The sequence below is a fragment of the Mobula birostris genome, chromosome 22 (genome assembly GCF_030028105.1).
Source record: "Mobula birostris isolate sMobBir1 chromosome 22, sMobBir1.hap1, whole genome shotgun sequence".
NCBI lineage: Eukaryota > Metazoa > Chordata > Chondrichthyes > Myliobatiformes > Myliobatidae > Mobula > Mobula birostris.
In genome coordinates this window covers 43,558,817-43,630,905 of record NC_092391.1, presented here as the reverse complement: position 1 = coordinate 43,630,905, position 72,089 = coordinate 43,558,817, and the positions used below count along the sequence as shown (strand labels likewise).

At 44.9% G+C, this 72,089-nt stretch overlaps 1 protein-coding gene across 6 annotated transcripts; it reads right to left on the bottom strand.

Moving 5' to 3' along the window:
- Window positions 1-19,716: 19,716 nt before the first annotated feature.
- LOC140186158 (torsin-4A-B-like) lies at window positions 19,717-55,888 on the bottom strand. 6 transcript variants are annotated; one of them, XM_072240081.1, is made up of 2 exons: window positions 55,739-55,888; window positions 19,717-21,671 (listed from the first exon to the last, which is right to left on the bottom strand). In XM_072240081.1, exon 2 carries the CDS (start codon window positions 21,618-21,620, stop codon window positions 20,391-20,393), a length of 1,230 nt encoding a protein of 409 aa, XP_072096182.1. In that variant the 5' UTR covers window positions 21,621-21,671; window positions 55,739-55,888; the 3' UTR covers window positions 19,717-20,390. The 6 variants fall into 6 exon arrangements, with proteins under 6 accessions (XP_072096182.1, XP_072096180.1, XP_072096183.1 ...); XM_072240079.1 differs by lacking the exon at window positions 55,739-55,888 and adding an exon at window positions 25,779-26,006; XM_072240082.1 differs by lacking the exon at window positions 55,739-55,888 and adding an exon at window positions 25,779-26,006 and having other exon boundaries at window positions 19,717-21,667.
- Between the last annotated feature and the right edge of the window lie 16,201 nt (window positions 55,889-72,089).

Below are 72,089 nucleotides of genomic sequence, written 5' to 3'. Positions count from 1 at the left end.
AGGTCCATCCCTTGTAAAACTGGGGACCAGCTGGAAGCTCTGCCTGTCTACTTTGCTTCTCTGCACAGCTTGATGTAACCACGTGCAAAGTGGGAGAATCTTTCAGCTGAATCTCACTGAGCTCAAAATGCATTGATTTTTATATTCTATACTCTTAAGAGCAGCCATAACTGTCAAATACAAGTTACAATGCATTATTCCGAATAGTCCCATTGAATTGCATATTCACAATTGGAGCACATTGTAACCAACAAAACATCTCTGAATATTCACACACCTTTGCTGGGACAAACTAACTTACAGTACAAGGCTGGTCTGAAAGCTTCTGGGTCAGCACTATGCACAAAGTGAGGAGAAATTTGATTGCTCTCTGAAATTAGTTTAACTTTGAATACAGACTTACCCACAATTGATGAACAATGAAATAGATGTGCCTATGACCATGTTTTGATGAGACAAATGACCGCTCACCATGACCTTTATCACAAAGGTGCAAAATATTTCAGCTGAAGGTGCCTGTTTTAATGAAGGCCAGTTAACACAGTACCTGTCTGTTTAGACATACGGTCACATCAGCTTTCAAAGTAAAACACACAAAATGCTAGAGGAATGCAGCAGACCTAGCAGCATCTATGGAAATGAATTAACAGTTGATGTTTTGGGTCGTGACCTATCTTCAGGACTGAAAAGGAAGGGGGATGACTCCAGATTAAAAAGGTAGGGGGACTAGCTGGAAGGTGATAGGTGAAGCCAGGTGCTTAAGAAAGGTAGAAGGAGGAATCTGGTGGAACATAGCACATCTCTTAAGCAGCCTCCTGATGTGAGCCAGGAGTCTTCAGACAGTACTATACTGTCTGTTTACGTAAAGCCATCCTATTAATTTAAACAGTTAGTACGGCTTGTGGTTTAGATTTTGAAATGTTTCACAGTGACTGTTTCCTGTTTGTATCAACAAGTTTGCAGATGACATCACAGTAATGGGCCAGATCGCAAACAAACCAGAGGAGGAGATGGAGAGCCTGCACGCTGTCAAGACAACAATCTTTCCCTCAATGTCAGCAAAACTAAAAAAACTTCAGAAAATGAAGTGCATCAATGATACTGAGATGTAGCTGGTTGAGAGCTTCGAGTTCCTGACTCTAGATATCACCAACAATTTGTCCTGGACCAGTCACATGGACACTATGGCAAAGAATGTCACAAAGGGGTGCCGGGAACGGACCCAAATGCCAGACACAGATACTGAAGTACAAGGAACAGGACTTGGCTAGAGTAGGGACATGAAAGGATTCAGACCAGGAGCAGGCTTGGGCTAGGGAAAGCGGGACCAGGACTAGGAACCATGGACTAGGAGACAAGGCTTGGACTCTGAGCTCGAGACTGGACAAGGACCCAGAACCTGGGTCTTGCCTCGGGCTCGGACCCCAGAACCAGGCAAGGATATGACATGGATGCAGGACAGGACATAGCTGCAGGACAGGACATGGCTGGGGTCTAGAGGCCTAAGCTTGGCTTGAGGCTGGAGTCTTAGGTCTTGAGCTTGGCTTGAGGCTGGGATCTTGGGTCTTGAGCTTGGCTTGAGGCTGGGATCTTGGGTCTTGAGCTTGGCTTGAGGCTGGGATCTTGGGTCTTGAGCTTGGCTTGAGGCTGGGATCTTGGGTCTTGAGCTTGGCTTGAGGCTGGGATCTTGGGTCTTGAGCTTGACTTGAGGCTGGGATCTTGGGTCTTGAGCTTGGCTTGAGGCTGGGATCTTGGGTCTTGAGCTTGGCTTGAGGCTGGGATCTTGGGTCTTGAGCTTGGCTTGAGGCTGGGATCTTGGGTCTTGAGCTTGGCTTGAGGCTGAGGTCTTGGGTCTTGAGCTTGGCTTGAGGCTGGGGTCTTGGGTCTTGGGCTTGGCTTGAGGCTGGGGTCTTGGGCTTGGCTTGAGATCCTTGAGGCTTGGAATGCAGAGGCTGATAACTCGGAGGCTGGAGCTCAGAGACAGACTGGGAACTCTACATCAACAGAGAACCAGGACTTATCCTTCAAAAAGCCGGGACTCTCTTTAAATCAAAACTAACACGAGACTGGACAGTACATAGACATAGAGCTGGGACTCATCCATAGACAAGCCGGGACTCAACCTCATCTCCACACCAACGTGGGACAGGTCTCTCTATCAGGTAACGGCAGAACAGCCAGACTTACCCAACAGAGGCAAGGACAAGACAAGACAGTTCCCTCTGCAGGGCAACAGCAAAACGGCCTGACTGACCCCACAGAGGCGAAGACAAGACAGGACCCTCCCCACAGGGCAACGGCAAAGTGGCCTAACCTACTCCACAGAGGCGAGGACAAGAAGAGACAAACACCAAAGAACAATGGACAGCTCCATCTCTGCTCCAGGGTAGCTCCAAGTCTCAGTTCAGCCAGCAACCTCAACTGGCTACAGAAACAGCCAGATCCCTACCTAGCTCAGAGTGGCTGGCAGCCACTCAGCTGGCTCAGGAAACAGCCGAATCCATACCACAAAAACTACCCCAACAAGTGGCAACAAGGCTCCATAAAGCAGTGGTCCTCCAACCAGGCCTAGAGATCACAAATGATTTCACTAGCCTTCCATCAGCAGGTTGCTCCAAGGGGGACTGACAAGACAAATCATCAGCCCACACTCAACCCCAAAGCTACTTATATTCCAAGCCCCAAGATGGGAATCAGGTGCCTATGATTAACTCAATCAAGGGACAGCTGAAAGACCCAGAGTCCTGAGTCCACGGACCAAACCATGAACTGGAATGCAGACGTCACGGACCGGACCATGACAAAGAAAGCCTGTTGACAGCTCTACTTCCTCAGGAAATTTGGCTCAGATAATTCTTACCAATTTTTAGAGATGCACCATTGTAAGTATGCTCTTTGGAGGCATGACTGTTTGGTATAGTGACTGCTCTGTCTGAGAATGCAAGGTCTTGTGAACAAAGCCTATGCAAACCGTGTTCTCTCCTGTGACTCTATCTATTCCTCACACTGCTTGTGGAAGGCTGCTAACATTATCAAATATCCCACTACCCCAGACCTTCTCCCCCCTTTCATCGAGCAGATAATACAAAAGTTTAAGGGCACATACCTTCAGACTCAAGTACAGCTTTTGTTCTACTGTTATCAAACTCTTGAATGGACTTCACTAAAAGCTGAACTCCAACTCTTAATCTTCTAATCCACCTCAATGTGCCCTTTGCACTTTATTTATCTTACCTATCTTGTTGCCCCTCCTTGAGCAGCCGAGTTATAAGGAAAGGCTCGGACTTTATTCCCAGGGTGTAGGAGAATGAGGGGAGATTTGAGAGAAGTATACAGAATTATGAAGGGTATAGATTGGAAAAAACCTGTTTGCATTTATCCTTTGAGGTTGGGTGAGACTAGAACTAGAGGTCATGAGATAAGGGTGAAAGGTCAAATGTTTATGGGGAACTTTTTCATTAAGAGGATGGTGAGAGTGTAGAACAAGCTACCAGAGAAAGTGGTGAATGTAGATTCAATTCCAACATTTAAGAGAAGTTTGGATAAGTACATAGATGGGAGGGGTACAGGGGGCTATAGGACAGATGCATGTAAATGGGAACTAGGGAGAATAATGGTTTGGCACAGACTAGATGGGCTGAAGGGCCTGTATCTGTACTGCAGTACTGTACGACTATGACTTCTCTGTAACTGTTGCACTAAATTCTGCATTTTGTTTCCTTTTATAACCTCTTAAATGGAAATGGCCCGATAGTGAATCAAACTCAGGTCGCTGGGTTGAAAGCCCAGCACTCCGCCACAGAGGATTATGAGTGAACCCAACTGCAGAAACCACGATGCAGGTGGTAGTTGATGTGCAGATTCAAAACCAAGTTGGAATTTCTTTTAGCCAAGATGGATAAAAAAACACAGGCTTGGTGAAAAACAGGCAAAGAGTCCAACTCTTGTATCATTTCTTAATGCACTTATGCATTTCTCAATGTTGGTAAAAGAGGACTGAGTGTTCTCATAATCTAATCAAAAATGCAGTGGTCCAACACAAATTCAGTAATCTAAGAACTTGAGGCACAAGTAGGATCCAGAAATGACAGACTGTAAGCAGACATAAAAAACACTTAGAAAAGACCACACACATACACCAAGGTACAGGAAGCAGGGTTCAAATACACAGTTGTTAAATGCTCAATGATCAATAACAAGAGAGTCCAAACAGTTCTGAAAAACCCTGAGGGAACTATATCTGCCCCTGCTGGCCAACACCGGAATAGACCGGCACCCGAACAACCTCAGAGTTATGTATTGTTATTATTATTGCAACATGTCCAAGGTACAATGTTAATCTAGCCTTGTATATGGTCCACACAGTCAATTTACGACAACAGTGCACTAAGGCAGTACAAGGCAAAGCCATAACAAAGTGCAGGGTAAACTGTTGCAGCGCAGAGAAAGTGCAGCACCTAGTAAGTATCCAGTCGGCAAGGTACAATGTCTCAACGAGATAGAATGTGCAGTCAAATATTAATCTTGTCATTCTAGTGAACGACTTCTTATAACTGTCGTATAAGAGCAGGGTAGAAGCTGGTCTCTCATGTTTTCAGGCTTTTGTACCTTCTGTCCTATGGTGGAGGGGAGAAGAGAGAATGTCTGGGGTGGTTAAGTCTGTGATTAAGCTTGTTGCTTTACTGAGGCAACGGGAAGTGCGGGGAGAATCAAAGGAGGGGAATAATCTGCCCGGATTGTGCATGAGAAGTCTTCACTGTATCTTGGTACACGTGATGATAATAAACCAATAAGCAAAAGGATACTCTATCTTAAACTTTGCAGTTTGATTATGGCTGCTCTGATCTAACAGCAATGTTGAACGGAAATTCCAGATGACCTCCATGTTATAGAGGGGTTGCTTTCCCAGAAAACTGTCCATATTGTGATTTTTCATAATTCCATGATATAAGTGGAGATGAATTGGGGTATTTTTTTATATATATATTAAGCTACTTTATTGGCAATGACGAAGTGACGCACTGTGTTATTTAACAGCTGAGGCCAACATTAGACTCAGTGGCGAGGTGGGGGCAGAGCAGGGATAAAGCACAAGGCTCCAGGATTAGGGAATTTAAGAAACCGGGATATCAGAGAAAAGGATGACTGAGATTCACAGGGCAAAAGGCGGTGGGGAAGGACCTTGGTGGTGGTGGGGGGGGGGTAATGGGTTAAAAAACGGTGACTTAGTAGAGGTGCAGTAAAGGTCGAGGGATCCCTCTGAGGATTTGGCCATGGCCTCTGTGGCTTCCCACAATGCAGCGCTGCAGAGAAAGTGCCCTGCAGATGAAGCGCGTGGCCGCTCTATACTCCAAGACATCTATTCACACGTCGACTGGAGGGGTGTGGTAAAGGAGGATTTTGGTTTTCATGCTGCGATGTTATATCCAGATTTTATTACCTAGCGCTGCTGAGTAACAAACAAAAGCAGACAAAAATTTCTCTTTCTATTTCATTTTGTGTTTATTTCTTTCCACATAAAATTTCATTCTACATCTCAATTTTTTGGGGTGCGAGTTGTGAATTCCTTAAGGGCAAACTGCCAGTATCGTTGGGGGTCGCCTGCAGTCCACGGATCATAAAATCAAAGAAAGGAACATTCCCACATCCATCACCAGAGGGTGGGAATTAATGGTGGTTTATCACTGTTGGAGCCTCTGTCAAACTCACTTAAATTGCTCGGTGTTGATGCAGGAACTCCATGGCGTGCTGCATATGTTTCCTGGATGACAGCAACATTTATACCCGATGCCTGCTTGGTAGGTCAGCCTTTACCCAGTGGTAACTTTCCCCATCACTGAAACGTTCTCACAACCTATGGACTAACTTTCAAGGACTCTTCATCTCATGTCCTCGATATTTATTGCTTATTTATTATTTTTTTTGCAACTGCACAGTTTATTATCTTTTGCACACTGGTTATAAACTCAGCTGGTGCAGTCTTCCGTTGATTCTATTATGGTTATTGGATTTATTGAGCATGTCTGCGAGAAAAAAATGTCAGGGGTGTATATACTTTGCTAATAAATTTGCTTTGAACTTTGAACGTGGGCTTGGGGGTCAACTGTTAATGGTGGGAAGGCTCATACATACCAGATCTGGCTGCTTTCCACCAGCCTCTCCTTCATCTCTATGGCAGCCTTTCCTCCAGCAGGTACGTAGCTCTCTGGGAGTGGAGTTCTTTTAACGTCATAACATCTCCCCAGCAACAACTGCCAGCAGAAATTGCCCAATGCCCAGCTCCCACTTCAGTGTTCCCTCTCACATAGCTTTGAGCAACTTTGCAATTATTTTGCAATTAATCACAGAGCGCACGTTTTCATTGCTCATCGACAGGCACAAATGGATGTTTGTGCCCAGTTAGTTCCTCCAGCAACTTGTTTGTTGCTCTGTATTCCTGTATTTGCAGTCTCTTGAGTTTCTAGATGTAGGTTGGGTTCAACCATTCATTGTGAGGTAATCTCAGCTACACTGATCCCAGGATATAAACTGGAGATAACATCACAGCTCTGGACTGCACTGTGCCCTCAGGCCCACTCCTTGCTCCCTGTACTACCACAGCCCTCTTGTCACAGTCCTCCCGTTGTAGTGGCCCTGTCCCGCAACCCAGATTGCTAGAATGGGGCAAGGACTGGGCTGGAGGCAGCTTCTCAGTCCTGGAGATTAAAGGTGCTCAAAGTGGCACCAAGGGATACTTCTGAAAGGCACACAAACATGGGCCCTTTATAGAATGAGCCTGCTGTAGAAACCACTCACCATGTTAAGAAACCTCAACAAAAATATCATTTTGAAAAGGAGTTCAAAGATTCTAAGTGCATTTTTTTTAATCAAATTACAGATGCAGTATACAACTGTGAGGTTTGTCTTCCACACAGACAGAAATTAAACAAAGAAGAATAAAAATGGAACCCATTCAAATCAAAAGACCAGCCTACTCCACCACCCATCCTGCACACAAAGAAGCAGCTTGCACAAGTGGCAACAAAAAAAAGTATGAAACACAGAAGATAAAACACCAAGCCACAAAGTTCTTCGAAAGAGTCCAGGCATATTTTGGTTCAGTTTAGGTCCATCTTATCTAAGGGAAAAGTATATATTGTGTGGGGTGAATATGTGAAGTAGGTAGGGTGGCCCATGGCCGAACATGTAATGGATGGGAAATATAATGGACTGAATAAAGAGCAGGGTGTAAACACAAAAGATTCTGTAGAATTCCTCGTGTTTAAGATCCTGTAGATGCTGGCTATCCAGAGCAACACACATAAAATACTGGAGGAACCCAGCAGGTCAGGTAACATTAATGGAGAGGAATAAAAGATTGTCGCTTCAGGCTGAGACCCTTCTTCAGGGCTGGTAAGGAAGGGGGAAGATGCCAGAGTGAGAAGATGGAGGGAAGGGAAGGAGTATAAGCTAGAAGCTGATAAGTGAAGACAAGTGAGTGGGGCAGGGGGAATGAAGTAAGAAGTTGGGAGGTGATAGGTGGAAAAGGGAAAGAGCAGGAGAAAAAGAAATCTGACAGGAGAGGAGAGTGACCACTGGGAGAAAAGGAAGGAGGAAGGTCACCAGGCAGGTGAGGAGAAGAGGAGAGAGAGAGTGGGGGGGGGAAGCTAGAATGCGGAATTGAAAAAGAGAAAAGGGGAAGGGGGAAACATTACTGGAAGTCGGAGAAATTGATGCTCATGCCAACCAGATGGAATATGAGGTGATGTTGTTCCACTCTAAGAATGGTCTCATCTTAGAAGGAGAGGAAACCATGGACTGACATGTTGGAATGGCAATGAGGATTGGAATTAAAACAATTGGCCTCTGGAAAATTCTGCCCTTTGCCAATGGAGCAAGGGTGCTCGGCAAAGTGGTCCCCCAATCTGCATCCAGTGTAGAGATGGCTGCATTGGGGGCATTGGATACAATAGGTTCACAGATGAAGTGTTGCCTCACCAGGAAGGACTGTTTGGGACCCGGACTGGAGGTGAATGGGCACCTCTTCTGCTTGCAGGAAGACTCGAGGGGAGGGAGGAGTAGACAAGGGAATCACAGAGGGAGTGATCCCTGCAGAAAGTAGGGGGGGGTAGGTAAGATATGTTTGGCGGTAGGGTCCCGTTGAAGACGTTGGAATTTACAGAGAATGATGTGTTGGACACAGAGGCTCATTGGGTGGTAGGTGAGGACAAGAAGAGCTCTATCTCTGTTGAGGCACCAGAAAGATGGAGTGAGCAATGACGTCTGGGAAATGGGGACCATGTGGGACTGGCATCAATGGTGAGGAAGAGAAACCCTTTTCTTTAAAGAAGGAGGACAGCTTTGATGTCCTGGAAAGGAAAGCCCTATCCTCTGAACAGATGTGGTGGACATAAAGGAACTGAGAGGGAGGGTATAAATTGGGGAACATGTAAAGCACGTCTGGTGTATAATGGGGAGGTGAGTAATGAGTTGTATGTATAATGGATAGGGGAGTAATGGGCTGGGTGTGTAATGGGTTGTATGTATAATGGATAAGTGAGTAATGGGCCGGGTGTGTAATGGGTTGTATGTATAATGGATAAGTGAGTAATGGGCCGGGTGTGTAATGGGTTGTATGTATAATGGATAAATGAGTAATGGGCAGAGTGTGTAATGGGTTGTTTGTATAATGGATAAGTGAGTAATGGGCTGGGTGTGTAATGAGTTGAATGTATAATGGGTAGTTTGTATAAGGGGCTGGTGCTATTGGGCAAGACTTACAATAAGTGATATGGGTGGGATGGAAAATGGGCAGAGTGTGTAACACTTACAGATGGTATGATAGGATGTTATGTATAAGAGGTACAGTATATATAACAGCGAGGACGAGTAATGTGGGCAGCCATGTAATGGGTGAGGTATATAAAAGGTAGATGCATCATGTTAGTGTCTAACAACAGGCAGGATGTATAATGAGTGGTGCGTATACTGACTGACAATGGATTGATTGAAACTGTGTATGTGTACGTGAGATGGTGTGCATAATGACTGGAGGATATAACATTGGAAGCTGAGTGCAGTGCATGGACAACACTTGTAGTTGCACGTGTATGCTGGGTCATCATCAGCCTGCTCTCTGAGGCACCGGAGAGTATGGACCTCAGACTCTGTGCAGGCCCTTTACTAATCTGCTCCTAGTGCACAACACCACCCTCCAAAAAAGAAAGATTCACAACGAGACCATGGAATAACAGACCACATCCCATATCCCAGGAGACACCTCTTGGTGAAGGAAGAGGATGGAGTACCTTGAGTCAGTTCAGGAAGAGTCAAGCAACTCAGGACCAGAGTAGAAGGAAGTCATCCTTAATCTCAGTGTTATCATGGGCCAAGTGGGATCTATGATAGATGGGCTACATGATTGGTGCAACACATTTTGGAATTAGAAGGATGTTTAATTTGAGGCGTCTATTAAAGGAGAGGTTGCATGAAGAACTGTTTTTATTACTGGCAAGGTAAACCGGGCTAATTACATCAGCTGAGTATATATTAGGTGGACCTCTCACAGGCTGTGTTTTTAACTTGTGGAGTGTAAAGCGTGTGTTGTGTTTAAAGGATGATGTTTAGAAAGGACAGTAGGTTTAGTGATGGAGTATACAATGGATTTGAACTATAGATGAGATATGGAATAGGTGTTTGGAATATTGAACAGGTGTATAACATGTGAGTTTTTAACAAGAAAAGTATATGTGGGCAGGAGATATGCAGAATTTGTACTGACTGTGTGGTGTGACATGTCAGCCCCCACCAATACCTACTCTTTGCCCTTAAACTGGTGATTATACTCACTGGAACGGAGAAGGATAAGGTGGTAAGAAATGGAAATATTTTTAAAGAGTAGATTCTGTGGTTGGGAAATCAATAAAGGAGTTAACAGCTAAAACATGTGCAGTCAGGAGAAGCTTGTGGAGGACACCTTCAAAAGACAATCCCTCAGAAAGGTGGCATCCATCATTAAGGACTCCCATCACCCAGGACTGCCCTCTTCTCATTGCTACCATCAAGAAGGAGGTACGAGACCCTGAAAACATACACTGAACATTTCAAAAGCAGCTTCTTCCCCTCCACCATCAGATTTCTGAATGGACAATGAACCCACGAATACTACCTCACTACTTATTTTTGCTCTCTTTCTGCACTGCCTATTAAAGTCAGTGTGGGCACGTGGCCAAGTGGTTAAGGCTTTGGACTAGCGAACTGAAGGTCGTGAGTTCGAGCTCCAGCCGAGGTAACGTGTTGTGTCCTTGAGCAAGGCACTTAATCACACATTGCTCTGCGACGACACTGGTGCCAAGCTGTATGGGTCCTAATGCCCTTCCCTTGGACAACATTGGTATCATGGAGAGGGGAGACTTGCAGCATGGGCAACTGCTGGTCTTCCATACAACCTTGCCCAGGCCTGCGACCTGGAGAGTGAAGGCTTTCCAGGCGCTGATCCATGGTCTCACAAGACTAACGGGTGCCTTTAAATTTAAGTTAATTTTTATACATTCATAACTATTGTAATTTATAGTTTTTTTATTATGTATTGCAGTGTACTGCTGCTGCAAAACAACAAATTTCATGACATGTGCCAGTGATAGTAAACCTGATTCTGATTCTGAGAACGAAAGTGACTAATGTGGTGAATAACATCAAGAGAAGGGGCTATGTAATTTTATTTTCTTAAAATGACACATCAGAAACCATGTGGCCCATTCTGTCTAAACCAAGTCTTTACTCACATCCCTCCTGCTGTTCTGCCAAGATCTTAGACATTTTTGCTTGTCAGTTATACAACCTTAGCTGTCTGGGTTGCTGTTGGGAGATGGTATGGTGGATTCACTAATCTCCCATTGCGCTGGAAATGTCGATGAATTTAAGGTTATTTGTTTAGCAGGAAGTTGTGTTACGCTTCGTCAGACTCTGATCCGAGTGAATGAATTTACTGGTCAAACAATCAATGTATTAATGTTGCCAGTCCCCAGCAGAGCTTGTACCAGGAACTGTGAAAGCACAGCCTCAAACTGGTGATAAACCGTGCTATATATTTCAAGTTATGCCTAGCACTCTCACAGAGCGATTGTAATGAGCATGACAGGTTTACGAGAAGACGTACAGTGCTTGCTTCCCCTTTTGCATTAAACATCCTGCGGGTCTGAATTTGATCCTGTTCTGAGTCACCGTTCCTTCAATACTCAGACTGTAACATTTTGTTGAGAAATTGCATCTCAGTCATTTCTTAACGTGCTATACAGGGGCTGTGTTAGGCTGAAAAAAAAAGACTGGGGGACACACGTGAAACATTGGTGAAATTAACAAAAAAAAGGGTTTGCCCCGTTTTCCTTCAATGAGGCACTGTCAATGTGCCCATGACTTTCCCACCAGCAACCGTGCATGGCTGAAGGGGATAGAAGGCTGGCTGGTGAAGTAAAGTTACAGGGTGAGAGTTCTGTACCTGATGATAACCTGGGACTATCCATTCTCCCAGTGGTATTCATTGGACTTTCCAGGAATTCTGTTCCAGAGTTGTGACTGTGAATTACTGGTCCACCTCCGGCTGACTGCTCACCCTTCTCTGAGGGCAGGAATGAGAGAAGTTAAATCTGGCGGCAGGCTGGAGTGAGCAAGTATCCGCTTCACACACAGGTGAGAAATGGTCACCAGTGCAGGGAGAGTGGAAGAGTTGGCCTGCTGAACACTCAGCGCCCACTTCCACTGAACCAGTTGGACTTTAGAGGTCCAATTTCCAGAACGTCCAGCCAGCAAATCAAGTGTTTAATTTTGTTTTCCCTCTTTCATTTCCTACAACGTCCGTGCTTACCAGAGACAGTTTGGCTCCTGGGATCTTCACTTTTATACGGAGTTTGTCTGGTCCTACTCACAATGAACCAAGGCCACAACAAGCTGAGCCCATAGGCCCTGCCTGTGTACATGCATATTTGTGAACCTTCTTGACTTCTGTGCTGAACCCTGATGCTGAATCCTGTTTCTCCGTGTGTACCATCATGTGCACCTTGCATGTACCATCGAGTCTGATTGAATCTGTGGCATGTCTGAAAGTGGCACCACCAGTAGACAAGGTAATAAAGAAGACATAAGGCATACTTGACTCCATTGGTCGGGATGTCGAGTGTAACAATTGGGAAGTCACATTGCACCTGTATACGGTGGAGCTAGAAAGTTTGTGAACCCTGTAGAATTTCCTCTATTTCTGCAAAAATATGACCTAAACCATGATCAGATCTTCATGCAAGTCCTAAAACTAGATAAGGAGAACCCAATTAAATAAATAACACAGAAAAACATTATACTTGTTCATTTATTTCTTGAGAAAAATGATCCAATATTTCATGTATTTATTGGGGAAGTATGTAAACCTCTGGGGTATTGCCCTCTACAAAAGCTATTTGGAGTCAGGAGTTCCAGTCAATCAGATGAGGTTGGAGGTGTGGGTTGTTGAGGTGCCCCACCCTATTAAAAAGATACACAAAGTCAGGTTACTGACAGAGCCTGCTCTTCTCAAGGAAGATCTGTTTATGTGCACCACACCTTGATCAAAACAACTTTAAGAGGACCTTAGAAGAAGAATTGTAGAAATGCATGAAGCTGGAAAAGGTACACAAGCATTTCTAAAGACCACATTAAGAGAAATTGTCTACAATTGGAGGAAACTCAGTACTGTTGCTACTCTCCTTGGGAGTAGGCATCCTGCAAAGATCACACCAAGACTACAGTGCTGAAGGGAGTTAAAAAAAACCCCAAGGGTTAACAGCAAAAGGCCCGCAGAAATCTCTAGAACTTGCTAAGGTCTCTGTTCATGAGTCTACTATAAGAAAAACACTAAACACAAATAGTGTTCATGGAAGGACTCCATGGAGGAAACCACTGCTCTCCAAAAACAAAACATTGCTGCACATCTCAAGTTTGAAAAAGTCCACCTGGATGTTCTACAATGCTTCTGGGACAATGATCTGTGGACAGATGAGACAAAAGTTGAACTTTCTCGCAGAAATGAATATTGCTATGTTTGGAGGAAAAAGGGCACAGCACACCAACACCAAAACCTCATCCCAACTGTGAAGTATGGTGGAAGGAGCATCGTGGTTTGGGACTGCTTTGCTGCCTCAGGGCCTGGGCAGTTTACAATCGCTGAAGGGAACAATGAATTCAAAATTGTATCAAGACGTTTTACAGGAGGATGTCAGGGTAGCAGTCCATCACTTAAAGCTTAATAGAAGTTGGCTAAGGTAACAAGGCAATGATCCGAAAGACAAGAGTAAATCAACGATAGAATAGTTCAAGAAGAAAAAGATTTGTGTTTTCGAATGGCCGGGTCAAAGTCCTGACCTTAAACCTATAGAAATGTTATGGAAGGACCTGAAACAAGGAAGCATACCAACATCCCAGAGGTGAAGCAGATTTGTAAGGAGGAATAGTCTAAAATTCCTCCAAGCTGATGTGCAGGACTGATCAACAGTTACTGGAAATATTTGTTTGAAATTATTGCCGTACAGGGTTGTGTGGGGGGGGGGGGGGTGGGGGCGGGGTTCATACCAGTTACTGAAAACAAAGGTTCACATATTTTTTTCCAACAAATACATGTAATATGGGAACATTTTTCTCAATAAATAAATTAACAAGTATAAGGTTTTTGTGTTATTTATTTAATTGGGTTCTCTTTATACAGTGTAAGGACTTGTGTGAAGATCTGATCACATTTTAGGTCATGTTTATGCAGAAACAGGGGAAAATCTGCAGGCTTCACAAACATTCTAGCACCTCTGTACAACTTTGGCTGGAGCACATCTGGTATATTGTCTGCTGTTCTGGTTTTTACATTACAGGCAGGATGTGGAAGATTTGGAGAGGGTGCCAAGGAGCTTTGCCAGGATGTTGCCTGGATTAGATAGTATTAGCTCTAAGGAGTGGTTGGGCCAACTAGGATTGTTTAGTCTGAAGTTTTGAAGGCTGTGAGGAAACAGTCAGAGTCTTTATCCAAAGTTAGAAATGTCAAATACTGGAGGACATAGCTTTTAAGGTGAAAGGAGGAAAGTTTAAAGGAGATTTATGAGGCAATTGTTTTACAGAAAGGGTGGTAGGGGCCTGGAATGAGCTGCCAGGGGAAGTGATAACAATATTTAAGAGACATTTAGACAGACACACGGACAGGCATGGATTGGGGAGATAGGGACCTTATGCAGGAAGATGGCATTAGTTTGGACTGGAATCATGGTTGGAACAGAGACCTTTTGGTATACTCTTTTGTTGTACTGGGCTAGTCTATGAATCCTGTGCTCCCATGTATACTAGGGTCTGTGCGACACCTGCCTGGGAGTATCGGCCTGAGACCCACCTACCAACCTTGTGCCTGAGTTCTCTGTTCCTCTGACTGAAGAGCCTGAATCCTGCATTACCACTGTATTGACCCTTGTCCCTTAGTCATCTCCTGTGTATCCCTTTGTGATTGTACTTTAGGTTTCTGTATGGACCAGTTCCTTAGCCAGAATCCTGTACGAAACAGAAGCAGAGGGGGACAATGTGGCCTGCTCGTGACTGCTCCCCCTTCTGTGATCTTTTATCCCTGCACTAACTCCATACCCCTTGTTTCTCTCCAGAGTCAAAGATCTGTTGAGTTTTCCTTCAGTATCCTCAGTGCCTGAGCCCCAGCACCCACTGAGTTTGTTCACAACTCTCGGGGAGAAGAATATCTTCCCAAACACTTCCTGAGGCTGTGACCAGTGCCTTGGGACACCCTGCCCAAGTGAAACTTCCTCCCTATTAACCAAGTTTTTTAAGAAGGGCTGACAAATATACCTGAACCCATGGGTCCCGTATGTTTCAGTCTATACTTGAACCACCTGCTCCTGACTGGATTGACTCCTGTCATCCTGGTAGCAGGAGCTGAAAACGTCCTCTATTCCTTAAATCGACCAGCCTCTGAGACCGCACCCTGTGTATCTGGGTGCACTGCCCTTATATATAAATCCAGTCTTCCCAATTGCAGAGGTACCCGGCATTGACCATGGAACGCTGCATTGACCGTGGAACCCCTGCATAAACTAGTTAATATCTGGAAGCATGTGCTTTAACCCTGACCCTAGCTAACCGTTCCTGAGACTGCCTGGGGCAGAAAGCTGGAAAACTTGCATCGACTGTGAAGCAGCAGAGATTGTATCAATAAACAGGATCTATTTATAGGCCTGAGTGCTGCTGAGTAGACTATCAGCCCAATCTGTTGAGGCTAAACGAAGCAGCTCTGTGTATGTTAGCTGCAAAGTCCAATACTACATAACTGGGTAATTTGATCTCTTTCCCTCAGAACCCCTCAGTCACTCCTCTCCCAGAAACCCTTCACCCTCCCCTCCAGAACCTCTCACCACTATTCCCACAGAATTCCTCATCTTCTCCTCCCGCAGAACCCACTCACCCTATCTTCCCTCAGAGCTCTCCCACTCCTTCCTCCCTCAGAACCCATACCCTGATACCCCCCATGCTCTCCTCCCTCAGAACCGCAGACCCTCAGAGACCCCACCCTCTCTTCCCTCAGTACTCCCTTATCTTCTCCTCAGAAGCTCCTCACCCTTTCCTCTCTCAGAACACCCTCACCCCCTTCTCCCTCAGAAACCCTTTACATTCTCTTCCTTCAGAATCCACTCACCATAACACCATAAGACATAGGAGCGGGATTAGGCCACTTGGCTCTCTGTCTGCCTTTTCCATCATTCTATTATGACTGATTTATTATCCCTCTCAACCCTATTCTTCTGCTTTCTCCCTGTAGCCTTTGACGCCTGCTTTAAATAACCTCTGCTTTAAATATTCCTAATGACTTGGCCTCCACGATCATCCGTGGCGATGAACTCCACAGATTCACTAGCTCAAGAAATTCCTCCTCATCTTTGTTCTAAGTAGACATCCCTCTGTTTTGAGAATGTGCTCACAAGTGTTGCTTCCTCTGAATCACCTCACCCCTTCCTCCATCTAAACCCCCTCATCCTATCCTCCCTCAAAATCTCTCACACCCTCAGAAACCCCTCACTCTCTCTTCCCTCAGAGCCCTCTCATCCTATCCTCCCTCAAAACCCCTCATCCGCAGAACACTGCCTTGCAGAAACCTTTTACCCTCTCTTCCCTCAGAGTCCCTCATCCTATCCTCCTTCAAAACCCTTCACACCCTCGAGACATTGCCCTTCAGAAACGCCTCATCCTCTCTTCCCTCAAAATCCACTCACCTCTCCTCCCTTAGAAAACCCTCTCCTTCCCTCAGATCCCTCATCACGTCCTCCCTTGAATGCCCCCCTCTCGATTCTGGCCCCCACCCCGCTTCCTCGTCTTGGCCTCTCCTGCCTACCCATCACTTCCTCCCAATCCCTTCCTGACACATACTCCCATTTCCCGGTCCCTTTGAATACTCATCTTGGACCTGCCTTCACCTTCTTCTCCTTGACACAAGTGTCCGTCTCCCCTCCATCTTCCACTCTCAGCACCCACCCCTCTACAATCCACATTGCCCTTCTGCTCTTCCACTCCTCCGCTCCCTGCACTCCCTGTCCCCCCTCCACCCTCCACCCTCCACACTGACTGTATCCTGTATTCACTGAACTCTCCCCACCATTACACTGGCCATTCTCTCTACACTTCCCCTCTCCCTTCCACTCCTCTGCCCACTTTTCCATTTATCATTGGTGGCAATTCAGCCCATCGAGTTAGTGCCAGCCCACTGAGCAGTCCCAGGCCCCACTAATTTTCCCTGTAACTTATTCCCATTAGCTCCCCCCACATTCAAACCCTCATCTGCACGTTAAGTGCAATTTACAGTGGCCAGTTAGCCTACCGATTGTCATGTTTTTTTGGGACATGGAAGAAAATGGGCATCTGGAGAAAACCTACAGGGAGAACATGCAGACTCCACATAGACAGCATCTCTGGTCAGGATCGAACCCAGGGAGCTGAATCTGTGAGGCAGCAGCCCACAAAACACCTCCTCCCCACTCCACCCTCCCTCCTCCCCACTGCCACTTCACCCTCCCCTTCCTTCCTCCCTCCTCTCCACTCACTCCTCCCTCATCACTCTTACAACTTCATTGTTACAAAGATTAATTTAAGTTCAACGTATCTCCAGGGTTAACGTCCTTGACCTGCAAGGTGGACCTGTTTCCGAGGCACAACGGAACATTACACACAGAATGCTTAGGGCAAAGGAGATGGCTGTCAGCTTTTCATTTCAAAGTCCAGATAGGGTTTGGCAGCACCGATAGATTTAATTACAGACAGTTTAATCCCCGATTGACCATCTACGTCCAGTTCAGCAAAGCCTCAGGACCTGCACTGACACAGGGGCAGCTGCTGTTAAACAGTGCGGACACTATCGCTGTGTTGGGGCAATACCCCTTCCCATAGCAGAGCAGGGAAGGGGATGTGGACCTATGGGATGCCTACCCCAGTAGCAGGCCTCTATGCCTGCCAGAAGCAAAGAGAAACTTTATAAATTAAACCCCCAGGAGGACCACAACCTCGACATTGGGTTTGGAGGCTTGCATGCCTCGCTGACCCGGAGAGCTATGTTGGCTGGTGTCAGGGCTTTATGCTTTGGCTCTTGGTAGGATCAGCCATGTCAAACAGGGCAAAGAGTAGAGGCCAACCTAAGAGTGATCCATCGGTCCTTCAGGTTTGGGGGTTCAGCTCAGGGCTAACAACCCTGACTGGTAAAACAAAATAGTTACAGAAACAGCAATGAAGAATCCTTCTACATCTGACTGTGTCGGTATTCCTGAGTCTCCACCCAGGACTTGCACGACTGACGGTAGTGAAAACTGAGAGGAAGCTACTGACACGATGAAGGAAGCCCTGAACACCGCCGGAGATGGAGGACCTTCATTGCTGCCCGAAACGCCAATGGCATAACGAGCAGTAGGTAAGTTATAATGTAAAGCCTGAAACACATACCACCAGGCTTAACAACACTTCTAACCCATTGTTATCAGCCTATTGAACGGTCCCCTAGAATGATAAGGTGGACTCTAGACTTCACATTTGCCTATCTGCAGTGCACTTTCTCTGTAATTGTAACACTTTATTCTGCACTCTGTTGCTGTTTTGCCTTGTATTACCCCACTGCTCTGTGCAATGAATTGATCTGTATTGATGGTATTCAAAACAGGTTTTTTGCAGGACATTGCTATGTGATGATAATAAACCAATTTACTACTTTACTGCTTAAATATTTACCCATCATAGAGCTAATTCATGTTCAGCACTACCCTGGGGTTAACTTCCTTGTACTGTAGAGTGGACCATGGCAGACACAACACTTACTGTGGGATTGGCACTTGTCCAGAGGGGAAGGAGGATGGCCAACTATTCCCTTATTCCCTCCCCCTCCCATCTCCCTCACCCTTCAGAATGGTTTTGGCAGCTGGGGTGGTGGCCTAGCCTTAGTTAAACCAAAGTGGCCAGTGACAACAGTTTCTTAAAGGGGAAAGACAGCAAGTTGATAGGGACCTGGGGCAGCTCCGTAGAGTTCCTCAGTCACAGGAGAACATACAAACTCCTTACGGGCAGTGGCAGGAATTGAACCTGGGGCCGCTGGGTTGTATATTGTAAAGTGTTGTGCTAACCACCACACTACCGAGCCACTCGAGTGAGGGTCAATAGTATTTGCATTTCTTTAAACACAGTGAGCGCTGCCTGTGGTAACTGGCCCTAGGGAGACACAAATCCGAGTAGGAAGTCAGGCCTTTCAGAAATTTGCATTCTAGGCAAATGAGCCTCTGCTTTTCCATTATTCACCCTCAAAGAGCATTGCAAACATGAAATCGCACCTCACATACAGCAGCAACGTTCACTGGCCCAGTGAAACGGAAGAGATGAGAAGCGTGGTAAAGTTTCCCAGTGGCTCACTGGTGTATACTGTGGCCTTACTCACTCCAGAGCTGGTGGACAGAACAGTTGAGAGGAATGACAATTTTCATTTTAAAACCAAATAGGGCTCTACAGCACCAGCAAATTTAACCCCAGACAATTCTATCCCTGATTGACCATCCACATTAAGTTCAGAAAATTTAACCCCAGACAATTCTATCCCTGATTGACCATCCACATTAAGTTCAGCAAATTTAACCCCAGACAATTCGATCCCTGATTGACCATCCACGTTAAGTTCAGCAAAGGCTCGGCCTCAGCTCAGCACCGTTGTACATTTCAGCACGTATTCAGTAACACCAGACCAGCCACGGTGTAGAGTTCAGTACAGACACTAACACCAGACCAGACACGGTGTAGAGTTCAGTACAGACACTAACACCAGACCAGACACGGTGTAGAGTTCAGTACAGACACTAACACCAGACCAGACACGGTGTAGAGTTCAGTACAGACACTAACACCAGACCAGTCACGGTGTAGAGTTCAGTACAGACACTAACACCAGACCAGACACGGTGTAGAGTTCAGTACAGACACTAACACCAGACCAGACATGGTGTAGAGTTCAGTACAGACACTAACACCAGATCAGACACGGTGTAGAGTTCAGTACAGACACTAACACCCGACCAGACACGGTGTAGAGTTCAGTACAGACACTAACACCAGACCAGACACGGTGTAGAGTTCAGTACAGACACTAACACCCGACCAGACACGGTGTAGAGTTCAGTACAGACACTAACACCAGACCAGACACGGTGTAGAGTGCAGTACAGACTCAGTACAGACACTAACACCCGACCAGACACGGTGTAGAGTTCAGTACAGACACTAACACCAGACCAGACACGGTGTAGAGTTCAGTACAGACAGTAACACCAGACCAGACACGGTGTAGAGTTCAGTACAGACACTAACACCAGACCAGACGCTGTGTAGAGTTTAGTACAGACACTAACACCAGACCAGACACGGTGTAGAGTTCAGTACAGACACTAACACCAGACCAGACACGGTGTAGAGTTCAGTACAGACACTAACACCAGACCAGACACGGTGTAGAGTTCAGTACAGACCCAGTACAGACACTGGTCTGAGGCACAATATTCACATCCACTCACTTTGTTTTTGAAATGGTTACTTCATTTTAGTATCATCAAATATTTTCCTTGACAGAAATTTAACAGTGGACAGAAACCTCGCGACTGTCCCGCCCTTCCCACAGAGTTAATCAAAGTCCATTGCGTAGTCCGGTCAGAACTGCTGCAGAGAGCGAGTAACCAAACCCTCTGCCCCGCCGACCATTTCTCCCAGTAAATGTACACACAGGGGTGACCAGAGAGAACAGACTGTATGTCCTCAGAGACTGACCCAGTGACACGTGGTATTTTTCACTGATCCCTGACAGACTGCATGTTATTGTTGAGCATCAGACTTGGCCGTCAGTGCAACAAGTTTACTTTGGCGTCTACATGCTTGCAGCCGTTTACAGAGTACTGGTGCTCTCCAACAGAGTAATAATTCAGCTCGCTGGACAGCTTGTCCAGGTGGGCCGTGTCTGGGTAGTACCCTTCTGTCATCATCTTTTCTAAAAAACACTCCAAAATGTGGTCCCTCTCCAGCAAGGAGAACGGGACAATGTTGGCGTGATTCCACAGTGGGTGGATGTCTACCAGCAAGGACTGGACGCTAAACAGGAGGTCCTCGGATTTGGCCAGCTGCCTCGCCACTCCGCTGGAAGCGTTGTGGAGAATGAACTTGGTGATCTCGCCCTGGCCGTAGTTGCTGATTAAGATGTACACCACATTGAGGAACTCGTTGGTCTGGTTGGACTGGAAGTAGCCGTGCAGGATGTCCAAGAGGGCCGGCTGCATGAACTCCACCTCGTCAAAGATGAGCACGGGGATCTTCTCCTCCTCCTCGGCCCGGTTCACCATCTCGGAGATGCCGAGCGCCAGCTCCTGCTGGCAGCTGGTGACGTTGTCCTCGGCCGGGCAGTGGTGCAGCACGAAATACTGGTACACCAGGTCGTCGCTCAGCACCGAGCGGAAGTGCTTGGCCAGCAGTCGCCCCACCAGGCTCTTCCCAACACCGATGGGGCCGTTGAGAGACAGGACCAGGGGCTTGTTGTGGATGTGAGTGGCCAGGTAGTCCTTCAGCAGATCCATCAGACTGTCAATGGCAACCGTCTGGCCAAAGACCTCCCGCTTCAGTGTTTTCTCCAGCCCCATCAGGTCGTACTTGAGCACATTATCATCTAGATTCTCGATGGCGTTGTATATTTGGAAGAAGACGATGATGCTCAGCAGTAAGAGGCAGTTCTTCGCCTTGCTTTTCTTTTCTTCGGGCAGGTACTTCCTGCTGCCGTTTGGGTAGAGCACTTTGCACTTCTTGTTCGAGCGGCGCCTCCGCGAGGACTTGACGGGGACCTTCTCGAAGGTGAAATACTCGGCCGCCTTGGCCCTGCTCCTGACCCCACGGCCGGGGGGCTCCTGGCTCTTGTCCGGTAGCCTGCTCTCACCCGCCGCCCCCGGCCTCTCCCCGTCCCTGGCCTCCCGCTGCTCGACACTGACCCGCCTCTTCTTCAGAACAAGATACTTGTGGCGGATGCGGCAGGCCGCCCTCAGCGGGGAGGCGACTACCGATATCCTTTGCTTGTGCTCCGGCTCCATCGGAGGTCTTCTTACTTCCTCAACCCCCCTCGGAATCGGTCACCGAGCTGCCTGAAACAAGCACAAGAACAAGGGCTTAAACAACACTGCAAATCCATCCCACAACACTTAAAGGACACAGAGTATAACCGGGCAGCACCGGGGCAGGCATTAGGGTGAGTGACCAGCAGCATGGCTAAAATGGTACGGAGGAGACAGGAGGAGGGCTGAAGAGCTGAGGGAAGGTAAGGCAGGGTCGAGGGCAGGGGTACAGGCGGGGTACCTATAAGCACTAGGCTAAGTAATCCCACAGCTCTGGAGTCAGGCTGCAAATACAACTCCTGCAGGATGAGGCAAGAAAAGGCCCACTGGATGTGCCTGGCCAACGCTCACCCTCCAAAGCACGGGCTCAGCCCCAAATGCCGTCCCAGCGAAGGGTTCCGGGCGCTTCTTTAAGCACAGCCAGCCACCGCTGTGAAGCCGTATACTGTCCACACAATATCAGGAAGTCCTGTTGCAGAGAGCTGCTTCTGCTCTTCGGAGGGCTGGCCCCTCCCCCTTCCCCCTCCAGCACGCACTTCAGTGCACAGCAGCAGCGACGTGCTGGGCGGCTGAAACTGCAAAGGCTGCAGTTCTTACTGACCGGGGGTGTCCAGACGCAGGAGGGAGAGGGCTGTGCCATTGCACCTCCCTCCAGTGCAGCCACCTGCTCTGGCCTCTGGGACCCAGTGGACAAGTCACTCCAGAATGTGAGAGAGCCAATTCATTATCTGAAAGCTTCTTACTTAGCACCATGCCATGCTGTTTTAGAAAACAGGTTATATTTCACAAAGGGCTTTCATATTTCACAACTTCAGGATAAAGTGCTTTTAAAATAAGTGAAGAACTTTCAAAGTTCTAATATTAGTCATCTGATAAAACCTTGGGAGGCACTTCAACAGCATGAGACAATTTGCGACAGACATTTGCTTTAATTCATGGGCTCAAAAAAAGTTCAACTTTTAAGTATTTATCTCCCCCCCCCCCGTAAAAGTTATTATTGAATCTCTTCCCAGTGACAGTGCATTCTGGGCCACTATATTTTTCTGGGGTAACTCTCATCTACCACATGAACACAAAATCCTGCTGGAATTCGGAAATAATAGGAATATGTTTTGGAACTACTTGGGTGGATTAGCCAGTATTTGTGGAAAGGGGAACTATGGACGCTCTCCAGCTCCAAGTTGCACAGAGTCCTGACTTGGAAGTAGTTGTCTGCTCCTCCCGCATTGCCGTATGTCCAGCCCAGAACTTCCAGCCCACTAACGCCACAGCAGCACGAACAGACTTCAGCAGGTTCACAGAGGTAGCTCAACGAGCAGAGTTAGAGATGGGAAATGAATGCTGGACATGCCAGTGACAGCAGACCCTGTTAATGGATTATCAGATCTATAACCTTTTACCAGGAGCAACTGGATCTACTGAATACCTCTCCCTCTGTTTTGGAGCTTCGGTCCGTTATGTTAAGCCTGCGTCCTTCACTACTAACTTTTCTGTCTGCCTCACTATCCTCCCTCCAATATCAGAACCCTGGAATCTTGAGCTCTTTTTAAAAAATCTCCCCCCTCGGTGCTTACATTACAGTCCCACCCTCCCTCATTGCTCCACACAAACAAGCCGCACAGAGATGGGCCGAATGTTCCACTGGGTTAAGCAACCATTCATCTTACACCAATCGTATTTCATTGCCATCAACCCCATCCAGATTCTACCACTGTCCTACACACCAGAGCCAACTTACAGTGGCCAATTAACCTACAAACTGCATGTCTTTTGAGATCTGAGAGAAAACCAGAGCACCTGTTCCCACACAGTCATAGGGGAGCTCAAAAACTCCACTCTGACAGCACCCAAGTCAGGACTGAACCGGGTTCCCAGGATCTGTGAGGCAACAGCTCTGCTAACTGAATCACTGCATCCCCATTACTGACACCTTGGTGTATGGTTCTGGTGTCTACATAACACAGGATTATGAAAGCAGTAAAGATAACAAGTAAAAGGTTTATTTGATAACACTTAAGGAGAAAGGTTGTCACTTGCCAGGAGAACGGATAAGGTGAGCTGTTACAGAAAAGTGAAGAGTGAGAGGTGAGGAGATTTTGAAGAGATATGGCAGAGTTTCTGTTTGTGAGGGAATCAAAAAGTAAAGGTTAAAGTTTTGAATTTGAAAGAAACTTCATGCAGAGCACAGTTAGAATATGGAAGAAGTTGTCAGGAAGAGTGTTTTATGTTCAGGGAACTAAAATAAAATCAGGAAGGGAAGAATACAAGTACCTATGTAAATTAATGTGGTTGATTAGCCACAGTGAGAATGTGAAGGGGGCCAGTTCGAGAGATTTGACATTGTTGTGGGGCAGAGTATCACAGTGGTCATCTAACTCGAGGTTCTGTCTTATCACTAAGGGAGGTCACAGGACATAATGGTGCTCAGCTCATTCACCTCTCTCTGCACGTGACCGCTGCCCATCTGGGGCCGTGCCAACCCACTAGTGATTCAGCGGACTTCCTGTAGCGTGGGAGCACCGTCTTGCTCCAGCTCCTGGTCCTGTTCTGTCTAGTATGTGTGGACTATAACTCCACCTTCACTGGTGTTATGGCCCATGCTCGGGGCACTGGCGAGACATGGCGACGTTTCACAGGCAGTAAACGAAGCCACTAACTATTTTACTGCAATCTGCAGCCTGTAATTTCCCTTTGGGAGCTGTGCTCTTGAGCCGACTGTACGACCTGCCGTTTTTGCGGTATCCTGAAGGATTCATTGAACTGGACACTCAAGAATGCAAGTATGGCAGCGATGGCCAGTGCTGGAGGAGACTGGGGGCTGGATCGAAGTGGTGGGGCCAGGGCCCAGCAGTGCAAAGCAAACCCATGTTTAATTGATTTTAGCACCAAGGCAGATTAAGAAGATAAAGGCATGGAGGCCAGGGGCAAAGGACACACTGGTGTTCCACTGGATACTCAGTGAGGCCTTGCTCGCTTCAGCACCGAACTGGCTCTGTGGCCGTGGTCCACAGCAAATGGACTTCTGGACCGGCTGTGCACTGAACTGGCTCTGTGGCTGTAGCCTGCAGCAAATGGACTTCTGGACCGGCTGTGCACTGAACTGGCTCTGTGGCTGTGGCCTCGCTTTCGAGGTTCTGCAGTTCATATTCTGTGTGTTCCTTATTTACTTTTTTATTGTTTGCGTGATTTGTTCTTTCTTTCACACTAGGTCTTTATCATGTGGGGTTTTTCATGGATTCTATAGCATTTCTTGTTTCGAGGCTGCCTGCAAGAAAATGAATCTCAAGGTTGTATTTGGGATACATACTTTGATAATAAATCTATTTGGAACCTGAACACACACACACACACACACACACACACGCGCACACACACCTTGTCCATAAATCTCAGCTGAGGTGGGGAGATTCGGAGCCCCGGGGTCTGGCACCATCTGTACAGTGGATGTAACCAAAGCCAGCCAGCCCAATACCAAGTGAACTGAGATTTTACTCCAGTAACATTGGGTAACATCAGCTCAGGCAACACCACCCCACCCCCCCCTTCCAAACGGGGAACTGCAGCTATGGCAGGAAGCCATCAGTATGCACCCCACACACATACCCCCTTCTCTCTCAGGATTCAGTTTCTTTCCTCATAAAGTCCCTCAGTTTTCCATCACTGCTCTTCTCCGGCCACTGGAACGCAACTCCAGGACTTCCTCTCTAATCATCCTTTCTCTGCTCTGCCCTTCAATCTTTTCATTAATAGACCACAGCCTCCGAACTACATCTTCTGCTGCACAATAAGAATCTCTTTCTCTCTCTCTTCACTTGGAACTTTTGTTAAAGTCTCCCTTACGTGCTTTAACCCTGAAGCCTGCAGTGTCACCTCCAACACTGTGAAATGATATAAGTAAGAGGACCCTGTATGACGTCAGTCCAGCTGTGGAACACCTGTTGCCGGCACACCTAAAGACTAATTTGCTTCCAATCGGGAGGTACCAAGTGTGGCATAACGAAAGGAATCATTCTCGTATACCCCTGACATATGAGCTGTGACTCTACGGGTCAGAGCTGATGCCTGCTTACGTGTTTGACTGACAGCGCTCCCCGTAAAACCGCACGTCCCTCTACATCCCTTACACCTTACACCTACCTTACCAGCACAGGCAAGCACCTGTACTTTGACAAGTTGCTTTGCGGCCACCCCCCGTGCACCAGTCTGATCGTAGCTCCCGTAGCCTCCGTTAACACGACAGCCTGAGCTTAATACAGCCACTGCGTACAGAAAGAAGATGCAGAGTCATAGAAGCTTAGAAGTAAAACCACTTCCTCTCCGTAGAGCCCTTTCTCAGTGCACTGTGACTGCTGAGCACCAAACATATGTGTTGACTGAGTGACTGCTAACATATCACAGTCACTCCCTCGGACGCTGTGTTGGGTTAATCACTAACAGCTAGCCGCCTACAATTCAACAACATGCAGGGTCCAGTTTAGTTAGGAATAAGTATACATTGATGGGCAGCACCCAGCCACGCACTGGCAGGTGTTCACTGAGATGCCATCCAACTTATTCACAGAACCGTACCTGAATGAGACCATTCAGCCCATTCAGTCTCTGCCAGCTCTCGGGGCACTTGCGTCAGTCCCTCTCTCAGTTGCTTCCCCTCTTCACCTCCTTCCCTGCTCCCGCTTATATCAGTTCTCCCACAGAACGCGCACGTCTTTGGGACGGTGGGAGGAAGCCAGATCATCTGGAGGAAACCCACGTGGCCACAGGGAGGACATGCAAACGCCACACCGACAGCCCTGGGGTCAGGACCCACACTACGTCGCAGAGCAGGGAAAGAGGCCGTTCGGCCAGGTGGATCATCCTGTCCCCTATGGATTGCACTCCACATAAGCCACCATTTCAGTCTGCTTCCCCTCACACTACCACTCCCCACTCCCTACTACTACATGCTCATTTCACTCCCCAGTCCTGCGCAATGATTGTCCCATGAGATCAAAGTTCTAATCACTGGTTGGATAAGAAACTTCCCCTATTTTATTTCTGGTATCATCTTGTGTTTAGTTAAGGGACCTCAGTTTAGTCCATAGATATTTATAGATATTGAAGAGATCTCTGTTTTATCAAAACAGCCCCTCTTGCCTTATCTGTTCTGTTAATCTGTCTGCTACCATTGGCCATTTGTGTCAATTACACACCCCACCTGCTAGAGCCTATTTAGGTTCTTACATTCCAAGAAATAGGCGGTGTTGTCAATTCCTACAAAGTAGACAAATTCATGCTATTTTGTCTGTTACCCACCCATTCTGTGAGGTTATCACTACAGTCTTTCTCAAAGCAACACCACAATGCCAGTTGCCACATTTTATAAATCATGAAAATATGTTTCCGGCTTCCAAGTCCCCTAAAATGTGATTAATGAACAATAGTAATTCCAAAAGTAAATAAAATCCTGCAGCTGCTGGAAATGGTAATAGAGACTAGTCAAAATATTCAGAGGGTGGGGTCAGGGTTGCTGTGGGGATAAGTTGACTGTGTTCTTAGATCCTGCACAATTCAGTGGGCGTGGGTATTTGCAGATATTTTTAACCTCTTACTATTTAATTCTGATGCTCCACCTGCTTTAAATAGACCACAATCATCCCGGGACCTGAGAAAAACCAGGTAATGTGTCTTCCATCTGGAGGCTCTGACGTCCATCATTGTGAAGTGCTTTGGGAGGCTGAATGTGGCAGGTTTGACTGGTGGGACTACAACTGGAGGTCATGGGTTAAGAATGAAAGGTGAAATGTTTAAAGGGAATATGAGAGGAAACCTTTTCACTCAGAGGCTCGCGGGAGTGCGGAACGAGCTGCCAGCACAAATGGTGCATACGAGCTCGATTTCAATGTTTAAGAGAAGTTTGGATGGGTACATGGATGGTAGGGGTATGGAGGGCTGTGGTCCTGGTGCAGGTCAATGGGAGTAGGCAGTTTAAATGGTTTCAGCATGGACTCGATGGGCCGAAGGGCCTGTTTCTGTGCTGCACTTTTTTATGACTACCTTCAGCCTTGACCCACTAAAATTTGAAAGCCACTGAAACTGGTCTCTGGTGGATGCCATTTCCCTGGCTCTACACTCATCTCTGGAGCAACTGAACTGTAAAGCCACCCACGTCAGACCTTTATTTATTGACTTCAATACAATAGTTCCAAGCAAACTTCGAGACCTGAGACTCGACACATCCCTCTGCAACTAGATCCTTGACTTCCTGACCATCAGATTGCAATCAGTAAGGACAGATAGTAACACCTCTGCCTTGATTATTCCAAACACTGGAGTTCCTGAAGGTTGAGTCCTCAGTCCCCTACTCTACTCCCTGTACAATCATAACCGCCTGGCCAGACTCTGCTCTAACGCCATTTATTGTAGTAGTGTCATCTGCAAATAATGTCATGTCAGAGTTCAGGAAGGAGGTAGAAAGCCGAGGGGTACAATGTCATGAGAACAATCTCCTTCCCCCAATGTCAGCAAAACAAATGAGCAGATCATTGGCTTCAGGAAAGGGGGCGGTGCACATTCTCCTGTCTACATCAATGGTGTTGAGAGCTTTAAGTTCCTACGAGAGGACATCACCAATAGTCCGTGTTGTTCCAACCACATTAGACCAGAAGGCAGGCAGGGTGCTGGGACCGAAGGCGAGGGTCTACTCTCCGTGACGCTGAGGCTGTGATACTGCTCCTGCTGCTACGTGCTTCGTGTCTGTGATCTTCGCCGTGGCTTGATGAACTTGAGACTGAGGCTTTGGGCCTGCTCTGGCTGTTCCAGGGATTCAGATCTATGGACTCAATTTGGTTCGGAATGCTGTTGTTTGCTTCTATTGTTTGCATGATTTGTGGTTTTTTTCCTCTTTCATTATTCATTAGGTGTCAGACTTTCTTTTTATTAACTGGGTTCTTTTGGGTTTCTTGTTTTGTGGCTGCCTGTAAGTAGACAAATCTCAAGGTTGTATAATTTATACATACTTTGATAATAAATGTACTTTGAATATTTGATATAGGAGCAATATTAGGCCACTTGGCTCATCGAGTCTGCTCTGCCATTTCATTATGCCTGATCCATTTTCCCTCTCAGCCCCAATTGAAGCTCAAAGGAAGCTCAGTAAGAAAGTTCTTTCACCTTATTGTTCACCTGCACTACGGGCTTGCCCCTTATTGTCCACCTGCACAAGACCTGTCACCTTATTCTCTACCTGCACTCTAAGACCTTTCACATTATTGTGGACCTGCACAAGACCTTTTTTATTGTACTACCTCAATGCACTGTTGTAATGGATTCATCTGTATGTGTATAATGCAAGTTGTTCCTTGTAGCTCAGTACATGAGACAATAATAAAGCAATTTACAAGTTTACCACTGTACTGAGTTATTGATGTACCAACTGGCTGATGGATTAATTAAGACAGTTAAGCAGAGATAACACAAAGATAATTTAAAGAAAAACATAGAATGAGGGCGATTAGAGGGAGAAAACACAAACAAATGTAAAGCTATAGAATGCAGATCTATATGCCTCTAGGAAAAGAATCTCAGGGTTGTATGCAGTGACCGGTATGTACCCTGATAAAGAATTTTAATTTGAACTTTGAGAAGAACCTAAGGCATATCAGGCCAGGTTAATGGAAAAAGAAACACAGAGCCCATATTATCAATGGATTCCCTACCACAGAACTAGTAATTTATGGTTTTACAGGGATAATTTGTTTAAGGATGCAGAATTCAGCATTGGGTTCAGATGACTGTAACGTGCCTAGGAGGAAGATGTGGTTACCTTTTCTTTGTTCCAGCAGTGCAAGAACCACAGGTGGATAGGTCACGGAGGGAGTAGCTTGGAGAATTAAAGGGGAAGGCCACAGGAGTTCTGAGAATTGGCTTTCTGAACTGAATGCAGTCGCTTTGCCAAAGTTTTACTTAATCTGCATTTGCTTTCTCCAGTGCAGAGGACAGCACATTGTGAGCACCAAATGCATGCCGCTAGATTGGTAGAAATGTAAGTGAATGGGAGCTTCGTCTGGAAAGATAGTTAGGCTCATTGAGTAGAAAGATGACTCATTGAACGCGAAGGCTCCTGTGGTGCAAGTTCCAGACCAGGGCAATCTCTGTTCTTGTTCTCTTTATGAGCAGAAGGGAGAGATATAGTAAAGGGCGTTGATGCACGATGGTGGAGAGGAAGCCATTTCCAAGGGAGGAGGATATTTCAGATGCATCTGCATCAACATTAGAGAACACATGATGGTGCTGTCACAACCACGGACTCTACTGTAGGTGCTACGCACACCCACAGGCAGGCTGCACAGCAGGTTCAGCCATTACACTCATGAACGTGCACGTTTCATTATGGCGGTATTTAACTCCCTTCTTTTCACTGGAGTCTTGTCAAGACTTGAGCAAAGCTCAGCAACCTTACGCTTGCCTGCTTACATTTGGCTTGGCCTGAGAAAATGGACTATCGGGTGGACTGACGCTGGAGACTATATTTTATATTTAGATACTCCTTTCAGCCACGGTGTTGGCACCTAGTTTACCATGTGAGAGTTTTAGTTAACGGCCCTGTTTGGCCTAGCATTTATTGTTTTTCATTCCAGTAAAATCCTGTTCACATTAAAGTCTGTGAAATATCGACCTCAGTGTCACTTTGTCCGCACTTGGGCCGTGTCCGAAGGCCTTGACACAGGCACAGGAAGCGCAGAATGGAATAGGTTCCTCACAGGAGGTCATGTGGGAGGATAAAAAGTAGAGGTATCTGTGTGTTTGTAATGGATGATTGTCATTAGCCTAGTCTCTGAGGGAGAGGCACAGAGATCTAGAAAGGAAAGTGAAGTATCGGGTGAACTGTTTCCTTGGCAACTCTCCAGTCTGTTCTTCTCTCTACACCAACCACAACTCTTTATGCAGCATTTCCCTATGCAACTACAGGCAATGCAACATCTGCCCTTTTAGTTCTTCACTTCTCCCCATTCATAGCCCCAAGCACTCTTTTCATTTGGAGCTGCAATTCACATGTACTACTTCCAGTCTAATGTACTGTGTTCAGTGTTTATAATGCGGTCTTTTCAACACTGGAGAAACCAAATGCTGCTTTGTATAACGTGTGCGTTCAGTCTGACTGGTTGACTCTGAGCTTCCACTTGTTACTTCACTTTTTCATCTTACTCTTACCTGGTACCATATAACCATATAACCATATAACCATATAACAATTACAGCACGGAAACAGGCCACCTCGGCTCTTCTAGTCCGTGCTGAACTCTTACTCTCACCTAGTCCCGCCGACCTGCATTCAGCCCATAAACCTCCATTCCTTTCTTGTCCATATAGCTGTCCAATTTAATTTTAAACGACAACATCGAACCTGCCTCGACCACTTCTGTTGGAAGCTCGTTCCACACAGCTACCACTCTCTGAGTAAAGAAGTTCCCCCTCATGTTACCCCTAAACTTTTGCCCTTTAACTCTCAACTCATGTCCCCTTGTTTGAATCTCCCCCACTCTCAATGGAAAAAGCCTATCCACATCAACTCTATCTATCCCCCTCATAATTTTAAATACCTCTATCAAGTCCCCCCTCAACCTTCTACGTTCCAAAGAATGAAGACCCAACTTGTTCAACCTTTCTCTGTAATTTAGGTGATGAAACCCAGGTAACATTCTAGTAAATCTTCTCTGTACTCTCTCTATTTTGTTGACATCTTTCCTATAATTCGGTGACCAAAACTGTACACAATACTCCAAATTTGGCCTCACCAATACCTTGTACAATTTCAACATTACATCCAACTCCTATACTCAATGCTCTGATTTATAAAGGCCAGCATACCAAAAGCTTTCTTCACCACCCTATCCACATGAGATTCCAGCTTTAGGGAACTATGCACTATTATTCCTAGATCCCTCTGTTCTACTGCATTCTTCATAAACTCCATCTGCCATATTTCAGCCCACTCTTCTAAATGGCCTAAATCTCTCTGCAAGCTTTGAAAACCTACTTCATTATCCACAACTCCACCTGTCTTAGTATCATCTGCATACTTACTCATCCAATTTACCAGCCCATCATCCAGATCATTAATGTATATGACACCACTAGTCACCGGCCTCCATTCTGACAGTTATCCACCACCACTCTCTGGCGTCTCCCATCCAGCCACTGCTGAATCCGTTTTACTACTTCAATATTAATACCTAACGATTGAATCTTCCTAACCAACCTTCTGTGTGGGACCTTGTCAAAGGCCTTACTGAAGTCCATATAGACAACATCCACCACTTTACCCTCGTCAACTTCCCTAGTAACTTCTTCAAAAAATTCAGTAAGATTTGTCAAACATGACCTTCCACGCACAGATCCATGTTGACCGTTCCTAATCAGACCCTGTCTATCCAGTTAACTATATATACCATCTCTAAGAATACATTCCATCAATTTACCCACCACTGACAATGAACTCACAGGCCGATAATTGCTAGGTTTACCCTTAGAATCCTTTTTAAACAATGGAACAACATGAGCAATACGCCAATCCTCCAGCACCATCCCCATTTCTAATGGCATTTGAAATATTTCTGTCAGAGCCCCTGATATTTCCACACAAACTTCCCACAAGGTCCTAGGGAATATCCTGTCAGGACCCAGAGACTTATCCACTTCTATATTCCTTAAAAACTCCAGTACTTCCTCTTCTTTAATCATCATAGTTTCCATAACTTCCCTACTTGTTTCCCTTATCTTACACAATTCAATATCCTTCTCCTTCGTGAATACCAAAGGAAAAAAAGTTGTTCAGAATTTCCCCCATCTCTTTTGGCTCCACACATAGCCGTCCACTCTGATTCTCTAAGGGATCAATTTTGTCCCTCATTATCCTTTTGCTATTAATATAATGGCAAAAACCCTTGGGATTTATTTTCACCTTACTTGCCAAAGCAACCTCATATCTTCTTTTAGCGTTTCTAATTTCTTTCTTAAGATTCTTTTTACGTTCTTTATATTCCTCGAGCACCTCATTTACTCTATGCTGCCTATATTTATTGTAGATATCTCTTTTTTTCCGAACCAAGTTTCCAATATCCCTTGAAAGCCATGGCTCTCTCAAACTCTTAACCTTTCCTTTCAACCTAACAGGAACATAAAGATTCTGAACTCTCAAAATTTCACCTTTAAATGACCTCCATTTCTCTATTACATTCTTCCCATGAAACAAATTGTCCCAATCCACTCTAAACCCTTTCACATCTCCTCAAAGTTAGCATTTCTCCAATCAAAACTCTCAACCCTGGGTCCAGACCTATCCTTCTCCATAATTATATTGAAACTAATAGCATTGTGATCACTAGACCTGAAGTGCTTCCCAACACAAACCTTTGTCACCTGACCCATCTCATTCCCTAACAGGAGATCCAACACTGCCCCTTCTCTAGTCGGTACCTCTATGTATTGCTGCAAAAAACTATCCTGTACACATTTTACAAACTCCAAACCATCCAGCCCTTTTACAGTATGGGCTTCCCAGTCTATGTGTGGAAAATTAAAATCTCCCACAATCACAACCTTGTGCTTACTACAAATATCTGCTATCCACTTACAAATCTGCTCCTCCAATTCTCGCTCTCCATTTGAGTTACTACACCTTTCCCATTCCTCAATTCCACCCAAATAGCCTCCCTAGACAAGCCCTCTAATCTATCCTGCCAGAGCACCGCTGTAATATTTTCTTTGCCAAGCAATGCAACACCTCCCCCTCTTGTCCCTCCAATTCTATCACACCTGAAGCAATTAAATCCAGGAATATTTAGTTGCCAATCACACCCCTCCTGTAACCACGTTTCACTAATAGTTACCACATCATACTTACAGGTATCAATCCATGCTTTAAGCTCATCCACCTTTCTTATAATGAAAATAAATGCATTTAAGGAATTTTGCACCTCTTTCTCTCTCTCCGTTTATCACTAACGGTGCAAACAACATGACCTTCTGCTACAGTGAGACTCAATGCAAGCTTGAGGAGCACCATCTTGTCCTTCTGGGCACACTGCAGCCTCAGTATCAAATTCAACACCTTCTCTGCAAGCATCGCAGCTGATCACTTCCACTGCGCACACCCACCTGCGAATTTAACCCAGTTTTTACTCACCAGTCTCTGAGGTGCTCTGACTTGGTTAATTAGAGCACAAATTTTGAGTGGATAGAGGCATTTCCTGCTGCTCTGTGTTTCATAACTTTTCTCTGTGTCTTCTCTCTTTAACTTCACTCATTAGCGCACCAACCAAGGAAGGGTGGGAGTTTCTATAACACTTCTTCAAAACACTTTCTTATAAATAAAGGAATCTTTCACTCCAACCTTCCAGTATATTCCACATCACACCCTAATCTCTATTTTTTAATGAAAATAAACTTCCACTAAATTCCATTTGGTACAGTAGATTGTACTGCATACTGTGCAAACTATTCTCTTAAATGTTCAGGTGTAACTAAGTTCTAATATATGTTATTCCATTTACAAATGAGCAGAATTGGAAGAGACACAAGAGTTTGGAGATGTTGGGATCTAGAGCAACAAACAATCTGCAAGGGAAACTTAGCATTTGTGGTGGGAAAGGAATTGTTGATGTTTTGGGACGAAACTTCACAGTCTTGATGATCGAGCCAAAACGTCAACAATTTCTTTCCCTTCCCACAGATGCTGCCTGACCCGTTGAATTCCTCCAGCAGATTGTTGTTGCAACTGAGTATACAAATGTAAATCCAGTCTGTATGTTAAATTCTGTAGCACGATGCAATACTTCAATTAGCTTACCTCTGTTCTGCAACATATAAACTACACAAGCCTCTCTCCCACCACCAACAATTTACAATGTGACTCGAGGCTCTCCAACATTTCCATCTCCAGACTTTAACCTCATTAGGTTTGTCATTAACAGAATCAGAATCAGGTTTAATATCATCATGAAATTCATTAACTTAGCAGCAGCGGTATAATGCAATACATGATAATATAGAAAACAATCAATTACAGTAAGTGTTTTTATAGTAAGTAAAATCAAGTACAGTAAGTACCTACAGAAAGTAATTCATATTAAATAGTTAAATCAAAAAAAAAGGGCAAAAACAGAAATAATTTTAAAAAAGTGCGTTAGTGTTCATGGGTTCAGTGTCCATTTTGAAATCTATGGCAGAGGGGAAGAAGCTGTTCCTGAATTTCTGAGTGTCTGCCTCCTTCCTGATGGTAACAATGAGAAGAGGGCACCCCTGGGGTGAAGGGGGTCCTTAATAATGGACGCTGCCTTTCTGAGGCATCAGTCCTCGAAGATGTCTTGGATGCTACAGATACTAGTACCCATGATCGAGCTGACTCATTTTACAACTTTCTGTGGTTTCTTTCAATCCTGTGCAGTAGCCCTTGCACCCCCACCCCCAGCCACCCTTACCAGATGGTGATATGGTGATGCAGCCAGTTAGAATGCTCCCCACGGTACACCTGTAGAAGTTTCCAGTATTTTAGGTGTCAAACCAAATCTCCTCAAACTCCGAATAAATATAGCCAGCCATATTATAACCCACTCACCGGTATCTCCTGTTGAATATATAAACTATCTTCATCTACAGTTCAGATTCTAGCCTGTACCCCACTCCATTGTGCCTGTGGATAAACTAACTAATTTTAGCCAGAAGCTCTGTACTTTTTTAATACATAAACTGTTCATACCTCGTATATATCCATAATTGGACATCCTGCTCGAAGTAATTCATAGATATCTGCAATGCAGTGCATGTCACTTGAACACTAAATGAGATTACAAGATAGAACATATTTCTAGAGTTCTGGTATTTCAGGAGCAATTCATACAAAGCCAGATTAAATCATACCTTCTAATTGATCACTGCAGACTGCTTATTTCTATAGAAGGTGAAAGAAACAGTCCTGTCCTGATCTTTCCATGTGTTAAACCTTGAACTTCTCAGTTGGATTTCAGCCCTCAATACAAATGAACCAATAGAAAACCTGGATTAAATAACTCATTCCAATCTATTTTTCTATGCATAAACCTTTAAGGTGCATTTCAGCTGTGCTGTAGGATATCTGTTCAGTGCAGAGGATCAGAAGGATCTGTAATTACAAGTGTACCAAATTCCAAAACTTGTCTTGCAGAGAAATGAGGCACACTGGGTGCTCGTGGTTATTCTTTAACAATGGTCTCCAGGCAATAAGAATTGAATAGCAGGGAATTATTCTAAACCTCGATTGACCACTGATTAGACCACAATGGATGCTCTATTCTGGCAGATCTATGGCAGAAGAAAAATGAGGCTTGTAAAGATGGGCACAAAATGTTAAGCTGACATCTCTCAGCAAAGAGGAGAGCTGGTGTTAGCTTCCTGTTATTACTTTTCAACCATTAGGCTCCAAAACCACTAGAGTTTACTTCACTCACCTCAAAACTGAACTGATTCCATAACCTACTGGCTCACTTTCAAGAACTCTACAAATTGTGTTCTCTGTCCTATTTATTTCTATACCTATTTATTATTTTTTTTTGCATTTGCATTGTTTGTCTTTTGCATTTTGATTGTCAGTCTTTGTGTGCAGTTTTTCATTGATTCTGTTGTATTTCTTCATTCTACTGTGAATGCCTGCAAGAAGATGAATCTCAGGGTAGAGTATGGTGACACACTGTGAAGTACTTCGATGATAAATTTACTTTGAACTTTCAATTTCATCGAAAAGCAAAGTCTGTGAAGTGGTCCAATGGGGAGTTTTGAAATGATGGAAGGTTTTGATAGGAAAAGGAAGAGTGCTACCATTTGCATACAAAAGCAAAACTACAAACGATTAACTTCACCAGGAATTCAGAAGTCAAACAATGCAGCAGAAGAAAGAATGAATATGGATCTCACCACCGAGAGGATATTGAAATGAATCATAAAACTGCATAGAAGGGGGAGCAAATGATGGAGAGTGTCAAGGAAATGAGTGGGTATTAAGGAGATTGAAACAGTGATGGGGCTATGGGCCTGTAATGGTGCTAGTGTCCTGGGCATTAATTGCCATAGGATTTGAATGCAGACTGATTTGATGGGGACTGGTGGTGATGGGTGTGATGTAAATATAATTATGGATGGGATGCTGAGTCTTTCTAAGCTACTACAACATGTCTCCTGAAGGACTCTGACTGTGCTCTTTGTGGTGAGTTCCATGATTTTGATGAGATGAAGATGAAGGAACATTGATGGACACCCTATGCAGGATGGTGTTTTACTGGGAGAGAAGTGAAAGCAGTGGTGTTGGTAAGTGCCGATCCTATTTTCTCTGGCCTTGGATTCGGTAGGTGTTGCTGAAGACATTGAGGTGACCTGCTTGAACACCCACTTGCAGTGATTATCTTGTGGAGGGCATATCGGTTGGTACGTACACTCTGTGAATTGGTGCCTGTCTCCATCTCTCACTGGAAGCTGAACAGTTTGATGGAAACATTTGCTGACCTTCCTACCATTCACTTCTAGGCAAAGAGGGTCCCGCACCATGTAACGGAGCACATTATGAATCTCACAACCCTTGAGAGGGCTGGCTGTCTGCTCTTGTAGTGATACAGGTTCTGCCGAAAACTCTCTATGCAGCAAACTGTTGGATAGTGTGGTTCCTGAATTAGTGGGAGTGCCTTTTGAACCCGAACAAAGAGGATTCTGCAAAAGAGTTGCTTTCAATATTATGAATGTGACGTACGCCAAGGACAAAATGTTAAAAATGGGTTGGGCAATTGACGTTTAAAGAAACACACATAAAAGTTGCTGGTGAACGCGGCAGGCGTTTAAACGTTTAAAGACGTTTAAAGAACTATTGCAATAAATGTTGTAATCCCTTGAGCAGTGTTACAACTGTCTGAAACTTGACAACTTTACAAAGTCTGTGTACACAGGGGTGGGTAGGTGTAGGAGCTTGGGTGGAGAGAGAAATTATTGTACTAGACCTGGTCTAAATGTCATATCTTATTTATACATATAGCGATACATCGTGGAGTTGGCCCTTCATCCTTACAAACCACACCGCTCCATCAACCCCACAACCCCTATTAATCTTAACCTAGTCGCAGGACAAATTACAGTGACTAATTACCCTACCCTGTACGTCTTTGGACTGTGGAAGGAAGCTGGGGCACCCAGGGAAAGCCCGTGTATTCCACGGGGAGGATATACAGAGGCTCCTTACAGATTGGTGCCAGAATTAAACCCCAAACTCCGGAATACCCCAAGCTGTAATATCGCCGTGCTAAATGTTTCATTACCATGGTGCCCCAAGCCCATCTTGGGAGCTAATGTTTCCTCTTGGATAATCATAATTTATTAGAATAATATATCAATGAGTGAATTAGATTAGATTATGAGAACACTCAGTCCTCTTTTACTGTCATTTAGAAATGCATACATGCATTAAGAAATGATCCAATGTTTCTCCGGAGTGATATCACAGAAAACAGGACAAACCAAAGACTAACACTGACAGAACCACATAATTACAATATATAGTTACAGCAGTGCAAAGCAATACCATAATTTGATGAAGAACAAACCATGGGCACAGTAAATAAAGTCTCAAAAGTTCCTGAGTCGATCGACTCCCAAGTCTCTGATAGCAGGCGGCAAAGGGAGAAACTCCCTGCCATAAACCTCCAGGCACCGTCAACTTGCCAATGCCTTGGAAGCAGCCGACCACAGCCGACACTGAGTCCATCCGTCCGAAAACTCCGAGCTTCCGACAGGCCTCTCCGATATTGCCTCCTGAGCGCCATCCTCTACCGAGCACCTTCGACCTCGCACCGGCCACCGAAACAAGCAAAGCCGAGGATTTCGGGGCCTTCTGTTCCGGAGATTCCGGTCACCACACAGTAGCAGCGGCAGCGAAGCGGGCATTTCAGAAGTTTTAAACAATAATATTATAAAGGTAGACATGGAATTCAACTGAACATGCAATGTGATAGAGTTCTCTGTGGATTTAAAATTCATTATTGGGCAGGTTTGCCCCCCCCCCACCCCTGGTCTTGTTTTTCTTTGATGAACTCAGGATGCTGCATGGAGAAATATTCCTATGAACACCCTTTGGGATACTTTTAAAGCTTATATTCATGGTCAGATCATCTCGTATTCTGCTGCTTTGAGGAAGAGGTTGAAGGAGGAGGAGCTGGTTATTGTGGACAAGATTAAGGAAATCAATAAGAAATATGGTACAGCTCCTTCTGAGAAGTTGTATAAACAAAGAACTGAACTTCAAATGGAACACAGTTTATTACTTTCGTCCTCTATTGCAAACCAATTAATGAAAACAAGAAGTGAATTTTATATACATAGTGACAAAGTCGGTAAACTGTTGGCTAATCAGTTGAAGACTAACTATACTAAATTTCAAATTAATCAGATTTATAATCAAAAAGATCAACTGATATTTGATCAAGCTGAGAGTAATCAATCCTTCTTTGACTTTTATTCCTCCTTATATCAATTAGAGTCTCCACGAGACTCTAAACATATGTATGACTTTTTAGATAACCTAGACTTCCCTAACATTTCACATGATATATCTTCTATGTTAGACACTTCCTTTACCACTGATGAGATTAAGAATGTTATTTTTTCTATGAACCCGGGGAATTCCTGGTCCTGATGGGTTTAGCCCGGAATTTTATGAATTTTTTGCATCCTCATTAATTCCTTGGTTATTCAGGGTTCTGGAGGCCTCATTTAAACTTGATAAACTTCCCGAATCCTTTTATAGAGCATCGATCTCTTTAATATTAAAGATCCTGCTCAATGTGCATCTTACAGACCAATATCCTTATTAAATGTTGACTCTAAAACTTTTTCTAAATTATTAGCAAACAGATTAGAAAAAGCACTTCCTTATATTATTTCGGAAGACCAAACGAGTTTTATTAAAGGTCGTTACTCTTTTTATAATATTCGTATACTGTTAAACATTGTCTATACCACATCACAAAATGATCCTGAGTGCATCATTTCCCTAGACGCTAAAAAAGCCTTCGACAGAGTCGAATGGCTTTACTTATTTAAGGTGCTTGAAATGTTTAATTTCAGCCCGAAATTTATATCCTGGATCAAATTGTTATATCATTCTCCTATGGCCTCAATTCGTACTAACTCTTTAAACTCACCTTTTTTTCCTCTTTTTCGAGGTACCAGACAAGGTTGTCCTCTTAGTCCTTTATTATTTGAAATTGCATTAGAACCTCTTGCAGTTGCTATTCGAGAATCTCCAAATATTATTGGTATAACTCGTGGTTTAAAGTCTCATAAAGTTTCACTTTATGCTGATGACTTACTTTTATATATTTCTAATCCTCAAAAATCTATTCCTGCTGCTTTAGATTTCTTAGCACAATTTAGTCTTTTTTCAGGTTATAATTTAAATCTCAGTAAGAGTGAACTTTTCCCGATTAATAAGCAAGTTCCCTTATATCAGATCCTCCCGTTTAAATTGGCTAATAACCATTTTTCATATCTTGGGATTAAAGTTACCTGTAAACATAAGGATTTATTTAAGACTAATTTCCTACTCTTAATTGATCACATTACTCAACTTTCATTTAAATGCTCTCCACTTTATTTAACTTTGATTGGTTGTATTAATGCTGTTAAGATGTTTATTCTGCCAAAATTTTTATATGTATTTCAGGCACTACCGATTTTTGTTCCAAAATCCTTTTTTGACAAAGTTGACTCTAAAATTTCTTCATTTATTTGGCAAAATAAAAACCCGAGATTGGGTAGAATACATCTACAGAAAGCTAAGAGAGATGGAGATTTGGCATTACCTAACTTTAGATTCTATTATTGGGCAATTAATATTCGACACATGAAATTTTGGTTATTTGACCAAGATACACTATCCATTCCTAAATGGGTAGTATTGGAATTACAATCTGTTCAAGGTTATGCACTTGGCTCCATTTTATGTTCTTCTCTTCCTTTCGATTTGAAACGCCACAAACAGGTTTGTAACCTGATAGTTAAATATACCTTACGTATTTGGTTTCAATTCCGAAAATTTTTCGATCTTAATCAATTTGGGCTTGCGAATCCTATTTTAGGCAACATATTCTTTCCCCCCCTTCCACGGACCGTGCCTTTCAAATTTGGAAGGCTAATGGTGTATCACAGTTTTTGGATTTATTTTTAGATGGCTCCCTTATGTCTTTTGAACAATTATCTAACAAATATAACTTACCAAGAATACATTTTTTTAGATATCTCCAAGTTAGAAATTTCCTAAGTACTATACTCTCTTCCTTTCCGACGTTACCTCCTACATATATTTTAGATACTGTAATTAACCTTAACCCATGTCAGAAAGGTGTAACGGCTATTATTTGTAATACTACCATGAAACTTCGGAAAGCTTCATTCGATAAGATTAGGTCAGATTGGGAAAAGGAATTGGGTTTTATTATTTCGGCCGGTGACTGGGCGCATATTTTACAACTCGTCAATACTTCCTCTATCTGTTCCAAACATTCCCTAATTCAATTTAAAGTTGTTTATAGAGCACATACGTCTAAAGATAAATTAGCTCATTTTTATTCTCATATTAACCCTCTTTGTGACAGTTGTTATGGGGAGATAGCTTCCTTAACTCATATGTTTTGGTCCTTTCCTACTTTAGAAACTTCTTGGAAAGACATTTTTACTATTATTTCAAAGGTATTGGATATAGACATTTCTCTCCATCCTATTACTGCTATCTTCGGATTACCTAAAATTTCCAGTAATCTTTCCCCTTCAGCCCGTAGAATGATTGCATTTCTTACTTTAATGGCGAAAAGTTGTATTTTACAACATTGGAAGGAGATTAATGCCCCAACTACGTTCTTTTGGTTTTCTCAGATGATACTATATTAAATTTGGAGAAAATCAGAAGTAATCTTTATGATACTTCAGTTAAATTTGAACAGACCTGGAGATCTTTTATTCAACATTTTCATTTAATGTAATTTTTTTTTCTCTTTGCCCATATTTACATTCCCTTCTTGATTTTTAACTGTTTTTAATGGAAGTCGGGTTTGAGGACGTGATTGTTTTAAGTTGTTTAAGTCTACTTGATACCTAGTTAGCCCATTGCTCTGCTTTGCTTTGCTTTTTAGATTAGTTGCATGGTGGGTTTTTTTGGGGGGGGGGGTTGGGTTTTTCCTCCTCTTTATTGGTATGTATGGAAAATTAGTATACTATTATATTACCTTGTTATTTTATATCTAAACTGCACTGTTGGTACTAACTTTTTTTTGTGTATTAATATCTCTTGTAAATTTATATTGCAACAGTGTATTAGTGTCTACATGGTTTACCTTTTGTGTACTAATTCAATAAAAAGATTTTAAAAGAAAGAAAGAAAGGAGAAATATTCCGTAGAAATATGCAGTGGTGTATTTAGTAGAGCTGCTGCCTCTCAGCTCCGATGGCCCGGGACCAGTCCCAACTTCGGGCGTTCTCCGCGGAGTTTTACACATTCTCCCCGTGACCACATGGATTTCCCCTGGGTGCTCCAGGTTCTTCCCACATTGAAAGATGTGCAGGTTGATAGGCTAATTTGTCACGGTAAGTTGCCCCCCCACCCCCAATGCGCAGGTGAGGGATAGAATCTGTCGGAGTTGGAGATAGTCAGGGAGACTTAAGGGTGGGATTGGTGCAATTGGGAGGTTGATGGTCGGCACAGACTCAGGGGGCCGAATGGCCTGTATCTCTCTATTACTAGGGTACCATTTTCAAGTAGATCATGATCAACTGAGCACCATACCCTGGGTGAGATCCCTCTGCCAGATATACCCACAACTCTGCAATCAGCACACTCTCTGTCTTGGCTGCAAATTCGAACACTACCCACTGCTGTCACAAATTATTTCAACACTGTACCATCTCGCTTGAACGCTCCACACTGAAAATAATTTACAAAGCTTGTAAATTATTCCCCAGTGCCTGGCGGTGTTCCCTATCAAGCACTTTAAAAGCACTCTTGGCAAAGGGTCCTGAGGGGAACAGAAACGGCCCAAAGTAATAGCTTATGCAGTGTTCCCCTTAGCACCCCTCACCTGCTTCGGGGCAAGCTGCCTGTTCTCAAGCATTTCTACCTGAAGCTCATCCTATTGAAATTAATAAAAAGATTGAAAAAGAAAAAAAAAAAGCTCATCCCAGTTCACATGAGTCTGGCATCGGAGAAGTCCAAAATACGTAAACATGGACACCGAAAGCCACATAGGAAATGATGGTTTTAAAGTTCTGGTAGCAGGAGTTTACTCTAATCATTACAATGACAAAGCATTTTCACTGAACTCTGTTGCGACTGCTAGTTGGTCCAAAATCAGTGACAACAGCAGAATATTTGCAATATAAATAGATAAGGAAACAGGAGCCAGATAAAAGGCAGAGGAAGGGCTTATTCCAAATAGGAACATAAATTGCATTCATTTCCTCTTCATTATTAACTGTCAGGGTACAGCTTTTAACTTGTCAGCTGTTTCAGTTTATGTTGAATGTTTTTAGACCAGTTTCCAATGGATAAATATTAAAAAAATCTTCTCTGAATAATTCTGGCAAATATTTTATTCCCACATATTTTTATACAGGAGATTCAGGGGGTCAAACCTTGCCTGTGAAGACAAAATCCTGTCTATAATGGAGTGGGGATTTTATGTCGACATCACCAGTGTATAACATGACCTGTCTTGTGACTCCTGCTCGCTGTCGGACTGCACTAACGATTGGAGACTGGTGCGGAGGTCACCACGGGGCCAGGCTGTTGAAACCACATGGCTCATTGACAGCCACCCGCTGGTGTGTGCCGTGGTGCACGGAGACAGTGAGTGGTGACTGGTGAGCAGTGTTGTTTCAGTCGAGTCCTGAGTGGGAAGGCACTTGTCAGACAGGGGTATCACCCAGACCTTACAGAGAAGGCACGATGATTCCACTGACAATGGTTGGACTCTTGGCCATGCTCATGATCACAGAGTGGATACAGCATGGAAGGATGCCTTTCAGCCCATTGATCTTCATTCTGTCCCTCAATACTTACACCTGCAGCATGGACCAAGCAGTCGGCAGCGTTCCCTCACAGACATCTCACGGTGCGGGTGTGTGCAAATGTCTGGAGCTTGGTGTATCCAGTGCCAAGGCTCTGTGGGGAAGGACTACAGTTTAGACTTCTTCTTCTACCACACAAGGAGGGGCAGGGATTGGGTAGGGAATCCCCCTGAACGTTGAAAGCAGTATCTCACCGCAGGGGGCCAAATTGTGGAAATTATGTTTTTCGTGCTGCTTTTCTCTCTCTCTTACACGACATAATGTATCAACTGAGAATGTAAAGGTTTTTGCACTGTTTGTTTCCTCTTGTATATATTTTTCATCATGACTAAAGTTTATTTTTGAAATTGTAAAAATTGATCCATTGAGTCCACAGGAGAATGATCAAGGACTCCCACTCCTTCTCTGCATAGCCCAGCAAACTCCTTCCTTTCAGGCCATCACCCAGACCCACACAACTATCCCCTTCCACACCAGAACCACGCACCACATTAAAAACATCTTACCTGGGCCACCCTTGTTCTGTGTGGCCTGTTTCCTGATCACCAGTGGGAACAATTTCTGTCCACACCTGACTTAACTCTTCCTGGCTTTAAATACTCTTACACCAGATCTGCTCGCAACCTTCTCTGTTCCAAGGGGAGCAATCCCAGCCTCTCCAGCTTATCCCACCCCATCCATTCCAGCACTCAAGCAGGAAATATGGGAGGTGCTTAGCAAGTCAAACAGCAACCAAGGACAGATGGGGTTATTGTTTCAGGTCAACTGAACCATAAAAGCAGAACAATCACATTTCAATGCAGAGAGTAAGTTGCAGACTCCATGCTGACTCTGTAGATGTTTGAACCATTTTGGCCAGTGCCTCTTCAATATCCTCCCATTCCCCCGACGGCATCTCTGGATGTATCCCACTTTAAGTATAGCTGGCCTTTCCAGCACGTCCTCTTTATCAATGTATCTCAACTGCTTCTTCCTCCTGCAGCATCTCCCTCTCTGTTGAAAACCTGGTGTAACCAGTTCCCTTAGCAGCCGTGTGAGTAAGGAAAGGGAACAACTGAGAAGGAAATCCACAGATCAGCAGAGGGCAGGGCTAAGGAAATAAACGAGCATCTCACACCAATCTGGGAAATTGCAATTGTCACATTCTTGTTCAAAAAGAAGTGCAGGGATAAACACAGTGGACAGTCCAACCTTGGTGGTGGCGGGGGGTGGGGGAGTTCTAGGAGCAGTCATCAGGGCAGAAACAGCAGTCACTGTGACAAAGTTGAAGAAAAAGATGGTGGCGGGACGACAGCATGTGCAGCCTCTCCGGTGATGAATATCTGTTATCTGTCAAGTAGGGGACAGTGCACAATCCTGATTTGATGGAGACAAATGTGAGTGCATTGCGGAACATCTGGAAAATTTCTGAAATGGCTGCTTTGCTACCGCTGCTACCATGTGGTAACCGGAATCTCTGGAGCTGAAGGCCTCAAAATCCTCGGCTTTGCGTGTTTCAGTGGCCGGGGAGAGGTCGAAGGCGATCGGCAGAGGATGGCACTCGGGAGGCTGTATCGGAGAGGCTGCTCAGAAGCTCGGAGTTTTCGGACGGATGGACTCAGTGTCGGCTGTGGTCAGCTGCTTCCAAGGCATCGGCAAGTTGACGGTGCCTGGAGGTTTATGGCAGGGAGTTTCTCCCTTTTGCCTCCGCTATCGGGGACTCGGGAGTCGATCAACTCGGGACTTTGACACTATTTTTTTTTACTGTGCCTATGGACTGTTCTACATCAAATTATGGTATTGCTTTGCACTGCTGTAACTATATGTTATAATTATGTGGTTCTGTCAGTGTTAGTCTTTGGTCTGTCTTGTTTTCTGTGATGTCACTCCGGAGAAACATTGTGTCATTTCTTAATGCATGTATGCATTTCTAAATGACAATAAAAGAGGACTGAGTGTTCTCTTAATCTAAAATGATGTCCAGGGTAGTCATTCTTGCCTCCCTCCTGAATCCATCGCTTATAGCCAGGTTGGGTAGAACAATCTGTTCTGGTGGCATTTCTGAAGGAACCACACTGGGCTATTAGTGGGAGGCTCTTTGTAGCCGTGTCAGTGGTCAGTTTCAGGACTTTGCTGAGAGCAGAGTGAGGGTACAGCACCTGGTCTGGTGGTGTCGTCCTGATTTTCATGCACAGGATGTGTCTGAGCTATTACCAAAGTGGTCGGAGAGATCCTGCGTCACAGCCTGACTGAAACAGGAGAGCTGAGGACCTGGACCTCGGGTTGCGGCCAGCGGCCATCTGTGCTCCCAGCCCATTCCAGCTGGAGCCGTTTCAGTGGGTGAAAGACTCTGGCGCCAGAAAGCCAACTCTGCTGAAGACATGAGGAATCTGAGCAGGAGGAGGCCATTCGGCCCTTGGGCCTGCTGCACCATCAACAAGATCACAGCTGAATTACTTGTGCTCTGGGACACTTTCCTGGACAACTCCTTGATTCCCTTCAGACCCAAAATTCTACCCAGCTCCATCTCGAACACAGTAACTGAGCATCCAGAACCCTCATAAGTAGAGCATTCCAAATATTCCATCAGTGGAGAAGTTTCTTCATTCTTTATACTAAGTAGCTGACCTTTTACTTTGCGGCTATGATCCCCTAGTTCCAAACAGGGAAAGTATTTGCCTTCTGAGAAATGTAGTATTCTCAAAAACGCCCTCTCACTTTCTCCTACATTGAGAGATCAGGCCAACCTGCACAAGTTCTTCTCAAATGACAGCCCCACCCTCCCAGCCCAGAAAGTAGTCTGACGAACCACTGCTGTGGGGAGAGGGGAAGTCTATCCATCCTGAGGTGGGGGGGACCAAACCCTGCACAATGTTCTAGACCAAGTCCATTCAAGGATCTTCATAACTAACCAAAATGTCCTGCCTGAAAATCCTCTTGCCATAAAAGCATATGGTGCCTGATCTAGTATTACTGCCTTCCTCATAGTCTTCTGTACCTGTGCATCTGCTTTCAGTAATTTGTATATGGGAATGCACAGGTTTCTCTGAATACCAACACTTCACAATCTCTCACCATTTCAAAAGCGCTCCATGTAGATGACTGAGCAGTTAATTTCAGACTTCTCCCCACTTCGTTGCACCTGCCCTGCCCTTGCACAAGAATGCAGCCAGTCAATAACCCCTTGAGTTCTCCCTGCAGTCTACACTATAACCTAGCTATGTATATTAGTGGGTGTGGATATTTACATTTCATTTCCTCATCCAAATCATTAATCCAGATGAGACCAGCTGGGGCCCCAGCACTGACCTCTGCGTCACCACACAAGTCACAGTTCCTAACAAAAATTTCTCATTTATTCCTTTCTTTCTTTCCTCTCCATTAACTAATACCTAATCCACAATGGTATATTATCCTTGATTATGTTGTGAACTAATTTTGCTTAATGTGCAGCATTGTATGAAAAAAATCCATCTGTACTCCATCCACAGCTCATTGCTCCATCCAAAGACCTTCAGTTAACCTTCTGTTAATTACAGTCTCTGAAAACTCCAGCATTCTTATCAAACTGGCTTCCTCTTCCTTACAAGCATGTTGACTCTTCCTTGTTTTATTGTCATTTTCTAATTGCCCTGATAACTCTTCAAGTTGATATACCTCTATGACAGAGGTTCCCTACCTTTGCGCCATGGGCCAATACCATTAAGCAAGGACCCCACGTTGGGCAGCCCTGTTCTATACGGTCACTCTTCAGCCTCCAATGATCCAAAGAAAACAAACTAAGTTGTTCTACCTCTCCATGAAGGTATTTCTCTCTAATTTAGGCAACATCTTGGTGAACTTCATCTGTACTCTCTCCAAAACCATCACGTCTTCCCTGTAGTGTGAGGACTAGAACTGCACACAATACTCCAAGTGAAAATGATTTGCCAACGTTTATATTCAGTGCCACAACCAGTGAAGGCAGGCTTTGTTACTGCATTGTCTACTTCTCTCGCAATTTTCAGGAGCTGTATACTTGCACGACAAGTGATCCCTCTGTACATCAGTGCTCCTGATGGTCCTACCGTTGTTGTTGCGATGACACTGAGCTGCAGAATCCGTTGAGTTCCTGACTCAGTCTTAGTTGTAATGATGGCTTTGGGGACAGGGAGATGAGTTAGGGTTTAGGGACAGTGATGTGAGGAGTTAGAGGTCAGGTTACGGTTTAGGGACTGGGATGTGCAGGAGTTAGTTCAAAGTTCAAAGTAAAATTTATTACTGTATCAGAGTATATACATGTCACCACAGGTTTCCTCTAACTCCTCACATCACTGCGGGCATACTTAGAACAGTACTGTAAACAGGATCAATGCATAACAAACTGTGCAAATGCAAATATAAAGCAATAAATACTAAGTATGAAATAAGAGCATGAAGTATCGAGATAAAGAGTCTTTAAATTGGGGGGAACGTCGACTCAGACCATGAGAGGCCTGCGTCGGGCATTTTCATGCCTTACAAGGTGCAGATTGGAAGTCTGTGTGGGGCGCCACTCCTCGCACAGACTAGAGCAACGTGTGATTAAGTGCCTTGCTCAAGAGCACAAACACACTGCCACAGCTGAGGCTCGAACTAGCGACCTTGAGATAACTAGACAAACGCCTTAACCACTTGGCCACGTGCCCAACATGTGAAAATTGACACCACCTGAAAACTCTTCAAGACACCCAACACTTCCTCTGTGGCTCAACATCCAACTCTGTACTGTCTGTGCAGAAGAAAACTCATTCTCCTTGATACCAACATACCCTAGAATGTCAATATATCCCTCCCTGATATCACTATCCTCCACGTCCTTCTTGGTGAAGATTGGTGTGAAATACTCAATAGGAGCTCACTTCTAGCCTCTGACTCCAGTCACAAAGTCCTTCCTTTGACCCAAATGGTTTTGCCCTATCCCTAGTTACCCTTTCATTTTTAATGCATTTACAAATTGCTTTGGGATGTTCTTTATTCTAACCCGTTAGGGACATTTCATTGCCTTTGGCCTCCCCAGCAGACTTGCAGAGATCTACAGACTCGGGGCTCCATTCGCTTTTCTTTCTCCTTTTTCCCTTCCTGACTAAATCACGTCTATTGGTATCCAAGGTTCCTGAACCTTGCCATCCCTGTCTTTCTTCCACACAGGAACTTGTTGGTCCTGAATTCTGACCAGGTGGCCTTTAAATGACTCCTACGTGTCAGATATGGGATCAGAGCCCACAGATATGTGGTCAGATCCCAATAATAGCTGCTCTCAGTCCCCATAAGGTCCTTGCCATGTATCATATCTCAGTCCCACTGATTTCTCCAACACTCTATTCCCACCAGTGCTAATTTCTTCGAGCTCCAACTTCACTCTCGATCTGTATTTCCCCAATGTTTCTGATGCATTTTCTTTCATGAAGATAGATACAAAATATTGGTTCAATGTTTCTGCCACGTCTTTATCTCCAATATAATTCCTTCTGTCTCAGCTTGGACCCATTTTAACTCAAGCAGATCTGTTCCTTCTACATATCAATAGAAGCTTTTACAATCAGTGTGTGCTTTTCACATTTCCATGTTCACTTTTCCCTTTCTTAGTTCTCTTTAGTCGAATTCCAAAATATTCCCCATTGTCAGGATAATTGCTTTTATTACTGAGGATGTAAGCCAGTGCTCCCAACCTTTTTCATGCCACAGATCCCTATCATTAACCGAGGGGTCAGTGGACCCTAGCTCGGGAACCCCCGTTGTAAACCCTTTCCCGTAATTTAACGTTACCCTTAATTTTGCGTTTCCTTTCCATTTTTCCTTGCATTGTTCATATGTTATGAATTAGTTCCCTAAATGTTAGCCATTATTCACTTACATCATGTTTCCCAATCAGATTAGCCATCTTACATCTCATACCTTTGGAGCTTGCTTTATTCAGACTAGGCCTTGGTTTCACATTGAGCTAAATCACTTTCATTTCTTGGATCAAATTTTGTCTTTCAAAGATAATATTTTACCAGTACATAAGTATATTGTGGAGTTTTAGCCTTTATGGATGTCATAGAACAAGCTCCAGGGGGTCCTCAATGTAAGGAGAAGACTTAGTCTCCAGCACATCAAACAGTGAATGCTTTTTTTAATACTATTGAGGAGAGAAGTATCTGTGATTGCCTGGGACATTTACCTCTTACCTTCTGCTGCAGACCCAATATCTTTCTGCCAGGCCTTGAGTTAGAGGCTGGAAGGTTGGGATTGTATTCCCTGGAGCAAAGGAGGCTGATGGCTAAACTTATAGAAGTTTTTAAAATCATGGGGGCATAGAAAAGGTAGGTCTTTTCCCCAGTGCAGGGGAGGTTAAAACTAGAGGATCTAGATGTAAGATGAGAGGGGAATAATTTAAACTGGAACTGAGGTGCAAGATTCCATACAGAAAGTGATAGGTATGTAGAACATACTGCCAGATGAAGTGGTAGCGGGGTCAATTGCAATGCTTAAAGATACTTGAGCAGGTATAAGGATAGCTACTGGCTTCTTGTTGTCACGTATTCTGAGGTACAGTGAAAATCTTGTTTGCATGTCATCTAGACGTATCATTGCTTGCTTAAATACATCAAGCGAATACAAAGCAAAAAGCACAGAGTGCAGAGTATAGTGTTATAGCCACAGAGAACATGCTGTGAAGATAAGTAGATAATGTGCTAGGGTCATGCTCGTGTTAACTGAGATATTAAGAGTTCATCTTTTTCATATGAGAGGCCTATTCAAGAGTTGCATAACTGGATAGAAGCTGTCCTTGAGCTTGATAGATTCCCTCTGAGGTTTTTATATCTTTCTGTCCAGTGGGAAAGAGGAGAAGAGGCAATAACCTTGTCAGGAAGGATCCTTGATCGGAGAGGAAAAGTTTCAAGGGATGTGGGCCAAAGGCAAGTGGGACAAGCCCTAGTCAGCAGCTTGGATAATGTGGACAAGCTGGGTGGGACAGTCTGTGTTCATGTTGTGTATAATAATCTATCACTCCGTGACTCTGTCAAGCAGATTAATTAGCAATGAGCTGTTGTACATGATGTCACAGAGTCTCACAGAGATACAGCACAGAAACGGGCCCTTTGGCCCAGTGGGTCTGCACTGAGCATCAACCAGACATTTACACTGATCCCATTTACACTCACCGTACTCCTCTCAATTCTCCTCTGATTACTCCACTCATGTAGTAGGTGAGTGGGTATTCACTGAGTGGACACGGTGTTGGAGTGAGTGTGCAAGATGTGAACCTGGTGCTGAGAAAGTGTGGGTGAGGTGATGTTTGCCCAGTCCCACTGTGTGCTGGTTTTTCAATAGTGTACTCCTAATTTCCTAAACAGGAAAGGTTTGGGCTCAGCGATTTGGAGAACAGTCTTTCCCACTGACAGCTTGGAGTTGGGAATCGTTTGCAAGTACTCAATTGGCTGAATGGTCTTATTCTACAGTATATTGTAAGGACTATGGGAACGTGTCCCTGCTCTCTCACCAGTTTCTTCGGAGGTGAAGTAATAAGGGAATCAAGCCAAAGAAAATCCATGATCCTGCCGTATTAGAACATGGCGGCAGAAGACTGGAGGGAGATGGTAGCAAGACAGAGGTGAGGTGCGTGAGGATGATGTAACCCACCACTTCAGTAGAAACCTCAGCCTGCCTTTCTGAAGGATCTGATCCAGCATACATTCCTTCCCGAGACCTTACTTGTGAGCAACACCCAGCTCCGGGCTGTCAGCGGGGAAGAAGGATCATTCTCCAAATTCTTGAGCACAAAGCTTGCCCGTTTCAGAAATGCAGCAGCAAGTAAAGAGAGGGCAGCTGTTACAGACCCAGTGCAAACACTGCACTCACTGACACCCAGGAAACCCTCTCAACACAGTGTCCACATACTGCACACCCTTTGCATGCACACTCACCATTGCGTGTGTACTCAAAACTGGACACACACACACTCCTGTATCACCTTCATGATGATAACGATGAGGAGAGAGCATGTTCTGCATGATGGGCGTCGTTAATGATGGACGCCACCTTCCTAAGGTACCGCTCCTTGAAGATGTCTTGGATACTACGAAGGTTGGTACTGATGATGGAGCTGACTAATTTTACATGCTTTTGCAACTGACTTTGATCCTGAGCAGTAGCACCACATACCCCGCCTTCCCCCCACCTCCCCACCAGACAGTGATGCAGCCAGTCAGAACGCTCTCCATGGTACATTTGTAGAAGCTTTCAAGTGTTTTTGTTGACAAACCAAATCTCCTCAAACTCCAAATGCAATCTAGTCACTGTAGTGCAGGGAGTTGGCAGACAAAAGTCAGATTTTGCAGTGAGAATCCAATTCAGGTCTCCCCAGTCCTTCAGGTCAATTTTTAGAAATAAACTTTTTCGCAATATACTGTATGTGGTAAATACATTGAAAACTTATCAGATATCCTTATTCATTGTATCAAACAATCCAATACTTCTCCTACAATATATGAACCGCACTAGTCTTTTACCAAACACTGCCCCAGTGAAAGGGCTGAGAATCTGTTGCAGAGAGCCCAGTCTCCTGATCTCACGCTGGGTGTCAAACAAGTGTCCAGGGAGAAAAGGAAGCAGATCTGTTGGGCCGTGGGCAGAGTCTGATGTGCATGAGAGGGGGGACTAGGTTGAGGGGTGAGGTTGCCCGGAGAGGGGAGGGATGTAAAAGACAAACAGCGTGCCTGCCTGAGATAAGAAGTTCGTGCAGATTCCACAGGCAGCCAGGAGAATGAGAACAAAAAGAAACTGTGGATGCTGGATGTCTAAAATGAAAGCAGAAAAGTCAGCAGATCGGGGAGCATCTGTGGAGAGGCTAAACCAGTTAATGCTTCAGCTTGCAAGCTCTCGCTCAGCCCTGCAACATTCAATCGTTTAAAGGATGTTGCCTAATCTGCTGAGTGTTTCTAACACTTCCTGTGTCTATTGCACTTTAAGAAGAAACTGGAAAAGTACATAAGGGAGAAAGTCAACAACAGATATCGATAGGGTTAGATAAGGACGGGAAGGTGGGGCAAAGTGGTGAGAATCATCATAGCTCTGGTAACAACCTGTTGAAAGGAATGCAGATCTGAGCTGTAAGTGCTGCAATCTTATCTAATTTGTGGGTAGATAACAGGATGCAGCATTAATTATTGACAGAATTAAGTTTGTAGTCATTAGAACCATAGAAACCATAGAAACTACAGCACAGAAACAGGCCCTTTGGCCCTTCTTGGCTGTGCCGAACCATTTTCTGCCTAGTCCCACTGACCTGCACACGGACCATATCCCTCCATACACCTCCCATCCATGTATCTGTCCAATTTATTCTTAAATGTTAAAAAAGAACCCGCATTTACCACCTTGTCTGGCAGCTCATTCCATACTCCCACCACTCTCTGTGTGAAGAAGCCCCCCCTAATGTTCCCTTTAAACTTTTCCCCCCTCACCCCTAACCCATGTCCTCTGGTTTTTTTCTCCCCTTGCCTCAGTGGAAAAAGCCTGCTTGCATTCACTCTATCTATACCCATCGTAATTTTCTATACCTCTATCAAATCTCCCCTCATTCTTCTACGCTTCAGGGAATAAAGTCCTAACCTATTCAACCTTTCTTTGTAACTGAGTTTCTCAAGTCCCGGCAACATCCTTGTAAACCTTCTCTGCACTCTTTCAACCTTATTTATATCCTTCCTGTAATTTGATGACCAAAACTGAACACAATACTCCAGATTGGGCCTCACCAATGCCTTATACAACCTCATCATAACATTCCAGCTCTTATACTCAATACTTCGATTAATAAAGGCCAATGTACCAAAAGCTCTCTTTACGACCCTATCTACCTGTGATGACACTTCTAGGGAATTTCGTATCTGTATTCCCAGATCCCTCTGTTCCACTGCACTCCTCAGTGCCTTACCGTTAACTCTGTGTGTTCTACGTTGGTTTGTTCTTCCAACGTGCAATACCTCACACTTGTCAGTACTAAACTCCATCTGCCATTTTTCAGCCCATTTTTCCAGCTGGTCCAAGTCCCTCTGCAGGCTCTGAAAACCTTCCTCACTGTCCACTACACCTCCAATCTTTGTATCATCAGCAAACTTGCTGATCCAATTTACCACATTATCATCCAGATCATTGATATAGATGACAAATAACAATGGACCCAGCACTGATCCCTGTGGCACACCACTAGTCACAGGCTTCCACTCAGAGAACCAATTCTCTACCACCACTCTCTGGCTTCTTCCGTCGAGCCAATGTCTAATCCAATTTACCACCTCTCCATGTATACCTAGCGACTGAATTTTCCTAACTAACCTCCCATGCGGGACCTTGTCAAAGGCCTTACTGAAGTCCATGTAGACAATATCCACTGCCTTCCCTTCATCCACTTTCCTGGTAACCTCCTCGAAAAACTCCAACAGATTGGTCAAACATGACCTACCACGCACAAAGCCATGTTGACTCTCCCTAATAAGCCCCTGTCTATCCAAATGCTTGTAGATTCTGTCTCTTAGTACTCCCTCCAATAACTTACCTACTACTGACGTTAAACTCACCGGCCTATAATTTCCCGGATTACTTTTCGATCCTTTTTTAAACAACGGAACAACATGAGCCACTCTCCAATCCTCCAGCACTTCACCCGTAGACAGCGATATTTTAAATATTTCTGCCAGGGCCCCCGCAATTTCAACACTAGTCTCCTTCAAGGTCAGAGGGAACACTCTGTCAGGTCCCGGGGATTTATCCACTTTAATTTTCCTCAAGACAGCAAGCACCTCCTCCTTTTCAATCTGTACAGTTTCCATGATCTCACTACTTGATTCCCTCAATTCCACAGATTTCATGCCAGCTTCCTTAGTAAATATAGATGCAAAAAACCTACTTAAGATCTCCCCCATTTCCTTTGGTTCCGCACAAACCCTACCACTCTGATCTTCAAGAGGACCAATTTTATCCTTTACAATCCTTTTGCTCTTAATATACTTGTAAAAGCTCTTTGGATTATCCTTCACTTTGACTGCCAAGGCAACCTCATGTCTTCTTTTAGCCCTCCTGATTTCTTTCTTAAGTATTTTCTTGCACTTCTTATACTCCTCAAGCACCTGATTTACCCCCTGTTTCCTATACATTTCATACAACTCCCTCTTCTTCTTTATCAGAGTTGCAATATCCCTTGAGAACCAAGGTTCCTTATTTCTATTCAATTTGCCTTTAATCCTGACAGGAACATACAAACTCTGCACTCTCAAAATTTCCCCTTTGAAGGCTTCCCACCTACCAATCACATCTTTGCCAGAGAACAACCTGTCCCAATCCACGCTTTTTAGATCCTTTCTCATTTCTTCAAATTTGGCCTTCTTCCAGTTCAGAACCTCAACCCTAGGACCAGATCTATCCTTGTCCATGATCAAATTGAAACTAATGGTGTTATGATCACTGGAACCAAACTGCTCCCCTACACAGACTTCTGTCACTTGCTCTTATTCGTTACCTAACAGGAGATCCAATATTGCATCCCCTCTAGTTGGTCCCTCTATATATTGATTTAGAAAACTTTCCTGAACACATTTTACAAACTCTAAACCATCTAGACCCCTAACAGTATGGGAGTCCCAATCAATGTATGGAAAATTAAAATCCCCTACCACCACAACTTTATGTTTCCTGCAGTTGCCTGCTATCTCTCTGATTACGGCATTAGCATTCCTCTTTGCTGGTATTAATTATCGACAGGCTTGCAGTATTATAAACCACTTCGATTGCAGTTACAGGGAGAATGCATATAAACCAGGAGCAGCCAATGCACACTGACTATTACAAAGTGCTATATGCCCACTGACCCTGAGTATCCCACTGAAGCTGTGTTTTTTGTTGCTGTTGCACCCCAGTCAGAGCCTGCCTGCCTAAGTCAAAAGGTTCACGCAGATTCCACAGGCAGCCATGGCTGAATCTCAAATGAACCACTTAAAACAAAACTCTACCTCTTTTTTTCCCAACAGGAGGCTGGAGCCGGGGTTCCGATGGAGGATCTGGTCTTGCTGCCACTGTAATCACCTCTCCATTAGTTGAGACAAAAAGGTGCAGCCCCCACTTCCAACAGAACTAGAACAAAATGCAAATGAGCTCCCCTGCACAAAGCTTTTCTCAGTGCTGGTTTCTGACTAGTCAAGACACGTTTCCCTCTCGCTGGAATAAATCAGCCCACTTCCTGGAATTGCTGATGGAAATTGTTTTACTCTACAAAACATTTCAGTGTCTCTAATTTCTGCAGTGTTTTGCATCTAATTTGCCTGAGCTGATCTAGTCTTAAACTGCATGTCCACAGTCCGCAGGGGAGATGCTTGGGAGGTTTGTCCATTTAACTATTCCATGCAGCTATAGTAACAGTTCAGGAGTTAAATGGCAGTAGTGCCATAGAGTGTTACAGTACAAAAATGGGCTCTTCAGCCTTTGAGCTATCCAAACCAAAAAGTATCTAGTTACACTTTGACACTGGTGTGGAGGCCTCAATGCCCAAGATTAAAAGAGGCTGCAGAGATTGTAACCTCATCCAGGTCTATCATGGATGCTAGCCTCCGCACCCTCGAGCTCATCTGCAGAGAAGAAGTGCCTCAAAAGGGCAGGATCCATTCTGAAGGACCCTCACCATTCGGGACATGCCCTCTTCTAATCAAGAAGGAGGTGCAGGAGCCCGAATATGTACACTCAACATTTTAGAAACAGTTTCTTCTCCTTGGCCACCAGATTTGTGAATGGACCATGAATCAATGAACGCCACCTCACCATTCCTCCCTTGCCTTTCATATTTATTTATGTTTGTTATTGTAACTTACATTTTTTTATGTATTGCACTGTACTGCTGCCACAAAACAACAAATTTCATGGCGTATCAGTGATAATAAACCTGATTTTGACTCTAATCTATTTTATCCTGCCAAAATCCCCATCAAGTCGCCCCCACACACCCAAAAAGTGGCAAATTAACCCACCTACCTAAGTGCCTTCGGAATGGAGACGGAAACCTGAGTTTGGGAGGACATGCAAACACCACACAGACAACGCCTAAGGTCAGGATTGAACGTTGATCTCTGGAGCTGAGAGGCGTAGTTGCACCAGGTTGGCCTTCATTACGGGAGACTGGCATCCAGGAGAGGGATGATCTTGCTGAGAACGTGTGTGGTACTCTGGGCAGGTTCACTCTCTGTACCCACAGACCTGAGGGTCAGCACATTATAATGAGCACGGCTGGTTCCTGGGAGGAGGTGGGGCCAGCTGATAAGCTAGTAAAGAAAGTTGACCTACCCACTCTGCGGGTTAGAAGAATCTCATCATCTGAAGGAAGGAGGGATAATTATATCTGAGGAAGACTGGACAATAATATGGAAGTATCAGTGGAAGTGTACCAATTCACAGAAATAGAGGGAGTTCGGGTGGAAAAACTTGATAAGATATTTTATTACACCCTCTCAGAAATCCCATTATGATAGTAACCCCCCCTGTTTGCTGGAGAAATTGTGGAAATCAAAATGCAAACCATTACCATATTTTCTGGGAATGCCCCGTTATCAAAGACTATTGGAGTAGGATACAAAATGCCCTACAAGACATCTTCAAATGTGAAATACCCTTAGAGAGTAAGATCATATATTTTGTGTGTATACCTCAAAAATGGTTGAAAAGAGATAAATATTTAATGAATGTACTGCTGGTGGCTGGTAAAAAGACGCTTACCAGGAAATGGTTATCACAGGCTAACCCAACTTTAAATGTATGAATGGAAATTATAATGGATATTTACAAAATGGAGAAAATAACAGCATCTGTTAATCATAAGTTGGAACAATTTGATTCATAGACATAGACATAGACATAGAATAGTACAGCACATTACAGGCCCTTCAGCCCACAATGTTGCACCGACCCTCAAACCCTGCCTCCCATATAAGCCCCCACCTTAAGTTCCTTCGTATACCTGTCTAGTAGTCTCTTAAACTTCACTAGTGTATCTGCCTCCACCACTGACTCAGGCAGTGCATTCCACACACCAACCACTCTCTGAGTAAAAAACCTTCCTCTAATATCCCCCTTGAACTTCCCGCCCCTTACCTTAAAGCCATGTCCTCTTGTATTGAGCTCTGGTGCCCTGGGGAAGAGGCACTGGCTATCCACTCTATCTATTCCTCTTATTATCTTGTACATCTCTATCATGTCTCCTCTCATCCTCCTTCTCTCCAAAGAGTAAAGCCCTAGCTCCCTTAATCTCTTAATCTCTGAATTCATACTGGAAAAATGGCTTAACTACATAACATCTTATAGGCCTGATTTTATTCTCACAATCAATGAATATGTTTTTTAAAAAAATCACTCCCTACTCTGTACATAGTTTTCTTCTTTTGATTATTCTTCCTTTCCTCTCCTTTCTATAAGTGTATATCTCAGATAAATATTATGTGGAGATTTGTGACAAATCTGATTATATGATTTATTTGCACCGTATCTGAAATACATCTTATGGAAATGTTTATTTGATGATGAAATTCAATAAAAAATAAATTACAAAAAAAAGAAAAATCTCATCAACTGATGGGAGATGCTAAGAGGAGTGGATAGATAGAGTCTGATCTATCCTATTGAGTCCCCAAACTCTGGAGCAAACCTCAGACCAAAGGGAACCGCCATTTTGGACTGAGATCAGGAGACATTCCCTGAGGCAGAGGGTTGTAAGTCCTTGGAATTCTCACGCAAAGACTCATTTGCCTTTTGTATTATGAGTAAGTTTGCATAAAACACCAAAATTGGTGGTGCTGTAGTCAACAAACAAGGTTGTCCAAGGGTTTGGATTAGCTAGAAAGTTGATAGGAGTGTTGGCAGGCAAGTGTGAAGTGAGGCACTCTGAGAAGTCTGATAGAGGTAGGACATGTGCAGTGAATGGTAAGAACATCGATAACAGAGGGACCGTGCAGCTTTAGTCCGTAGTTCCCTGGATAGATGGTGTGGTTAACTATGCAGGCACGTGGCATAATTGCTTTCAAAGGTCAGGGTACAGAGCATAAGAGTTGAGATGTAGTGTTACAAACACCAGTTAGACCGTACAGGGTATTTCGGTCAGCCCTGCTTGCCACACTGTAGGAAGGAGAATGGTGCTGAAAAACAAAGAGATCCACCAGGCTGTCACCTGGATAGGAGGACTTAGTCTGAGTAAGATGGAGTTGTTTTCCCTGGAGTTAAGGAATCTGAGGGGAGACCTAAGACAGGTGCATAGGATTGTTGGAGGCAGAGATAGGGTTGATAGGGTCTTTTTTTCCATGGAAACAGATTGTTGTTCGGAGCTCGCCTCCAGAGCAGGTGGTGGAATCAGACACGATCACGAAGTTCAGGTGACATTTAGACAGGCACTTAAATTGGAAAGTCATCGCGGGACGTGGTCGTGGTGCAGGCACAGGAGTAGATCGATGTGGATGGATATCGTGGACTAAAGAGCCTGCCTTTGTGCTGTACAGACGTGTGACTCTTTGATGGTAGATTTCTGGAATCAGAGGATACAATGATCAGACAAAATACTGGCTTTAAGGTACCAAGTCAACCATGGTCTCCCCGAGTGTGAGGCAGGATAAAACCTCCTGTTTCCTGTCTCTATACTCAGTTCCAAACAATCCCTCACTGTTGAGAGCAGACGGTCAGCAATGAATAGCCAGATTGTCATGGGTGAGGGACAAGATGATGACAGGAGTGCTAAGGAGAATTAGGTGGTGAGATGGGAGCATGCTGGGTCCATCACCAGAGGCCAATGGATTGAAACCATCCTCTGTGGTGCTTTGGCTGAATACTTCACAATGGTGCTGACTGGTTGCAAGAGGGCGTGTTGAGGGATGCACTGAAGATGGGTGCAGCCAATCCAAAGTCCCTGTGGGGTGGGGCCACAGCTCTACATAGAGTGGCTGAGTCCAACAGGGCAGATTGGTGTATCACCGCAGAGGGGCACACCATCGCCCCAGTGGGCCACTTGATCACCCTGGGGGCCACACGATCACCCCAGCGGGCCACACAATCATCCTGGGGGTCCGCACAATCACCCAGGGGGCCACACCATCACCCCAGGGGGCTACACGATCACCCCAGGGGGGCCACATGATCATCCCAGGAGTCTGTATGATCACCCTGGGGGGTGGGGGGGCAACACCATCACCGCAGGGGGGGCCACATGATCATCCCAGGGGTCCACATGATCAGCTCGGGGGGCCACACCATCACCCCAGGTGGCTACACGATCACCCCAGAGGTCCACACGATCACCCTGGGAGGGCCACACCATCACCCCAGGGGGCCACATGATCATCCTGGGGGTCTGCACGATCACCCTGGGGGAGGGGGGCACACCATCACCCCAGGAGGCTACACAATCACCCCAGGGGGGCCACACAAGTGACAATGTTGCTATATAAAATATATATACTGTTACGTACCCCGTAACTGAGTTGCCAAACCAGCAGAAATTGATCACTCAGTTGGAGTCTGGATTACTAGAACTAAGAAAGTTTTATTAAAGAAACAAGCAACACAGTGCTCTAATCAAAAGGATAATAAATGCAAAAGTTCAGCAATGATAAACGCACATGTACACAGAATTAGGATAACAGGATTAATCAAACTCTATCGTTGTCTAGGGGTAAATGACCAGTTTCAAAGTGATGCAAAGTTCAGTTCAGTTCACAGTAATCGCTGCTGTGGTGATGGACAGTGGGAGGAAGGAGAGAGAGAGCAAAACAAATGAATATTCAACACAGCTTCCACACAGACCTTCGCAGTCAGCTTTCGGGCGAGTCCTTTGTGATGTCATCTGAGGTCACCGACCGTGACCCCTCCATTTCCATTTGTCTGCGGTGAACCCAGCACCTAGGCAAGGGTGGACACACTCCAGGTTCCCGCCAACCGTGCCTTTCCACCCTGTGCATCTATGGCCCGGTACTTCCCACCGACTTGTGAGAGACGCACCGCTTCCAGGGTCTTGTTACCTCGGGTGTCGTGTGTGAGTCGCCTTAGTGAACCTGTCCCTTTTTATCCCCCTGGTGGGGTATCGCCTGTCCATCACTTCAAACAGTTCAGGGTTCAAAGGGGGAGCCGATCTTGACAGCTCTCCTTCCTTCATTAACATCTCCAAATGCTGCTCCATTGTTTTCCTTATCTCTCTCTTTCCTGAAGACAGGTGGCAGACCAACTGCTGATTCCACTGGTGCCAGCCCAGGCCAGCTACATCTTAATCTATGTGTATTCTTATCACACTTCCCCCCTTTAAGGATTTTTACCGGGGGTAAAAATTACAAACATGAATACATTATTTGATACACACAAATATACATCTTTATCAGCTATTTGGCTAATACAGCGAATTTGAAGTTGTCAACACCTTACAGACAGTCAGCAATCACATTTTCCGTCCCTTTTATATGTGTAATTTTTATATCAAATTCCTGTAGCACCAGACTCCAACTTAGCAATCTTTTGTTTTTATCTTTCATATTGGCCAAAAACACTAAAGGGTTGTGGTCGGTGTAAATTACCAGTGGTTTTCGTGCCGGGCAAATATAAACTTCAAAATGTTGCAATGTTAGTATGATGGCCAGTAAAACTCTTTCATAATTCTGTCGACTGTCTTCCTCACCCCAAAATGTCCACTGACGGGTACTTTGTGGGCCAGGTTAAAAATCTCGCCCCTATAAACTTTTGGCACTACCACCTGGTGTAAAACTCCCCACTCCTCATCTGTGGGCACAGTATGTGGTCTCCATTTCCTCATTAGTACTCCCTCCTTTACATAATAGCCGACTGGTTCCCTTTTCAATTCTGCGTCAGAGAGAGCTGTCTCTGCCAAACCCATGAGCTCCTCGTCTCACTCTTGTGCCTGTATAAAGTCCTTCCTGGCTAATGCTAAGTCTGCCTCAGCCCCCTCACTTCCTCTTGTTCCACCACGCTCCTCCTTTTCACTTTCTACCCCCTCCTCGTACAAGGCTGGCAGAAACATCTCAGCTAGCTGTATCTCAGCCTTTGCAGCCTTCCTCGACATCCATCGAGTCATTGCGCAAACGGGGTAAACCTGCGAGTCCATGGGCGGGGCCTCATTGCTGGCAGGCTGACTTGTCAATCTCACGGCTGGGAACACGATTCCCCCCGCGAGGTCATTACCGAGCAAGACTTCCACGCCTTTCATCGGTAATTCGGACCTCACCCCAATCGTGACTAGTCCAGAGACCAGGTTGCTTTGTAAGTGTATCTGGTGCAAAGGCACGGCTTCTGTCCCTTTTCCAATGCCTTTGATCACGCTGACCTCCCCAGTCTCGGTCTCTGAACTAAAGTCTAAAACGCTCCTCAAGATCAGTGACTGACAAGCTCCCGTGTCTCCCCAGATCCATACTGGAACTGGGTTTAACCCCTCCTTCACTGACACCAATCCGGCCGAGATAAACCTCTCGCGCCCTTCTTGAACTTTGGCAGACCTGTCCTTCCCTAGCGGTTCGTTTACCAGCTCGATACAGCCAGTCAAAATCGCCATTTTTCCTTTTCCCATCTCCTTCTTTGGGGCAAAGCACCTGGACGCAAAGTGTCCGACTTTCCCGCAATTATAACAGACGACCCCAGGAGACTTCCTACCAGACTGCTCCCGGTCTACCTTATCCTCCTCACTAGTCCCCGGCTTACTTTCTGACTTTTCCGGCGGACTCTCCCCGCCGTCCTGACTACCATTCTGGTAGCCTTTACTCGGGGCAAACTTCATTTTATGCGTCAACGCATACTCATCCGCTAACTTAGCAGTTGCGGCTAACGTGGCTGCCTCTTTCTCATCTAGGTAGGGTCTCATACCCTCAGGGACACAACCTTTAAACTGCTCAATCAGGATCGCTGTAGCAGTCTGTCATAATCCCCCTCTACCCCCTTTGAGGCGCACCAACGCTCACAATATGTCTGCATCTCACGGGCAAACTCCAAATACGTGTGGTCCTACTGCTTCCTCGCATTCCAGAACCTCTGCCGGTATGCCTCCGGGACCAACTCATAAATCCTGAGGATGGCCTCTTTCACCACCTCATACCTCTGGGCATCTTCCGCGGACAAAGCTGAGTAAGCTTGTTGGGCTTTCCCTTTCAGTACACTCTGAAGCAAAACAGCCTACTTATCCCTCGGCCAGTCCTGACTTGTAGCAACTTTTTCGAAATGGAGAAAGTACCGATCCACGTTGGTATCGTCAAATGGGGGAACCAGCCTAACCTCCTGGGTCGCCCGGAACCCTCCACCTTGGTTCGGCACAGGCCCCTGCTCTGCCCTTATCTTTAACTTCTCCAGCTCAAATTCCCTTTCCCTCTGTTTCTCCAACTGCCTCTCTTCACACTCCAACTGTCTCTCTCTCTCCTACCTTTCCAACTTTCTCTCTTCTTGTTCATGTTCTAACTGCCGTACCCGGAACTCATGCTCGAGTCTCAGTTTTTCAAGCTGCACCTGTACCGCGTCTCCAGCAGATTTTTCAATAGACACCACCTCCAGCTCCCCTTGGGGAAACACACCTTTAGATACATAGTGCTCTACGATAGCTCTGTGTATCTCCTCTCTCCTCATTGTCGACTTCAACTTAGCAAGATTCAACCGTTTGGCCACAGCTGCCAATTCCGCTTTCCTGGCGTCCTCTAATGCCTCCAAGGTCGGCGCCTTTATAAATTCCTCAACCTCCATTTCTGCTGTTTGTCTTTTCTTTCTTTCGGGAATTTTAACCCAATCAATTTACTCTGTCCCAAATTTAGCATTCAAAATCCCGGAAGTGCCCCCACTTATGTTACGTACCCGTAACTGGGTTGCCAAACCAGCAGAAATGGATCACTCAGTTGGAGGCTGGATTACTAGAACTAAGAAAGTTTTATTAAAGAAACAAGCAACACAATACTCTAATCAAAAGGATAATAAATGCAACAGTTCAACAATGATAAACACACATGTACACAGAATTAGGATAACAGGATCAATCAAGCTCTATCGTCGTCTAGGGGTAAATGACCAGTTTCAAGGTGACGCAAAGTTCAGTTCAATTGAATTCAGTTCAGTTCGCAGTAATCACTGCTGTGGGAGATGGACAGTGGGGGGAAGGAGAGAGAGAGCAAAACGAATGAATATTCAAACGGCTTCCACACAGACCTTCGATATTCTTCGCAGTCAGCTTTCGGGCGAGCCCTTTGTGATGTCTTCTGAGGTCACCGACCGTGACCCTTCCATTTCCAGATACGATTGTTTCTCTGCGGTGAACCTGGCACCCAGGCAAGGGCAGACACACACACCAGGTTCCCGCTGATCGTGCCTTTCCACCCTGTGCGTCTATGGCTTGGTCCCGTGACCAGACCTCCAAAACTTCCCACCGACTTATGGGAGGCGCACCGCTTCCAGGGTCTCGTTACCTCATGGTGTCGTGTGTGTCTTGCCTTAGCGAACCTGTCCCTTTTTGTCCCCCTGCTGGGGTATCGCCTGTCCATCACTTCAAACAGTTCAGGGTTCAAAGGGGGAGCCGATCTTGACAGCTCTCCTTCCGCTAAACTCTCCCGTCCCTTCATTAACATCTCCAAATGCTGCCCCATTGTTTTCCTTATCTCTCTTTCTACTGAAGACAGGTGGCAGACCAACTGCTGATCCCACTGGTGCCAGCACAGGCCAGCTAACATCTTAATCTATGTGTATTCTCGTCACAATACCAACACTCCTTGTGTACAGAACCAGTTACACTGACCTATTGACCAAATGACAACCAAAAGAATGTACTTTTAAACTGTGTTCTTCTTTTGCATACATTTATTATATTGTGAATAAAGTATAATTTTGAAATTAAATAAAATCTCTCTACAACATCTCACATGCTGTTTACATCTGGCTGGGGGGACAGAGACAGTGTCCTGTTAACTTCCCTCGAAAGGACAACAATGCCACGTTGCCTAACTACTGGCTTGGTGTATTGGTCTGGATTACATGCTCTGGTATCCGCAGTGGTCTTGAACCCTCAACCTGCTGATTAGGTGGTGAGTAAAGTCCGTATTGATCTACCCGTGACTGACACGTACAGAGTTTCAGTCCATGGACAGAATCATAGAACATAGAACAGCACAGAATAGTACAGGCACTTTGGCCCATGATGTTGTACCAACCTAATACATCCTACGCCATGACCGGTCTAACCCTTCCCTCTAACACAGCCCATAACCCTCTATTTTCCTTTCATTCATGTGCCTACCCAAGATTCTCTTAAATGTTCCTATTGTATCATCCCTCTACCTTCCTGGCATTCCAGGCATCTCCCACTCCTTGTGTTAAAAAATTACATCTGGCATCTCCCTCCACCTTAAGTGGATGTCCTCTGGTGTTGACCATTTTTGAAATGGGAAAAGACACTGCTTGCCCACTCTATTTGTGCTAAAATTTAGCAGGTAACTACAAGGCAGATAGGTGTTCCTTATTTACTCGGGAATAAGGAAGGATGGAGCTGGAGTCAGAACATACACAGCCTCAAGCTTACACTGGCGGAGTCCTTGGAACAGCATGAGATGCAGTTGGTGATTGCAGCCCTGGTCACCGGAACAGGGCGGGCTTTAACCACTTGTCCTTGAGTGCGCACAAGGAGAGAGACTCTCACTGACTCATTCCCTCGACCCTGCTGCCACTCACAGCACCACTGCCATCTCACTGACAGCAGACAAAGGGACTCGACACACAACATCGAATGCCCGTTTTCCTCCGCGGATGCCGCTTGATCCACTGAGCTCCTCCAGTAGCTTGTGTGTCGCTCCAGCTTCCAGCATCTAACGCTTCCTGCGTCTCCAAGCTGCAGCCGATGCTGAAATCGGTGCATCAGCTCACATGGCTCCAGGCAACAAGCAGGCTGAGCATGATGGGTCTTCCAGAGAGCAGGGATAGAAACATAGAAACATAGAAAACCTGCAGCACAATACAGGCCCTTCGGTCCACAATGCTGTGCTGAACATGTACTTACTTTAGAAATTGCCTCTATTTTTGTATGCTCCATGCATCTATCCAGGGGTCCCTTAAAAGACCCTATCGTATCCGCCTCCACCATCATCGCCAGCAGCTTATTCCACGCACTCACCACTCTCTGTGTAAAAAACTTACCCCTGACAACTCCTCTGTACCTGCTTCCAAGCACCTTAAAACTGTGCCCTCTGACTATCCACGCGATCAATGCCTCTCATCATCTTGTACCCCCCTATCAGGAATAATGGGCCCAATGGTCTCTCTCATGCCCTGCAATATTCCGTGACCTCTCATCCTAGGGCTGGCCTTGCTCCTGCACACACAGCACGAACGTCACCTGTCAGCACAGGAACCAATCCCTTGCCTGCAGGGTGGTCCAATAAGATGGCAAGTTAAAACAGAGCACATTGCACATCTCCTGGTCCTATATGACGTTATTATGAGAACACCAGGGCCACCTGATCTCTCTTTCCCAAGCCTCCCATCTGAAGCCCATTCCTGAGGCCCCTCCCCTCCCACCCCACGGCCCATTAGCAAGCACTATGATCTATGACCCACCCAGAAAGACCCCGGAACACTCTGGCAGAGCTGGCCACACAGGTTGTGGGATCGCTGCTTTCTAGGAAATTCCCATTGATGTAAGTCCACTTGCTCTCGTCTCGAGCCACTCATGTCCCTCCTGCAGCCTCAGCTCTTGCCTTCCCCATCACCTACCACCTCGTTCTCTGCTTGCCCCTCTGCTCACAGGGTGGGGACTGCTGTCGGGAAGAAGACGGGGGCTGGGTGCGGGGTGTCAGAGGGTTCACTCTGTGGGTGGGGAGTATTAATGTTTCGTAACTGCAAAACGTAAAATCTAATTGAAAGGAAAACAAGGGAGCCAGGAGATAATTCAAATATATTCAATTTTACTTTAAGGAAGGTGCCGACTTGTCACGTGGTAGCATCATGACATATGTAATTCACATATTTTTCACATATAACCACAAAAAAATTATTTAAACAAATAAAGAGTGCTTACTCATACAATATATTTATAATGTTACTTAAATATTAATGAAATGTTAAATATTATAACTCCTCCTTGTGTAAACTCCAACTCAATAGAGAATGAATCTCCACTATGTACACAGAATGCCACATAATTCTACTGTATACAGACATCCACCGCATAATAAATTTGAAATTGTCCCATTCAGGCAAACAGATTTAATCGCTGTGGAGGATTTCTTACTTTTGTGGGATAACATATTTCCTAACAAGGGGGATCACTCTGCTTGGCAGTTGAGACTTGTGGCGGTGAAAAATTCTCAGGTTCTGGGGCCTCCTTTGTGGTGGTTGTAGGAGTTGACTCTGGGGCTGCAGGAAGTGGTTTTGAATACCACAAATTCTCTTGAATATATGGAACATAATGTGTGAGTACAGTGTCCTGACACCACCATTTCCTTTGTCTTTCAGAAAGCCAGTTCACACTGCTTTGTCAATTACCACTTCTTCCCAATCTGTACAGGCGGAACATAGTAGCCAGGTTTGGCAGGGACCTGTTATAGTAATTAGCAAATCGTACAAAGGACTGCAACTCTGATATGCCTTTTGGCCTTGGGGGATCACCTAGTACTTGAATTTCTCAGCGCACTTGTGTGACACTCATGTGTCAATGGACCACTATAACTGATACTTGTTTAAAGAATTCACACTTGATGCTTTGTGGTCTGAGCCCACAATCTTCTAATCTCTTGTCCTTCCTGGTAACAATGAGGTCATCCAGGTAACATTGAGCACCTGGATAGTCTTGCAGCACCTGCTCCATAGTTTCTGCCAGAGCGCAGGTGCACCGCTACTACAAAAGTAATCCTATTATAGCAATATGGTGAGAAACATTTCAGACTTTTCTTCCATCTCCATCTGTAGGTTGGCCTCATCTAAGTCCACTTTGCTGAAGCGTTTCCCTCCAGGAAGGTTTGCAATGATATCCTCTAAACCTGGGCAGAGGCTATTGATCTACTTTCAGTACTGTGTTAATGGTGACCTTAAAATCACCACTGATCCATTTTACTTATCTACTGGAACCATTGGCATTGTCCAAGGGCTCCATTCAACCTTGGAAAGAATTCCTTCAGCCTCCATGCGATCTAGCTCACTGCCTATTTTAACACAGATGGTATAAGAAGCTGGACAGGCTTTGCAAAACTTGCATGTGGCACTTTCATTCTGCACTATTTTACCCTTGATATGTTTGAGTTGTCCAATGCTATCTTTAAGCAGTGCCGTGGAATCATCCAGTATCATTCGTTATTTGCTTTCAGTTGACTCTGTTACAGGGGATGTGACATGCAAATGGTGGACAGATCTGCGATCAAGTCATAATTGTCTGAGCGAATCATACCTCCACAATGCTGATACTTCTGCTTTCAGCGCATACAAGCCCAATGTGGCTTGTTGATTGATGTATTTCGACGTTATGAATGTCATTCGCACAGGAGTTCTCTTTTCTTCAGTGTGAGTAAATAGAATACCTGCCATTCAAATTCATTTTGTATAATGACTGAAATGGCCAAGCCAGTATCCAAATCAATTTCAATTAATTTGTCGTTCACTTCTGGTGTAAGCCATATTGCTTGTCTCCTGTTAGTTTTCTCAAGACTGCACAGTCCTGTGTCACTCTCATCATGATCAGATTTTTCAACAACAGCATGCAGACTAGTGCTCTTTTTGGAACAGCAATGACTTTTTATCTTGTTTTTTTTTCCCCTGCGCAGTCCATTTATTTCGTCAGCCCAATATGCTCTTTGTATGTGTCCTACTTTGTTTTATTGTCTGCAAGTTTCGGCCTTTAAACCTGCATTGGTCTGGGTTATGTGAGCGCCTGCCACAATGGTAACATGGTTATTTCAGTCAGGTCGGCTTCTCTTTAGATGCTGCAATTTTGTTCATGTTCGCTTTCATTTCTAACGGCAATGCAATTGCGTCTCTGTCTGCTGTTACCATTGATGCAGCGATTTCAACTGGTCTTTTAAGTGTGTTGTGTTTTTTGAATGCTTTCCACAAACTAAATGATCTATTTTTGCATCATTAAGCTAATTACTAAATTGACAATGCTCAGATAACTTTCTCAATTCAGTCGCGTACACTGAAATGGACTCCCTTTCCCTTTCATTCCGTTTATGAAACCTAGACCTTTCTGTAATCAACAATGGTTTCAGTTCTAAATGTTTCTGCAATCAACAGTGGTTTCAGTTCTAAATATTTCTGCATTATTTTCACAATGTCAGCAAAGCTCATTTCGGCTGGTTTGGTTGGAGCAGTTAGATTTCTAAGGAAACTATATGCTGTTAAATCCAATGCACTGAGCAAAATTAGCACTGGCTTCTGATTGGATTTTTAATTTGCTTCAAATATTACTGAATTTGCTCAGTATACAATACCCAGTTATCTCTTATACAATTGAACACATCAATCTATCTGATATTTATCATTATTATTAACCAGTTCTCACTGTTTATGAACTTGTCTGTTTTCAGCCTTTATTTAAATTGGACGTCTTCTCTCCCTCCTTATGAAGAGACATGTGCTGCTCTGCTTTTCTTAAACTCGAATGTCTTGTGCTTTAACAGGTAGGTAGTTGTCCTGAGTTTATTTTAAAAATACCCCGTCACCACCATTAGGCTTTGAAACTCCAAAACATAAAAAGGCTAATTGAAAGGGAAATAAGGGAGCTGGAAGATAATTCCCATATGTTTGTTTTTACTTTAAACAAGGCAAGCACTTATTGTGTGGTAGTATCATAACATATGCAAATCATATATTATTACGTGCAACACATAATTAATTATTTAAACAAATAAAGAATGCTTATTCGAACAATACATTTACAACATTAATCAAGTATCACTGAAATATTAAATACACAACAAGGAGTGTTGTAACAACTCACTGAGGTGAGGGAAGAGGGCATGAGGGTTGGGTGAAGCAACAATAGTGTGGTACAGACCATGGAGAAGTGGGGCAGTGTGGGTTAATGGTGTTTGTGTGGGGAGGGGTGAGTCTGAGGAAATGGAGTTTAGCTTGGGCAATGGGACAGTGTGAGAGTCAGTATTTGGGGGCTGGAGTGGAGTGGGGTCAGCATGGAGGACTGGGGTGTGTGAGTGTTGGTACAGTGAGAGGGGCGGGTGACAGACAGAAGGGCATCACTGAGGAGCTGCCGGGGTCCAGGTTTCTGTTTGGGGTTGTCAGCTTCCCACCTGAAAGGTTGATCTGGGGCACTGGGGTGGGGACAGTGACTGTGGGATTCCCATCTTGCCGGGAACTGAAAGAAAAGCCTTGCTCAGCACTCGGAGACTGGGCTGCACTTCCTCCTGCTCTGTGGGGCCCGTCACTTAAAGGTACAATGACCCTCTCCCATCCTCTGCCCACAACAAGCATTCACACATGTCACCAATTTCAGATCCAGCTCTGACCACAGAACTGAACAAAGAACAAGATTTGCTCGCGATCTCCCTATCTTGTTCTGTCCTCTGTCGATGAAAAGAATACTTGGATACGTCGAGAATTCGGAGCCGTGGCTGGCTGCTCTTTCATCTGCAGGACAAGGGCAAGCATTGCCCTCAACAAATCCTTCCTCCTGTCTTTGATGGGATTTTATAAGAAACTGTTGGCATTTGACAGGAAAAGGGAAATGCACAGGACGTCCTGTTGTTGTCATTTCTGGAAATATGTCTTACAGAAAATCTGGGAAAGATTCACCGCGGCCGGACACCTAGCTCACATCTCTGGAAAGGAAAACAAGTTGGCGCAGACCTGGGTAAGGTTGTATGGAAGACCGGCAGTTGCCCATGCTGCAAGTCTCCCCTCTCCACAACACCGATGTTGTCCAAGGGAAGGGAAGGGAAGGGCAAAGGCCGATACAGCTTGGCACCGGTGTCGTCGTAGGAGTTGCCAGAACAAGGTTGAAGGCAACGTCGGATTGCCTTAGGGACTCCAGCTCCGGATTTGTCCTCGGGGTTTACTCCCGAAGCCTTTCCCATGAGTGGGTATGGCCGCAAGGCAGCGGTGGTTTGAAATCAGAGTTTTCCCTCTCCTAGATAGACTGCCTTCCCAGGCTGACAAGCTCCATCTGCCTGAGGCGATTTATAGAGGTTTATAAAATCATGAGGGGCACAGATAAGGTGGATGGTCATAGTACTTTTCCCCAGGATGGGGGAGCCTAAAACTAGAGGACACAGAGAGGGAAGGCTTAGGGAATGAGCTGCCAGAGGTAGTCGCTGTCTCCTCTGAGTTGCACAGGTGCACAGCCGCTCAGTAACCGAAATGCCCCCGCGCACATAGCCTTTGTTGCCACGCGGCTTGAATTTTATTTATATAATGTTTTATTAAAGTGCCATGCAGTTTCTATTTATTTATTTATTGAGATACAGTGTCCCTTTGAGCCACGCTGCCCAGAAATCCCCCAATTTAATCCTAGCCTAATCACGGAACAATTCACAATGACCAATTAACCTACCAACCGGCAGGTCTTTGGTCTGTGGGAGGAAACCCACGCAGCCACGGGGAGAACATACAAACTCCTTACAGGCAGCAGCGGTAATTGAACCCGGGTCGCTGGTACTGTAAAGCATTGTGCTAACCATTAACGTGCTGCTCCAAATAGAGCCATGTAAAAACTTCCTGCTCAGAGCAGTGGTTGGCCTGTAGAGTCGTAAAATTAATTAAAGGTAAATGTTGGAGGAGGTGTTAGATACAGGTATGACTAAAACATCTAAAAGATATTTGGACGGGTACATGGACAGGAAATGTTTAGGGGGATAAGCAGGCAAATGGGGGCAGCTTAGGCGGCCGCCTTGTTCAGCAAGGATGAGCAGGGCCAAAAGGATAGTTTTTGTTTTAATTCTATGATTACTTCTGCATGAGGTTCCTCAGAGGCTCCGAGAGAATTCCAATTACTGCTCAGTATTCGTCTGTTCACCCTGGTGCCTTGTGCACTCGCATGTGGCATTCTGGTCATTGAACTGGTAGCTGGCACCAGGGTCAAGGAGAGAATCGAGAGAGCGATCCTAATCCCACAGCGAGTGAGCAGATAGCAGTGTTCTGGCAAGGAGGCTTTCCATCAAATGAAATGCCAAGTAATTACAAGCTGTGATTGACACAGGGAAAGTCAAGGCTGCCTGTCTCAGGGACGGTGTTTGGATAGAACGCATCCTGAGCTATAATCTGGCTCCGTGCAGTAAGAAGAAAATATTTTAGGAAACTTGGTGGTCCATTATGGTGTTAAACCTTGTGCTCTATTTTCATGGTCATCATGACCAGAGAATCAATACTATCGGCGTT

What these genes read in the sequence shown, in the direction of transcription:
- LOC140186158 (XM_072240081.1), bottom strand. Translation starts at nt 21,620, where the DNA reads ATGGAGCCGGAGCACAAGCAAAGGATATCGGTAGTCGCCTCCCCGCTG.